Genomic DNA, 72089 nt, shown 5'->3' on the forward strand with positions numbered 1-72089 from the left:
GATGAGGACTAAGCACATATGAGTAGATTGAGGTGTGTGGGTGTCCAGAGGTCACACTTTGTCTTCTGGACCCTGTTGGTATGCCAGAGGGATCATCCTTTTAACTTCTGTCTACATTCTATAGATCATCTCATATAGTCTCATGTATCCTGATGACTCCCAAAATCCTACCTCCAGGCTGTCTCCAAAAACTGCCAGTATTTGAACACAAACAGGCAGGCTGACCACCTGTCCCAGAGACATAGATCGGTCTCCCACCTCAAGGCTGATGTGTAAGAGAGTAAGCAAGGGCAAGGTAGGGCCTTAGTCCTATAGAAACTAAGCTACTAAGTAAGTGAGCAAAACAGGAATTAAAACAGGGATCTATTTCAACAACTGGGGTGTTAGGTAGGGAGTGGATTACTAGAACTGGACTAGCACTAAGTTTGACGTCACCTATTTGGGAAAGAGAAAGAAACATGCAATAGGTTTGATGAGTCCAGACGTCAGAATGTCCTGAGATCCAGGTAATTAGAATTGTGCCCTCCACACTAGTCGTCTCACATGGACGTGCTCTGCGTCCTTGGGCATTACGCCATGGGCTGGCAGTTTCATGCATGCAGGCTGTCTCAAGGAGAGTATATTGAAACCACTGAGCTATATAAAAACATAGGTTTTAGAGTCAGAAGGATTTTTAGAGGTCACCTCATCTAACCTCTGAGTTTTACAAATGAGAAAAAATCTCATAAAAAAGATACAGTATGGTTTATTACTAGGTGGGTCATTATTAATAGGAGTTTAATGAGTTCTGCTGGCTCAGTACAAAGAAAGTATAAAGAACAGCTCTAGCCTTCATGATACTTGCCCTCCTGTTGGCCAGCACAGATTTAGACATGTAAAACTATCACTGAACAAAATTCTATATGTAATAAGTACAATTTGTGTGTTTATTATTGCTAGAGGGTGATCTGTACTCCTGGGCTGGTCTGAGAAGTGTTTGTACAAATAAATGCATAAATAGAGGGTAAGGACTTAGAAACTTTTATAGCAGTTTGACAGGGTAATTTTACATCTACTGGTCTAATTATTTTAAAACGTTCTTGTATTATTTCTTGTTTTTATTTCAAGTTTCTAAGATGTTGTTTTATTGTATTTTTTTAAAGTATTGGTCTATGATGGCTTAGAAAATTTTTTAAAAAATTAGTCCTTCACCATGGATAGTTTGAGAAGCACCAGTAAAGATTCTAAGTGCATTAGGAGTCCAGAGAAAGAAAAAAATCAATATAAGCATGAAGTTATCAGGCGAGAATAGAGCCTTGAATCCTGTCATTATTCAAGACATTTTGGAAGGTTGACACAAAGAATGTAGTTGGTGTTCAATGCCATTGAAATTGTTTTGAAAAAAGTATTTACCCCAGCTACACCAAAAATTCCACATAGAGTACTTCATACTTTATCCACTTAAATCATTGCATTTATTTCCAGGGATTTCAGAGCATCAGGAAGAACTTAGTTACTTTTTTTTTAAAGGTCAACTAATTCTTCCTGTACCAAAAAAAAAAAAAAAAAAAAAAAAAGCAAGAGATCCACAGTTAATTTAATCTTTTTCCTTTTGAAGTATGGCAGGGAAACAATTGCCGATCATGAGACCCATACCGAAAGAAAAGAAATCTAGCATTGTCATGCCATCACCAAAGTGACTCTAAGATGCCAAACAGCCATGAACTGATATTGTTTCCAACATTGTGCTCAATTGGTGGTTTTTTGCAGATACTGTTTAAAATCATTATATTTTATTTTATTATTTTCAAATGGATGTTAATTTGCTTATGGGGTGAAATGGTGATTTTCTTGTTTAAGGTTGGGGCATTTTGCCACCAGAATCCATAAAGGCAATGGCTAGAAGGAATGAAATGATTCAAAGGCAGCATACTGCCAGGTAACGTAACAATGTTGTTTTCATTATTTTCTATTCATTCAATTGTTTGTTTATTCATTTGTTATATATATACTTTTATATGTTCATTGATTCATTTGTATTTGTATATATTGTTATAGTTGTGTATATATAGTCACTGATTATATGTGTATGTATATACCCACACACAGACACATGCACACATGCCCTGATTACTTACAAAAAAGTATTTCAGAAATATTACAAAAAGAAATATATACAAACATCTACATGAGTTGGTTAAGGATAAAAGCAAGATGACAACACAGTGAAGCTAAGTCTACAGATTGTAATAGTTTGTCAGTGTCTCATAATTAAAATGCTTAGCTGTGATTCCTTGGAAATTCATATTGGCATTTCTGTCTTCAATGACTTCAATTCTGCCCAAAGATAGGGGCCAAGCTTGCCAACCCCACTTCAGACTACACTACAGTATTAGAGCCCAAAAGTGGCCTTGAGCAACGAGGAGAAAGAAACACACAGCAGTAATGACTAGGGTACGGCTGTGGGTGAGAGAAGGCATCAGAGTCAACCTTCTCATCACCAAACACTAAAGGGTCCAGGTGATGATGACCAATAAGCAAAGTCACCAAGTCCTCCCTCTCCTCCCTCCCCCGACCCCTACCACTGGCATTAATTTGTAACAGTTGAAACTTACTGTGTTTCTTGAGCCTCATTAAAATTGTACTGAAGTGTTTAAAAGCTTCTTCCCAGAACTTTAGTTTCTTTGAGGATTAGTCTCTGGCAAGAAACTACACTGTGCTGCATTATCCCTAACGCTGCTAGATTTGCCAAATCTATTAGAGATGATGCTCTAAAGACTGGCCTTGGACTTCCATCATGAGTTTCAGCCAGACCCTCCACCCTCTGGTCTTAAGCCAAACTCTCCTGCCCAGTAGCTTCTTGGGGGACTTGTGCTCACACCTAGCAAACTTCAGATAGGTCCCAGGAAAAGCAGAGGTGCTACCCTAGGGAAGGCAGAGAGCCATTCAAATTCTATTTCTGATGGTTTTCTTGAGTTCTGTAAAATATACTGTTTTGTTTTTAGGATGGAAATGGAAATGCATGCCATTTACCAGCAAAGGAGAATAGAGAAAGTTAATTCCAAGAGACTAGTAGGCCTAGGGATGCCATTCCTCTATGGCCCCAGTACCCCAGCTGGCCCAGCCACCTACCACGGCAGGGGCGTGCTCCCTGCCGGGGACCTGCATTTTCACAGGAGCACCCTGAGAAACCTTCAGGGAAACCCCATGGTAGTGGCAACTAGTCCACGCTTTCTAGAGAGCTGGGGGCAGAAATGTCGTCGTCTCAAGAGAGGTACAGGGAGCCAGAAGGTTCTAGACAGTGATACCGAGAATTCCAAAAGTCAAGTAGAAGAAAAACCCGTAGGCCAGACTCACACAGTTCCCTATGAAGAGGACGACTATGCAAAAGACCCAGAAACGGACCCTCTCAGCAATCAGAAGTTGGGTGAAGCCATTGAAAAGCCAGCTACAGCTCTTGCCAACACCTGTGGAGAGCTGGAGCCCGGCCACGGAAAGCCCTGGGGAGCTCATGGCACTCCCCTGGAAGAAAAGGCCTGGGCTGATGGGAAAGAGAAGCCTTCAGAGCAAGTGTTTGCAGCCTGTGTTGAAAAGAATGGGGTTTCCCCTCCAGCTCCTCGACCATCTCTCCCAGGTAGGTGTCCAGGGGCCAGTAGCCAATAGCCGATCCTTATGAACTGCAGGTCATTGAGTCCATGAAGTTATTACATAGCAAACTGCAGCCACTTCTTTTTATCCTTCTTTTTCTTAATCCTGTTTAGAATTACCACTTCTTGAAGTCACTTCATTGCATTAGGTCCAATCAGCCTTAACAGTGAAGTTCACCTCAGTTTATATATTGCTATATAGAGAATTTTTGGCAGAGGCTGGGAAGGTAAATATGAGGAAGGAATTTTTAATTAAAATTTTAATTTTTTAATTTAATGTAATCTCTAAAATGAAATAGAGGGGCTTCTTGCTTAGAAGTATGAATTCTATCTCCCATTTTAAGTGTGGAAAAATAGACAACCAAACCGAAGCACTTTCAGTGCCCATTATTGTTATGATACCTTCTTACCTGAAAGTATTAGCATACTGTCCCTCCAAAAACATGCTGAATAGTTTTTCAGAACTGCTTTAGATAAAAATATTTTAAAACACAGGGATTTGGGGGTATATGTTATCTAACCACCATGCCAGCTGCTTCTCTGACAAAGTATAAATTTGCCATTTTGACGAAGATGTAGCTAAATTCTTGTGTGGCCTAGAGAACATAGTAAATCATATATCACCATAGAATATGGTAGTATTAATCTGGGGAATGAAAGCCACCAGGTATTTATACTGGAATCTGAGAAAAGCTGGAGGAGTTCTGGACCCTTGGCTTTTATTTACAATAATGCTGTCATTAAAGGTCCTTTCAAGGAATAAAAGAAAGGAGGCAGCTAAGCGTTTTTAGCAATCATCTCTCAGTAACTCAGTATCTTTCAAGGGGGTTACTTACAGATCTGCGTAAAGGGACGGCTCTGTGGCAATGGGATATGGGGAAGTAATGTAAGTACACATAAAACTGTGCTCACAGAGTTCCCCTTTCCCCTGGAAATTTTATACCACAAAATAGTCTCCTTTCCATTTTGAAGGAACACATGTGCTGCTTACAATCAAGGAAGATCTATCTTTGGATGAAGATATTCAGAAATGGACCGTGAATGATGTATACAACTTCATCAGTGGCCTTCCAGGTTGCTCAGACTATGCTCAGGTGACTTTAAGTATTTTCTTAAAGTTAGGCATTTTGAAATATATGTTCTTCATAATGAGTTCTGTCAAACTTGATTTTGACCCCAGAGAGGGTTCCTAATAATCTTTTCCTTTTTATGTCATTGGCTCCCCTGAAACGGGAGCCTCTGATTGGTCGTGTGCCCACACCCCAGCTGCAGGGGAGGCGGGGAAAGCCAAGGTCTGCCTGTAGTTCCCGCCCCATCAAGACTCCCGAGATATGGGAATTCTCACAAAATTAGGTTCAGAGGCCAAACATCCAAGAAGAATGAGAGAGGTCTGCTGTATTCTCTACTTGTCCATTTAACAAACGTTTTAGGGGCATGCGTTTCTGTGTCAGAAGTTTTTGGGCTACTCATCATACATAACAGAAATACATACTTTTTTCTAAAAAGGACAAGGAAAATACATCTGAAAAGTAGGAAATTAACTCTTTTTAAATTCCATTTTTATGCTGGGGCAGTATATAAAAATGCCTACACACATAATTCAATCTGGTAAAGAAACACTATTTCTAAAATTATAATGAAATGTTAAGATAGTTGGAAAGTAAAACTAGTCTCACTTATATGGGAAAATTAGAGATAAAAATGGTGGGTTGGCAAGTTTTTGAAGCTTATGACAATGCTACATTTTCATGCAAATAGTTTACTTTTTCAAGTGATTTAATAATACAATTCTAAGCAACAATGTGACTACTAAATTTGGTATCATTATCTTTGGTTTACAGATTAAAGGAAAAGCAAGAAAAGGACATTATGATTGAACTACATCATAATTTGCTAATGTTAGAGATAATCTTTTTAATCTCATTTTGTAATAGCATTTTCCTTCAGTGTAATGCTGTTAATTTTTTTTTAATCTTTTTTTTTCCCATTCTTTTTATGGAACCAATGGAAAAGTCATATAGACTAGTAATTTAAAGTATGGCTTATAGGTGCCTGGCTAGTTCAGTCGGTAGAGCATGAGACTTAAAGTATAGCTTACAAAGCCAGAAAATACAAGTTCAAATCCTGGCTTTTCTACTTTCTAGGCATGTGACCTAGGACAAGTTGCCTCTCTCCTCAGTGCCTCAGTGTTTTCATCTGTAAAATGGGGATAATAATATAATATATTCTCAAAGAATTGTTGTAAATGTTAATGCCTGGCACCTTGTAAGTACTCAATAAATGTTATTTTCATCATTATATCAGAGGCTTCTAGAGAAAGCAGAACCTTAAGTTACTTATGAGGCTAGTTGTATTGTTTAAGTCACTTATTTTATGTTTTTGTATACCTGATAAAAAATTTTTTCCTATTTTTTCGTATTCAATGAGTATAATCTTATTTTTTTTATTAGACATTAACCCTGAGAAAGTCACTTTTTAAATTTATCTATGCCACTTATCATGTACCACATCAGCCACTGGTACAGTGAAGTTACCAAACTCTGATAGCTAGAAACAAGCATCCCTATCCGTAACGAACATTTGATTGCTGACTTCTGATGGACTGAATTTGTTTGAACTCACTATCCTTAGTCAGTGACCCACAGTCAGAAAAATGCAATTTATAATAACCACTCGTGTAATAAATAACGTTACATGCATTTTATACTTTATAATCCCAAACATCCCCTTGTAGGTACATAGAAACCCCATAAACATGAATACTCCAAACTTTGCTGACTCATTATCTCTCACCACCAGGATGTCATTACTTCCTTCCCACCCCAAGAAGTGGTACAGTTATTTCTAGGCGTTTCTCAAATGTGTTTGGGATCAAGTCCTGCCCTTGTTTACACACTAACGTCTGTTCCCTCCCAGTGACTGCTGGTGACATCAACAGTAAGAATGCCACTGGTCTGCTGGGCATGACTTGGCTGTGCTCAGTGACGGTGTTCTGTACAGAAATGGGAAGGACCTCCTCAGATGCAGCCAGGAGCTGTCTGGGTGCAACAGGCTCTGAAGCAGCACTGCTTGTGCACAACTCTCACAGGAACCCTTGTCCACAACATGCCATCTGCTTTTATTCTCAGCCCCTGGGATCACTCAGGGCCACACCCACTGGCCCCTCTCTGTCTTCACCTCTGCCTTAGGTGCAACAACCTCCAACCACCTGCTTTCTGCAGGTAGAAAAAGTAACCACAGGAAAAAATAACCGCAACTAAAACCCAAAGCCCCTTGCAAATGAAATCTTTTAAATAGATGGGAAGAGAGGGTAGGTAGTTCAGCTGTTTAGGGACATTCAGGATACCTGGTAACACATTTTGTTTGTTCAAAATCCTGTCTAGTTCAAATAAGTCAGCAGATAAAATATTCTCTCTAAAAATAACTGAAATTACTAAAATATTTGCACAATTATATCATGCACTTGGCCCAGACTGCTTTCATGAGCATGCAGTTGGGGACATCATCTGAGAGACAGAGGCATGTTCTGCATCTTTGCCTCAGGCCCAGGGTTCATCCACCGTGTTTGAAAGTTAAGCCCTCATGCATTTCAGCCCTGGCTGCCAACCTACCTGTGCTTCTTGGACAGCTCACTTCACCTTTTCTACATTGGTTCTCTCCTTTATAAAAGATCATAATAGTGCCTACTATTAATTGAGAACAGACTATATACCAGGCATTATACTAGGCACATCATTTAGATTATCTTTCAGATTTAATCTATGTCATACTTCTGCAAAGAAGCTATTAACTCCATTTTGCAGCTGAGTAAAACTGAGCTTCAAGGTGTCTAGAAGGGTACTTCAAAAATGTGTATGTGACTACGAGTCTAGCTCTTACCTTTATAATTACTCTACATTGAAGGTATTTGGCCATATGATTTTCAGTCAGGAGTACCTGGGCCCCATGGAGTTCTCAAAGGTGGTAAGAGGAATGCTTAAGTTGTTCACACTATTTCAAAATAACCTAAGAAATATCATCCATTTCCCCAAATTAAAGCTACACAGACTAACCCAAACTGTCAACTTCTTTGCTTTGGCCCAAATTGTTACTCATTTTAGCCATTCTACAATTTGTTTAGTTAAAATTTGAAAAGAAATAATAACTTAATAAATATAGTTTGTAAGTAACTAAACTCTGTTAGAACACAAATCCTGGTACAGAAGTTCCCCAAGAAGAGTCTAATTTTCTGCTTGTCCCAATACAACACACCCAATACTACATGTTCCAAGGCACGGAACATGCTGTAGAAACAGAACAAATATGGTTCCTCTCATGGAGCTTATGGTCCAGAAGAGGGACACCAGTAAGGGATTCCACTTACGTGTGACCAGGCTATAAGAGGGCAGGTACAGGGCATGGTAGGAACACACAGGAGGGCCTCATGGCTTCCTGGAGGAAGAGGCATCAAACATGAGTCCTGACAGTGAGCAGTTTACCAGCTGAGTGGGGGAACTTAGGTGGGAGGAAGGCAAAGGAGGAATTTCCAGGCAAGAACCAGAAGCCAAATAGAACTTAACATGGATGGGATTTGAGAGCAGTTCTTAGCAGCCAGAGGGCCAGGGCTAAGGTGGGAGAGGTGAGGATGGCAAGAAAGGGGACTAAAGAATGAGAAGTGTCCAGATCACAAAGAGCCTTAAAGACCCAGTGAAGGATTGTGACTTTATCCCGGAGACAGTCTAGGTTTTAAGTAGGAGTGGCATGCTTAACTTTTCATTTCAGACAGGTTGCTCAAGTTGCTTTTATGAAAATAGGTTAAGGGAGGCAAGACTGGGGAAGCCTCCTCAGATGAGCAAGTATGGAGTTTGATCCAGGGTAGGAGCAGTGGGGTGGACAGATAAGAATGCTATCTAAGAAGCAGAATTGGCACGATTCAGCTTCTAAGTTTAAAATGTACATTCGGGAGCCTTCAGTATAGAAAGACACTCACTACTCACTAAAACCAGGACAGAGACTGAGATGAATCAGTAAGGCCAGAGAGGACCTGGGTCAGAAGCCTAAGGGACTCTAACACGTAAAGATGGACAAAGAAACAGGAGCCACAGAGGTGACTCTGAAGGAGACAGCAGAGGGTACCCCGGAGGGAGAAGGGAGAAGTCTCATGAAGGCAAGGGAAGAGCATTTTTCTTGAAGGAGTAGTCAACAATGTCAGATGCAGCCCAGAGCATAAGAAATATGAGGACTCAAAAATATCCATGTGTTTAGTAGCAACAGTCACCAGGGGCCTAGAGGAGAGCAGGTGTAATGGACTGATGAGAGTGGAAGTCAGACTCCTTGAGACTGAGCAAAGTAAGAACGTGGAAGCAGGGAGCATGAGAACTCCTGGGAAACTGGGCTGTAAAGGAAATGAGAGACCTGGGAGAGTATTGAGAGGTGGAATGAGGAAGCGTTGGTGTATTTTCATTATTTTTGCTTGTTTAATGGTGGCAGAGACTTGCTTAAATGGCAATGGGAAAGAGCCAGCCAAAGAGGAGGGACTGAAGATGAGAGAGAGGATAATCTATTGAGTGAAGCCTGCAGGTGGGAAGGGTGAAGACACACGGCCCAGGTGGAGAGATTGTCTTTAAACAGTGTGGGACCATGCTTCCACTGTATTAGGACAGAGCTTTTGGGTTTGTTGGGCAGAATTAGAGCAAGTTCTTATCTACGGATTTTTTTGAATTAAGAAGTTCTATGATTTGCTGAAAATGAGGGAGAATTCTGTAGGGTCTAAAGTTTGAGGAGTGTAAAGAAAGCTTGAAATAGAAAAGAAAGCTCATCGGTATATACAGGATTGCCAGGCAGGTTGAAATTGGAGATCATGACCTTATGATACTGCTAATTGTCCCAGTTTTTTCTATCCATCTCCTCATCTGCCTGGAACCTTTGTCCCCCAGCAGCCTCCCTAGTATCTGGAAGAATGGAAGGCATGGTGGCATCCACTGCAAAGTCAGAACAAACAGGCCCCATGGAAGGTCCAGCATGACAGCTCTCACCTGCGTCTTCCTCTCCTCCCTTTGGCACTCACCTAAGGCAGTGAACAGAGGCACTGCATCTGTAAATGTGAGAGTCTGAAATTCGTCTGCAGTGGTTTTTACGCACATCCCTTTACTCAGACTCTTGTCCATTCATTGACTGGTCCAGGAGCATATCTTCTATTATGTGCCAGACACAGCGTTACTGGTACATTGGTGAGTAAGACATGGGCCTGTCCTCAAACGATGATGATGACTCCAGGTTGGAAATGAGTTCTAGATACAGAGAATTACAGTGTACTCCAAGGGTTATTAAAGAGCACAAGCAACATGCCACTGGAGCACAGAAGGGAGGGTAACTGAACATAAGATATTTTATGAATTTCTGTTATCCTCAAGAGCAATCTTAATGTTTCCTCCAAAGCTAAAATATCTATACATTTAAACAAAGTTGACATCTTTTGTGTTTAATAAGGTATTTAAAGATCATGCAATTGATGGAGAAACTTTGCCATTACTCACAGAGGAGCATCTTCGAAGCACTATGGGATTAAAGTTAGGGCCAGCACTAAAGATCCAATCACAGGTAAGGTGATTTTTTTTCTGTAACTAAATATATATTAATGGTATGAAGCTTAAGAGAAATATGTTACTTTTATCTTGTTGTAATAGTAACAATACTTATTGAACCTCTTTATTAAGCTTTTCCCCTCTGTGGGCGGGCACAAGAGAGAAGTGAGGGCACCTGAAGACATTGAACAGGGCACTGGTGCACCTTCCTGTGGAAAGTGGGGAAGGCACAAAGCAGAGGTGTTGTGTGCTGGTCAATGTTTAACAACCTGCTCTCTTTAAAAACAAAAATGAACCCTGATTTCCTAGCATTTGTCAATTTCTGTAGTGTAAATACTCCCACCATGGCTGACAAACTCCAAATGCAATGTCCTTGAATACAGATTTGGGGGGACATGCTCTGCAGCACAGCATTTTAGAGTATTTCATTAGAGATCGTAATTAATCATTGCAGTTGAGTAATTAGGTAAAAACAATTAAGAAGTGATAAGTTTGGGGCATTTATTACTTTAGTTTTCAATATAATGTATCTAATTGTAATTTTATAAAATTTAAATTTTAATAATAGCATTTTTAACAACTAGCTTGCAAATTTCCTAAAAACGTAACCATTGGCTCTCAAGAGCCGGAACGACCCAGCTCCAGCGCACACTTCTCATCTCCTCCTCCACTGCTTCGTTCTGGCCTAAGGCACCTTCATCCCTCATCGGATTACTGCATTAGCCTTCTAACTCTTCTCCCTGCTCTGCCCTTGCCCACCCAGAGCCTATTTACACAACAGTAAAGAATGATCCTTCTAATACTTAAGAAGGATCAAGTCACTCTTCTGCTACATTCTGCTTGCATTATTTGTGCTCCTCCCCACCCACCACCACCCTTGCCTTCCTGACCTCATCTTCTGCGTCTCTTCCCCGTTTTTGCCCATTCACCTCTGGACACCGCTTAAACATCTAGGCCTGCTCTACCTCAGCGTCATCCCCTCTGCCTGCGATGCTCTTCCCCCGACATCCTCATGCTTTGCTCCCGCATCTCCTTCCCCTTTGCTGTGCTTTACCATCTCAGTGAGGTTTGCCTGGTTCACCCTGCTTAAAACTGCACCCAGCGCAGCCCCCACACATACTGCTGCTACCCCTTTGCTGCTCTTCTTTTTCCCTGTAGCACCTATCACCTTCAGCTACAATCTGATTTACTCACTTGGTATATTTATATTTATTGTTGATTTCCCTCTGCCCTCACTAGAATGGAAGCTCCATGAGGGCAGAGATCTTTATCTGTTTTGTTGACTGATGTAACCTTAGAAAATGCAAGACCCATAACAGATCAATAATTATTTGTTGAAGAAATGAGTTTCCTAAAAGTGAAACCAGGAAGCATCAACTAATCCTTCCCAGAATTCATAAGGACTCTACCTGTTCTATACAAGTTTAGACCAGGAGCTAGATTCCAGAATGTCCTTCAAAAACCACTTTCATTTGTGTAAATTTTTAGGATAAAGAAATTCTTTATTTCTAATGCAAATATTTCATTGTGTTTTCTTTTTTTCAACTTACTATTCTGGAATAACTTTAAATACAGAAAAGTTGCAAAGGTAGTACAGAGACCCAGCTTTTCCTAATGTTAACATCTTACATAACATGGCACATTTGTCAAAACTAAGAAATTAACATTGGAACAATATGATATTCACCTTAAAATGATTTATTTTTCTTTAATGAGGATACTACATCTCTTGGCATGCTTACTTTAACACTGCACGGTTTTTTCTCAAATCAGATTTTCTTTGACTTTAATTTATCACGTTGCTTTCACTTTTTGTTTTTTTGTTTATTTGTTTTTTGGTTTTTTGTCCTTACAATGTGGGCAACCCCAGGTCATTCTTAATCTTCTCACTTGCTGTTAGCATTGCCCCTCTATATCATTTTCATGAGGCTGTAGTCATTTCTTACGCTCCTATCTGACATGTATACGTGCCTCCATGAAGCCCAGCTGAGCTGTTATATCTCAGGCCCCATCTGCCCGCATAACAGGACAAGGCTGCCACAGAAACTCGGGGGGAAGGGGGAGAATTCCAGCTGATGCCGGCTGTTCAGCCTAACAGAACAGTTGTAGAGTCCTTGGGAATGGGGATTTCCAGGGGCCCAGTTGAAGCAGGAGAACTGGAAAGTTCTGAGTAACATCTGAAAATCCCAGAAGGTGAGCAGGCAGAAGTTCATCATGGATAAGATCGCAAAGTCTCAGTCTCCAAAATGAGAACCAGGGGCAAAATTCCGTTATAGTGAGAACTGCTGAGAAGAAGGAAAGCCACCCTCCAGAACAGAAACTTAGAAGTGGACCTGGGCTGAGCAGACAAGGAAAGAGGTAGGAGAAGAAAAAGTTACTAGAATGTGAGAACTCAGATACTATTAGAATGCAGGGAGCTAGGGGGGGTTGAGCTGTGACGGTGTGAGCAATATAGAAGCCTCCTGGGTCACACTCAGGGTCAGGTTTGTGTGGGAGCCCAGGCAGCACTGAGGCGCCAAGCCCCAGAGCCTTGTTTATGTCTCAGCGCTAAGCCTGCTGAAGGCCAGCTGTGTGCTGAATCTAAAGAATTCCAGCCTCAGCCAGAGAAGGACAGGCTGAGTGTTGGTCAAGGTGCAGCAGGGTACCTGTGGGACCTCTTGTGGGACCATTGGAAAAGGGAGCACTGGAGTCAACTCAGAGTGAAACAATTATGTGTGCAGATGACCCACAGCAGAACCAAGAACAGGGATTAGTGAGTTCTGCCACCTTGGTGTCCAGTTTTACAGCATGAGCACTATGATTCTGAGAGAAAGAAAAAGCCCACCACGTCCTAGAATTGTGTCCCCTCCACCTGTGCAGATGCTCCTTACCTGAAGTGACCTCAGCCTCCCCGAAATCTGTGGCTAAGCAGAGTATGCTGGGTTATTGGAAGAATTCATAGATGTTATTACTGTAATTATTTTGTCTTCAAAGGTATCTCAGCATATGGAAAGTATGTTCTATAAGAAAAGCCTTTCACTTCCTACCCACACAAAACAGGCATTCAATCAACCAGCAGATATATCCCCACTTCTGGATCTTAATTCCTGGAATGATACATTGGACATTCCTTGTTCCCAGGATATGATTATTCCTAAAGGAACTGAGCAAGATAGTATGAGAAATTAAAACCCCCGAGGAGCAAGAACAGTCTTAATCAGTTTTCCAAAAAGTCTAGGATATTCTGAAGGGTGTGTGAGGGTTTCCTAAGACCAGAGGGAGGCTGAGAGGGAGAGAAAGCCTGCCCTCCTGAGCTGTCCTAGAGGCAGCTTTGCCCAGGTTTCCTGAAGTGACCTCAGTGCAAAGTGGCTGGAGACGTATCCTTGGAAGCAAATGCTAAATGAAGAGGAGCATTTGCAAACATCAAGAAAGCTACAGTTGGATGTTTCCATGAGGAAATCTGTGCAGAAGCCAAGACTGGAAAAAAAGAGCTCCTTGCTTCTCCTCACTCCGTTCCCATCTCTCAACCAAGGGAGAGACAAAGGCAACCCAGCGGAGCCGGAAGGAGGCAGAGGAGAAGGTGGAGAAGGACAAAACAGAGAAGCAGAGGAGATGGCCCCAAGGCCCCCACTTTTCTCATTGCAGGCTTCCAGCCTGAAGGAGGCCCATGCTAGGAGGGGACAGAAGCTTTAAAAACCTTAAAGTTCACAGTTTGATTGTTACTCAGCATTCTCCTGATACGAAACCATGTTGTGACTAAAAACAACTGGAGGACTTCTTATCTGAGAGGAAGGTGAAAAGGCACAGTAACCTTCCTCTCCCTGGGGCAGGGGCAGAGTATCTCCACAGTCAGGTTTGAACTGGCAGGATGGAGGGGAGACGGTGACTGCTTTCTGCTCGTACCCTGTTTGAACTTCACATTTAACAGAACGCCTCAGAAAGGATCCACAGGAAACTGATAAGAGTTTGCTCAAGGAGGGGACTGGGCGACAGGGGTGTGAGGGAGACTTCTTCCTATATACCCTCTGGTACATTTTTAACTTTTAACTATGAGAATGTATTTTCTATTTTTAAAATTTACATTTATAATAAACTGTAGTAAGCAGCCTCTAAGATGGCCACCAGTGACGCCCCTGCTTCCTGGTATTCATATCCTGTGAAATCTCCCCTTCGGGATGGGCTGGACTGAGGACTCCTTTCTAATGGATGGTATGGAAGACAAGACGGGATGTCACTTCTGTGGTTTCTGTCTTGAGTGCTCTCTCTGTCTTTGGATTACGCTCTGGAGGAAGCCAGTTTCTATGTCTCCAGGCAGCCCTGTGGAGAGGCCCACATAATTGAACTTGGAAATGGATCTACTGAGGCTGCCAAAAGCCACATGAGGGAACTGGAAGGTGGCTCCTCCCCAAGTCAAGCCCGAGATGACCCTCCAGCTCCTGATCACAGCTTGATGGCAGCCTCCGGGGGCCACCCTGAGTCCGAGGCCCTCAGCCAAGCCTCTCCTGGATTCCTGACCCACAGAAACTGAGATAATAAGTATGTACTATTTCTAGCCACTAATGGGATAATTTGTCTCTTAGCAATAGATACCTAAAACAAAAAATTGCATGGATAAACATATAGCATGCTTCCCACATTCACTTTTTGATCTGAAAAGTGGACTTTTGAAGTCATTTCCTCACAAGCCATGCTAATTTCATTGATGTTTGCTTTCTTTCATTTTTAATATGAAAACAACAGAGTTTTTCTGACATAAAATTATACTATCAAATGGTCCCTTTGAGGGGAGAGAAGGAAAGAAAGAGAAAGGGAAAGGAGGGAGGGAGTAGGAGAGAGAGGCTTGGGGAGAAATGATCCCTTCAGATTTCAAAAGTTTAAGAATTGTTTTGTCACATGACCTTTCACCTGCTATAATTCCCAGCGTATAGACGTTTCACAAGGTGCCAAATGTGAGTTACAGATGTTATGCTGGGGGATAAAAAGAAAGCCTAATTGATACTTTTAGTGGCAAAGAGATCATGTGGTTCAATCCATACAAAGGCTTTTGAATTTCTTATCCCTGCTAAAGGAGTCAATTGAATTGGTAACGGATTCACTTGAACAGATGTGTCTCAGTGTGGCTCTAAAGGGTTCTGATATGCCATCCCGGCATGTACTATCACAAAAAAAAAAAAAAAAAAAAAAGCACTGTGCTTAACTTTAGAACAATGCATTAATTAAACAAAGCAAAACAAAACAAAAATACATAAAGGAGGCACTCCCCAGCCCTCAGAACTCTTCTTTGGAAGAAAAGGATATTGAAATTGCTTATCCATACTAAGATTGTTTTTTCCCAGATTCACAACTCTAGGGTACCTTTTAAAAAATGACTCCCTTTACTAATAAAAATTATCTTGAAAGGTGAAAATTTTGCTCACATTATCATATAGAAATAGTTTTCCACTTTTCTGCAAATGCAACTTTAGTCTTGAGCACACTCTGCATCCTTTGTGAGAGTAAAACGAACAGCAGCAAAAACAAAAAAATTCTTATGTTTGAAAACCAATCACAATAAGAATGTATTTGCCAAATAGGGTTTTCTGATTTATGAGACATTCTGTTTAGACAGACTGAGTAAACATCCACACGGTGGAGTACTATGCAGCTGTTCCTCTAGCAAAGTATTACAGCTATTAAAAAGCAATAATAGAATTCAAACATCACCATTTTGCACCCCTAAAAACTAAAGGATATAAACAATGATCATAAATGACTGTTAACAGCACAAAAAGAGAAACAACCAGACATTCCTCCTTATGGAAGCGCATGAAACAATTAAAAAAATAGCAAAATCCAAACTGTGGGAAACCAGATAGTAGAAATGACCTGATTTTCTCCAACAAATAAATTGCAATGAAAAACAAAGAAAGGGAAAAGGAAAGCCAATAGATTAAAAGATACTAAAGATTCAAATCACCCAGATGTAAAAGCTTTAGAAACAGACGTTGATGGTGGCAATGCATTATGAATATAATTAATGCCACTAAATTGCACACTTAAAAATGGTTAAAATCACAAAGTTTATGTTATATATATGTATATACATATTCTCCCACAATAAAAAATTTTAAAGATCCATATCACCCAGTACAATTAATTGGATGCATATTGAATACTCTGTAAAAAAGAATTGGAGAAATTTGAACACAATTGGGGATATTCAATGCTATTAAAGAATTACTCTCTGTTTTTTAGATGTGATAATAGTGACTTTTTATTAGTGGTAAGAACATTTAACATGAAATCTTTCCTCTTAACAAAATTCTAAGTGCGCAATGTAATATTGTTAAGGTACGATGCTGTGCAGCGGGTCTCTAGAACTTACCTAAGTTTTTTAAAATTTCATGTCTCTTAGAAGTCTATACTGAAATATATACAGACAAAAATAATATATATTGGATCTGGGATTTGATTTTGCCTTACCTACAATCTAATAAATTATCCACTTATTATTTTATGGAGCTTGGGAGAATCTCATCTCTTGAGTCAGAGACAAAGGACTTTATTAATCATGATGCAATAATCAACACAAACATCAGCATTTTGTGTTGGTTCCCTTTGCTTGCCAGTGCCACTGGGGTTACACAGATGGGCCTAGAGGAAGCCAGCACATGCAGCGGGTTGTGTCACAGCTGTGGAACACTGAATATGGGGAACCCCCTATTTTTATAGCAAGCAGTAAGAGCAAAGACCTGCTCTTTGTCCAGGGGTGGGAGTGGAGTGTGGAGGGGTGGGGATGAGATGTTCCCTCATTTCTTAAGGTTACTGGGTACATAATCAACCCTGAGAAATGATAAAAGCACAGTCAGGCCCTTGCCATCCGCCCAGCAAGATCTGTAGGAATAAAAGAGGCCCAAAGAAGAGCATCTCTCCCAACAATATCATGACATAAATTTGCTTCAAAACTCCATGGAGAGAGGAGGGTGTAGGTAAGTCAGTGGGAATATGATGAAACAAGTTAGGCCACGAGTTGATACTTGTTGAAGCTGAGTTGTGAGTATGTGAGTGTATGAGGTTCACTCTATGCTTCACTGTTCTTTTGCATATGTTTGAAATTTTCTGCAGTAAAAGTTTAAAATCTATTTACTAAACAGTTATATAATGTCAGGATGCCAATATTTTTCATAAAATAGAATATGTAAAAATACATATTTGCTATTTTAAATTTATGAAATATTTTACTCTGGCCATTAATACTAAGAATATACAGCAAGCAAACGTTTTTCCTCATTATGGTAAATATATACTACATATATTGTTATTTTATTACAAATATATGAAAGGTCTGTTTTACAGAGGGTTCTAGTCAATTTACTGTACTTGTCCGGCCTGTACTCTGGAAAGTGAATCTCTTTTCACATAAGCCAACACAGGTCTTTGACTTATCTGCTACTAGTCCCAAGATGTCACTGTGCAGCTGTGTGAAGTTAATCTCCCCAGGAAAGGTAATAGTTTACTTGAACATCACTGGGTGCCATTTTGAAAAAAACTGAATGCTTTTAGGCTGTGCACATATTTTTTTAAACTGCATTTCTAATGTATTTCACACACCCCCCACCACCCCATCACCCTGTTGGCTTATTCCCTAATGTGTGATTTTATTTTGCTAGCTAGATTGTTCAACTGAATTAAATTGTTTCTTTCACTTTGCAAAAAAGTTATTCTCCTCAAATAAAACATAAAAGCAAGGATCTGAAATACCTTGTTACTGTAAACAAATCTCTTATCACCTTTTGTCTTAGTTCAGGCTGCTATAAAAAAATTATAGATTGGATGGCTTATAAACAACAGAAATTTATTTCTCAGAGTTCTGAAAGTTGGAAATCCAAGATCAGGATGCCAGCATGGTCAGGTTCTGGTGAGAGTCCTCTTCCAGGTTGCAGATTGCTGACTTCTCACTGTCCTCCTGTGGCAGAATGCAGAAGGCCAGAGGAAACTCTTAGGCCTCTTCAGAGAAGGGCATTAATTCCCTCATGACCTAATCACCTCCCAAAGGCCCCACCTCCTCAAACCATCACATCGGTGGTTAGGATCTCACCATCAATTTTGGAGGAACATAAATATTCAATCTATAACGCCTTCATCAGCCCATTTTCTGTCAGCCCTCTCTCAGCATTCTAGGGTTCTCTGATGTCTAAAAATTATTCAGCAATATCAGATGTCCTTCTGTGTCTTTTGGGGGTGGGGGAAAAAAGGAGATTTCTGAACCTTTTTTTTTCACAGTTGCATTCCTACATAGAGAATAGCTGGTTTCAATTCGAAAAGAATGTTTCCCTCCTGAGGTGGGCTGTGCCACCAGTTGCCTTGAATCACAGACTACAAATGCCATTCAACTGCTCTTGGAACACTGCAAAGTTCTGTGCAAGCCAGAAATTTCAGTACTTTCTATATGAGCCAGGCAGATAATTCGCTAAACTATCAATTTGGTTTTTTTGACATTTATGAGACTAATCCAACCAGTTCTGTGAAGGAAGCCTAATATTTGCTGGAGTTATGTCAAATGCAGTGCTGTGCTTTGCCTTGATAACAGAACTCTGCTGCTGTTTTGTTGGTTTTTTTTTTAATCTACAAAACAGAAATTACAAGTGTTTACCAAAAGCATTGATATAATTTAATAAGTAATAGTAGAAGACAGTTTCCTGACATTTTCAAAACTTCATTTTCAGACCTCTACTATAGCAACTTTTTAGACATACAGTTAGGTCCCTAGACACTGAATAAATAGAAGTAACTTCATTCAAAACAGCAGAAAGAAATTTTGTCCATGTTAGGTTTTTTTTTTTAATGAATTTGATGATGAGGTGGTTCATTATTTTATGAGACTGGAGTTATTGTAGTTTAATAGTTGGTTTAGAATCCTTTATCATTCAGCTTTCCCTAAATTATCTTGGCTCTCTGTGCTTTGTTTTAACACCAATGGTTTGCTACTAAAACCACTCATTTAATTGAGCAAGAAAACAAATAAAAATTTTCAGCACAAGAATCAGAATGAACCAGCAAACATCTGATTGTGCAGGTTATACATGAGAAAGATATTGGCAGTTCCAAAAGCTAAATCTATAAAAAGCAACATTTTTAGTCCTGGGAGCCCATGAAAAGAAGTCTTTATTCCAGGCCTGATAATTGTTCCCTTGCAAGAGGCATAAAAAAAAACTTTATTCATCAGCCTTTGTCTATACTCACCAGCTCTTTAGGTAAATGATGCACAGAAGATTCCAAACACTGCTTCCCTGGTAGAGAACTTTCCAAAGTGAATGGTCTCATTGGGTTACTTCTCATGATTACTATTCCTGAAACATTTGTTAATTCATATATTAGCGCTTTGTTTTAAAATTTAGGATAGAGGTTAACAATAAAATGTAACCATTCTTGTGAAGACACTTTTCACGAACATTAAAACCTTCAATTTTAAAATAGTATTTTGTTTCAGTTATCTTGTTTTAGGGTTACGTATCAGGATGCTCTATAATGCAAATGGCAGAAACCCCAATTCAAACTGGCTTAAACTATATAGAAGAGAGCTTAGTGGATCGTGTAACTAAAACTCTAGATGTCTCACTTCAGACAAGGCTCACTCCAGTGGTTCCAATGATGTCACTAGGGATCCGGTTTCTCTTTCTGCTGCCTTCCTTTGACTCCACCTTTAGGTTCTACAGAAGTTGCTTCTGGGCAGCTCCAGGGCCTCTTCTGGCAGTAAAATGCTTGTAGCAGTCCAGACAATATTTTCAATTCACAGGGTAGAAAGGTAGAGCACATGTCTCTTCTAATAGATTCAGGTCCTGGGAGTCTGAAACCATCAAGAAACCACAGCATTTGCTAACTCCATCAGAAAACCCCTGCTTAAAAGGAGTGCTTCACAAGTGAAGGAGCCCTTAACTTGGAGCTAGAAGATCTAGGTTTGCATTCCAACTGAGTCATTTTATGTCTCATTTTACTTCTTTAAGCCTCCATCTTCTAATCTGTGAAATGACAGCATTGACCTGTGACATATAACATCCCCAACAGTTAATATTCTGATAGCTATGTCTTTCCATCCATCCATCCATCCATCCCAACATACATACACATATGTGCATATATATTTTTTTTAATTTTTGGTGAAGAAAGGAGTCAGAAACTAGGCTTTGAGGTGCTAGTATGACAAAATCTGTTTTGTTTGCTTGTTTCTAAAAACTGAAAGTCTTATACAAAGTCCAGCCAACATGTTTTTCATGCCCACAAACACTTTCCATGGCTAAGCTGGGAAAATCAAAAGCATGAAAACAAAAAAGAAAAATACAGAATAATGAAAGCATCTCTCTTTATAAGGCTTTTATTAATTCTCAGTCAGATTCTCAGATGATTGTTGTAATTCTGTCCGAGGCTCCTTTTCTTGTTTCATAGCTTTACACTCTGTGTGTCATTTTTCAAAGTACCCCCTCCCCCCATTTCCAAGGTTACAAGCAGAGAATAGCTCTTCACTGATCTGTGAGCAATGAGATCTGTTTGGTAAGAGAATTTGACAACTGAAGCAAAAGAAATCCTAATATCAAAATATGATCAGTAACTCAAGTGTCTGGGTAGAAACGGAATATGAATTACCATTGCCTGCTTATTCCTTCCCAGCGAGCTCAGAGCCATTTTAAAACCCCCTACCAATTCCTGAGAGCATTTAAGAAATGAGATGTTTCCAACATGTTCCGGCTGATGCTGAGGGCTCCTTTCTGCATGTGTCTCTTCACCCTGCCTAAGCAGAGGGTATGTTAAGCATAGTGGAGGGGACCAGAGGGCACCATGCTTAGAAAACCCTGCTGCTAGAAGGTTATCCACTCAAGTGCACTAAGGCTTTGGACCTCACCACCTCCAGAGTGTCTGCTTTTTCCAAATGATCAATCAGAACAGGTTTGTTCATTGCCAGCATGGGTGAAATGCACCCAATTCTTACTCATTTCCTCCAGTTTGGGAAATTTTGCCCCTATCCTTGTAGCCCTACTGGGCCAAGCCTGGCTGGAAGTGCTGTCTTCGATTCCTGGGGTCCAGGCCAGTTCTTGCTGACTCAGCTGCCACTGCCTGAGCCCCCAAATGGGATGTGTACTTAACCCCTGGGCCCTTCTGTAGTGGTGGGGAGCCACTGCTGCCTCCACCTTGGCTAATAAATGCTGCTCTTCCTCCTACTTCTTTTGCTTTTTTAAATTTAAATTTTATAGTTATAAAAAGTTTATAGTTTTTTATAGTTTAAAAAAAATCAGTGCATAGGGTCACATGGCTCAAGAGGGTACACCATGAAAAACCTCTGTTCCAATCCTGCCTTCCAGCTACTAATTGCCTTCCTGTTACCAAGCAAAAATGTACATCTTTTCATCCTCTTTTTATGCAAATGTTAACATACTACATTTGAGAGGTTTTTCCGTGTAACAAAATATTACACTGTTGCTAGCAATGTGTGAATGCCTGTTGTCCCAGCCCTCAACAACAGTTTTATCAAAACTTTTGATCTTTGCTAGTCTGAAAGGAAAAAATATTAGTATAGTTTTTAATCTAGAATACTTCCCATGTAGGAAGTGACAAAATGCCTGTTAAAGTTACCCATTCATTCTTTACCTCTGGAAGAGGTGAGAACTGACCCGAGTGTTTCCCTCATCAAGCCAGCTCCATCCGCCACAGGCATCCAGCATTGCCTCAGCTCCTGGTCCTTTCTCTCACTGGGCAGGGAGTCCTTGAGCCAATGGGCACACAGCTCCCCATCCCAGGATTTGGCTGGGAATCTCTCTAACTCTGAGTAACTGCATGTAACTGCACACCCCAAACAGCTTCTCCTGATATTTTCTTTCTAGAGAGATCTTTGTTTATGTCCTCAGGCTAGTAACAGCTGGAGCCTATGCCTGAAGGGCCAAGGGGAGAGAACAGTTTCCAGAATCCTAGCTGAGGGAGCTGAATGGAGAGGACCACCTACAAGAGCTGTGACCTTCTACCAAGGACACAGCCAGACCACTGCCTCCAGCAGGGAGGGAAGCCAGCAGACTAACCAGCCTGAGCTCTCCTCCCACCTTCCAGTCTCCTGCCAGCACTCTCCATTGGCTGAGCCTCACCAGAGGCCAGAGGTGGGGAGGGAGACCATGGATGTAGCCTCCAAGTCACAAAGTAATGGAGAAGGGTGGAGGCGGGACCTGAAAGGGCAAACAAGACACCCAGTGTACCTACAAAATGGCAAAGCCCATGTTCCTTTGGAATTTGTTCCCTCATGTTCTTTGCTTTGCCTCTTGAATTTTCCAAGATCCTGGAAGATAAAGTCTAATGGGCACTCAGGTGCATAGTAGCCATAATTGCCTCTGGGTTACTTATAAATTTTTAAAAGTTCAACATCTGGATCATGGATGAGTGCAGTTAGAGTCATATGGGGGAAAAAAAGATCTAAATAAAGAAGAGGCAATTCTTATTACTTATTTGCAACAGGAAGATAATGTTTCATGAAGATCTGCCTGTTTTACATGCTGAAAAGAGCTAAAGTGTGTGCTCTGGAGATCAAGTAGGTTAGGGCACATTACTGTTATAATTCTAGAATCTTGGTGTTTCACCATCGTAAGACAACGGGTACAAATAAAGCCCTACTGGTCTTACTGTATAAATCTCAATGGCACCTCACTCCTACTTGCTCAACTATACGTAAGTGACTCAATTTTTAACAGGGTCCTTATTTCTGGAAATTTGCTAGAATCATTAGGTATCTTACATGTGCCCACAAGTCAGTCATGGTCATTATTTGCCATTCTGGTGACTGGACTAGGATTCCACAGCCTCAGGGACTGATTGTTCTGTAGAAGTATCACACAGAGCTGAAACTGCCCTGTGCTTATGACTGTCCCCAGAGTACTGGTGGAGCAGGAACTCAGCAATGCCTACAGCTGTATCTAGTGTCACTGAGCTAGGACCATGTAGCTGGTCTGGTGGACTTGGAACTGAAATGCTGTCCTTGAGGTTAGAGATCCAAGTATTGATCTCACATAGTGAGAAGGAGAGGACTCCCTCTGCTTACACTCAGCTTGCAACAGTGAAGGATACCACAGCAAGGTTGCTTGACCCAGCGTGTTAGAATATTTAGTCTCGCAGTTCTTCTAATTAATACACTAAGCAACTTTTAGCAAGGTTCATGCTTACTGCCAGAGGTCTGTGTTGAGATAAGTTCTAAATCATTGATCTAAAATCTCCTCCCCCTCTAAAGTTAGTGCTCTGTTTGGGTCTGACTTACCAGACCAGGCTCCTTCTTTTCCTAGAAGGAGCTCCCGTTGCTCGCATGCAATACACTGTTTTTTCCAAAACTGTGGCCCCCTTGAGGACCACACCAGTCCATCACACATGTTGTATATACCTTCACAGAGTTCAAAGCCCCTTTCTTGGAAAGATGTTCAGCCCCAGTGTCGATCTGTGGATGCAAGCAAATTCATAGTGAGAGATACTCCCTAGGTCCTCCCTACAAGACCACACAAGTTCTTTTCCAGATCCTCCTCACTCAAAAAAAAAAAAAAAAAAAAAAAAAATCAGCTGCACAGATATCACAAAAGGGAGCAGTTCTTGGGAAGTGGGATAGAGAGTGCAGTACCCAAAGATCCCCATATTAACTCTCATTCACAAACCATTCCTAAGGGATGGTCTCTAGAGAGTCAAGCAAAACTTATAATTTAGAAACTGAATAGATAGGTGACTAAATCAATAAACTCTTCCATGCTACCTCAATTAATAATATTCCATAGTATCCCAATTAATAAATATAGAAGGAATAATGACAATAGAAAATCACCATTTGGCAAACACAACAGTAATAATTATTTCAGGCTGAGAAAATAGCTAAAAATGAGTAGGCAAAAGTATGATGAAAAGCAGAATATTTAAATTGTTTCAAAGTATCCCCTTAGATGCTAATTAATTTCACAGAGAAGAACTGTAACTTTACAGTGGTGAAACTTGGCAGATGCCACTTTCACTCAGCAATCACATCAACTACATACTGAGCAGGGGATGACGTCACTTCTGTGATATTCTTTCCAAAAATGCACAACCTGAATGTAATCATGAGGAAATAACAGACAAACCTAAATGAGCAACATTTTACAAAATAACTGGCCAGACTCTTCAAAGAGTTAAAGACGAAGAAAAACTGAGGGCCGTACCAAATTAAGGACTAACAAATGAGCCATGAAAATTAAATGCAGCATAAGATGAGGGATTGGATCCTGAGCAGATAAAGTAGTAGGACATGACAAAATTTAAATAACGTCTGCAGATTACTTAGTAGTACTCTGTCAAGTTAGTGTCCCGTTTTGAAAATGGTACTGTGGTTATACACGAGGTTAACACTTGTAGAAGCTGGGTGAAGCGTATATGGGAATTCTTCATACTATTTTTTCAACTTTCTCCTAAGTGAAAGTATTTCGAAATGAATAGTTGAAAAAAATTTAAATACATTTTAAAAAAACATGGTTGAGAAAAATTCACTTATTACAATATTGGTTTGTAGACAGAGTAAAAAAATACATATTAATTAAAAGAAATATCATCACTCTTGAATTTAAGACTAAACAAGGAAACATTTTCTTTGATTAATCATGAGTAGGATTATTCAGGCATTTCTTAAAGGCACACTCTAAACTCTTAGCATTTATTTTATTACTAAAAGTTGATGTTAAGAATAGCAATTGTACATAAAAGTACTTAGGTAATCCTTGGCTGTCCTTGTCAAAATATCAATAGACCTCTGCTGGGAACTGCTTTATTATGACAATCAAGCACTAAATTCACTGACCTTCAGATCAGCAATTCCTGGGTGGAAGGTGTATAGAAAAGGAAAGCTTTTCCATTTGGCAAATGAAAAATCAAGACCCTCAAATCCCTCTCCTAGGAAGCACAGCTTAGAAAAAGAACCTAATAATTTTTGCTGTTTGCTCTGAAATACAGCACTTCAAATGCAGCAAGTTCATTTCTGGCAAGGGTAGAGGTGACTCTTCATAACTTAGAAGTGACTTGTAGGGCAAAAGACACTGGAGCCAGAGGAAGCAGAACATTTTACATATCACATAGGAATATAAATTTTGTATTTTAGTAGTTTCTTACAAAAATGTACAAGAAAAATTCATTGAATAACTATTGGGGGGTAGACCCATAATTACTACAGCCTCTATCTACCAAATTATTTAGATAATTACCTAAAAGTTAAAATATCCACTCCAGAAGATTACTGGCCTTCTGTTCCTTTCATTTCAGAGAAATCAGCATTTTTGAACTAGTTCTTGAGCACAAGAGCTTTCTGAAAATTATCTGAGGCTAATATAGTGTTGATGAAAAAATTAATAGTCAATCTAAGAAAGGAATGGAAAATTTTATTTGAGTCAAAGTGAGGATTGTAACCTGGGAGACAGTCTTTCAGAAAGCTCTGAGCACTGTTCTACCTATTAGAGATCAAAACACAGTTATATAAGTTTTTGAAACAAAGGATTATATGTCAAATGACTATTGACTTTACACTATCCAGGTCTACACATACAAAGCAAGTAGTAGGTCATGCTAACTCTTCACAAGATTAAGAAGGAACATTATCTCCCAAGGAGGTCTGGTTAATACTGATTCACAATACACACTAAAGGGAAGGCAGGAAGCCCAAACAAGCAAAGAAAAAATGTTTATGTTTAAAGTTTTCTTGTCTTGCCATAAAATATGAATTTTACTTCATCAATAAGAAGAAAAAATGTTAGAATTTTTCTCCCAATCTGCACACGAGGTCCAGGTCTAGAAGCCCTGGTTTTCTTGGCCCTGCTGACTTCAAGTTCCATGAATTGAGCCTCTGTTCTCACCCTCGCCACCCCTCTCTTCTCTTGCCATCTTCATAGATGTTGGGTTTGGACAGAAAACAAGTTCTAGGTATGCTAATAACCCACGAGGTTTAGCTTTCTTTCCTTGTCCCAGAGGTTTTAATGTGGGAGATTTTTGCTTTGCCAAACCCTGAGTTTTCTCTCAAATTGCTGGGTTGGAGGTAGGTTGAGAGGGTGAATCCTTACATGCCTCTGTTAGATAATTGTACACTTATCAAAAAACCAGGTACAAGGACTGATTGCTAGTCTCTCTTCTTGCGCAAGGACGTGCTTCCTTCATGAAATCTATAGAAACTTCTTATTAAATTGGTTTCTTCTAAATTCATAGAAGACTATAGAGACAATAAAGGTCAAGGATATAATGAAGACTTCCTAACATAATTTTGTTGCCTTGTAAGTATATTTCTCTCATTTACTAAAGCTGCAGAGGATAAGGACCATGTCATTGTCATCATTCATTACTCACTCCATTAACACTCATTCACCCTGAGCTACGTGCTAGACTCGACACTGAGAACAGGAGAATAAGGCATAGTTCCTGCCCTTAAAAGGTTCATAGGTTAGTAGAAAGAAAAATAACAAACTATTTGTTATTTAAGTTATATATTTTTAAATAAATAATTTATGTATATTTCATTTAAATATATAAAAATTACATTAAATCATATATACTATAGCACTGATTGTACAAAATGTTGTGGAAGCCCAGAAAAAGAAACAATTAAGTCTACTGAAGAAAGAATTCAGGGAAAGTTTCTCTGTGGAGGTGATAGGTTTCCTGACCCTTGAAGGATATGCCCAGTGGAAAGGGGAAGAAGAAAATGGGAAACATGTAGGTATGAAAGGGCATTTGGCAGGAAGGGGGAGTAGGGGAAGAAGTATGAAGCTTGAAAGGAGTGAACCAGGTGATTCGAAGGAAGGAGATAATAGTTGGATATGGTCAACGCACACAGCAGAGGATAGAAAGCTAAAGTCTTTGTTTCCCAGATTCCCTTGCAGCTAAACTCTGTTTTAATACAATGCACTGGTTGGATATCAGAAGGAAAAAAGTGATGAGGAGGCCATCTTTCTGCTGCTGTTGGCTTCCACTCTGCTAGCAAGCAAGGTCATGATGACACAGGGTTTTTCTTCAGCTCCAGGGTCCAGTCTTTATTATGAGAGTTAAGAGGCAGTTGTAGCAGTGCTGGCAACAACTTCTGATCCTGGCCTCCCGACAGATTGATCATAGCTATCTAGTAGTTTCTTGAACTCAGTGTTGCTATTGTGAACGCCTCACTCCTCAGAGGTAGAGATCCCCCTAACTAGTCAGTTCTGCAGGGTCTGGTGGACATTCGAGCAGGCCCAGCCTTGATCTTGCTCTTGCAAGCTTTCAATGATTTTTGGAAGTATCTAAGGCCCCTAATTAAGTCCTTATTAAAATACACAGATTAGTTTCTCTTTTTTGCACTGAACCCTAACTAATAAAGCAAAGGTAAGGAAATCATGAATACCCTGTATGTGAATGAGAATGGTACTAATGTTGCTGTTTGAAATGACAAAACAATTACTATTTCAGTTAAAAAGTCAAAGTGACTTTTTGAAATGTTCTTAGTCTAATATTAGCATGCTAAAATTCATGTATTATACTTTTTTGAAACAAAATATCTATTTTTGGATAATACATACTCTATCTTATACTGTTTCTTGAGTGGAAGTCTAAAGAATCAACTCATTTTAAAACATTAAATAAATTTTCAAATAAAATTATTTTCATCATATTTTATTTTATATTAAATTTTTGTTTGTAATAAAAAGCATTGTCACTGACGTTATTAACTAACAATTTTTTAAATGCTTTTACAAAAGCCATGCCCAAAAACGCCCTGGCCATTATTTGCTATACTTCCCTACAATTTTTTTCTTTTCAACTTATAGTCACACAGATACTTAACATATAAAATGGACCCAGAAAAAAGTGTTATTTAAAACAAAAAACTAAATGTATCAGTTTTCAGTTTGCATAAATCTGATTAATGGAGGTATATGTCTATAAACTATTCCCTTACACTTACTAGGATGGTAGGCCTCAGGAAACTGAAGTTTTCAAGTCCCTACCTATTCATCAGTCCTCCAAAAAGGGGATCTAGATCAGAGAACCCTTTGTTTAGCAGAGCATGGTAGTGAGTTTTTACACGTATGTACTGAAAGGAATCCAGTAAAGAGTGAAGACCTCAATTTCTCTACTCTACACAGCAAAAGAAATTCTGAGTTTCAGAGACAACCCTAGGGAGAAAAAGTGGCAGAACCCAGGGTAAAGAGATGTTTTGCTTTGGCAAAAGAAAGAGAGGGGCAATGCTTTTCATTTGGGAAAGAAATACAAGTCAAATGACAAGAATGAGATTGCAAATTCAAAGGGAAATCAGAACAAAAAGTAGCCAGGAGAAACTTCCTTCCCACTATCACCATCAAAGATAAATGGAGTGATAAGAAGAGTGCTTGAGCTATTTTTAAATAAATATTAAATGGAAAGAGGACCCAGAAATGTGACATTTGGGTTATATGTGCAACCATTAGCCATCCTTAATGTTGCTGTACAAAACTGGAGTAATGGGGTGGGGGTGGGGGGCGGTTAACAAGGGAGTGGAAGATGGCCTGGAGTGTAGAGAGGGTAGAGTTGGGGAGACTGAGTAGGAGGCTTTTGCAACTAATAGTTCAGGTAGGAAATGATAAAGACTTGATCAAAGCAATGGCAGTACGAATGATGAGGAAGGGAAGAATTCCAAACATCTCAGTTGTAAAATCAATAGCATTGCTTACTGATTGGCATGGTTGGGATACCTACAAGGTTTCTAGCATGAGTGATTAAGTGAAGAGTGATGCAGTTACCAGAGTTTAAAAATACAGTAAAGGGGGCATGTTTTGTGGAGAAAATGGTGATTTCTAATTGGACATTCAGTGGAGATATCCAGAAGACAGCTAGAAATAAATGTTTATGCAGTATTTTGGAATTAAGTTGTAAGCATGAATAGGAATTCCCAGAATGCATAGAGAAAATGGAAGAAGAGGAGCATGGAAGCATAGTGGCCAGAAACATTGAGGAGCTAGGTAAAGAGAGAGGAGACAAAGAGAAATCAGAAGGAAGAACACAGTATCATAAATGCCAAAGAAGGAGAATAAATTAAGGAGTGGTCAATATTGTCAAATCTTTAATAAGATGTTACAAAAGAAGCTGGACTTATTAATGGATGATGGAGGTAGAAACCAAATTGTTGTAGTCTAAGGAGTGAAAGTTAGTGAGAACCTGGGCATAGTAAACTAAAGCTCTTCTGAAGAAGAAGGTGGTAGAGCAGTAGAGTATGAGTCATTGACCACAAAGGATTTTTGTTCCCCATTACATCCCTGGCATTTTGCATACGGTGGGCACTCAACATCTATTAAATGCGATAGCATTTTTATTTATAAACCAGCTTTCCTATGAAAAGAATCCAATGAATAAAACAGTACAAAACACATCCATCAACATTTTGGATGGGGAGAAGGACTGAAGGAAATAAAGACATTGCATATCCTGTGTTATGTTTTGGGTTAATTGGTACAAATCATTTTTTTTCTCACCCACTCTCTGACAACACACACCCTAATTATAGATTATAAAAAGAGAAAGGAACTAAATGACTTACTTATTCTGTCCCCTGAGTGCAGAATTGCATAGTCCAAAAGAAGAACTTTGGCTATCTTACTTTGTAAAAGAATAGGCATCAAATAGGTATGCCACTATTTGCCTTAATTGCATATTTAATTGCTATTAGGTTATATTTACAATATGGGAAACTTGGTTTTTAAATTATATAATAAATGCTCATCATAACATTAAGTGAAAAAAAAGACTACCATATTACTTATGCAATATGATCTCAATTGGGAGGGAAGAGGGAAACATAAACACACACACACAAAGTAGGAATAAATAGTAGAAGAAAATAAACTAAAATGGTAACAGATCTCTGGGCGGTGGCATTAAGGATTCTTACTTTCTTCATCTTACTTTCTTGTATTTTCCGAATTTTCTACCGTTTAAAATGCTTTAAAATCTCCATAAAGTCATGACAATTTCTATGTAAAAACACTGGCAATTTAAAGCCATTCTCTTTGCTCTAAGTAGCTCTACAATGACAATGGTTAACTAGAAGTACCCTGCAGTCTTTTTCATTCCAACTCTTAGAATATTTCTCCTATTCGTCTTATTAGTTACTTGCACTTCCCTGGGTTCTGTCTCTTGGATTCTAAAGGCGCATTTTGAGAAACAACGTGGAAAATGGAATGGGGAATCTAAAGTGTGTTTCAGATGAGCTCGACTATCACCTACATTGTACAGGGAAAGATAATTGGCTTAGGTCTCAGCTGTGCCTTCTACCAACTGTGGAGCCTTGGTTAAATTAGTTCACATCGCTGCATCCCAGTTGTCTCAGTTTTTCCATCTTTAAAATGGAGTTAGAAAAATTCACACGTGGATAGGGCAGGACTCATTGGCAGGATAGCAAGTGCCACACTCAGAGACGTCTAGAACACCATAGGTCTCAGTAAATCCTCTGTGAAAGGCTCCACCCTAAGTGTACTCCGAGGGGTGGGGCCCCAGGAATCTGTATTTCAGTAGCTTCCCAGGTGATTCAGATGCCCAGTCAGGCTTGAGAACAAGGACTCTTTCCAGCTCTCCTGTTCTTTGATCCACTTCTCAACTTTCTTTTGTCCCAGAGATTTCCAGTTCCCGCAGTAAAAGGAGCCGTGGAAAGTTGGGAGAGAAGACGCCGCCAAGGCCCGCCGGCCTGCCTGGGTACCGGCCTCTCGCCGGCCTCCCTCCTCCCCCGGTGCCAGCAGCCAGGTTACATAACGGGCCACGCGACGCGCTCTCGCGAGGTTTCCACCGCCCCCTACTCGCTCCACGTCAGAGGGAACCGGGCGGAGCGGCCAACATGGCGGAACGCAGGCGACACAAGAAGCGGATTCAGGTAGCAAAGCCGAGCCTGGGGTAGGGGACTTAGGGCGCTCGGAAGTGAAAAAAGCAGGGGAAGCTCACGGGAAGGGCAAGCGAAATCGAGGGCGCTGTGGGGTGGGGTTCCGCCGCGAGGCCGCCGGTTGCGGGCTGCGTCGCTGTGAGGGGCCTGAGGGAGGGCTGTTCTGGCGACGGTGGAGACTAAGACGGAGGTGCTGGGGCAGCGGTGGAAGGCAGGAGGCGCCGCGCTCGGAATCCGCCGCGGAGGCGCGGCCGCCAGCCCTGGGTTCCGGTGGCGGCGCCGACCCCGGCCTCCGCTGGGAGGTCCGCGTCTTCAGCGCTCAGACACCGACCCTCCCGGGCTCCTCCCCTCCCTTCTTCGCCCCATCCTTTCTCCTTTGCTATCCCGAAATTAAGGCCGCGGTAATAGGTAGAAGGAGGCGGAGGACTGACCTAAAGCTGCCTGTTCTTTGTGCGCAAATAGAAGGAGGAGGGGGAGTGATTTGTGTTTGGTCAGCTGCCCCGGGGGCCCAGACGGCGATCTGCCTATCCAGATGTTCGGTTGCGTGTACCCTCCTTTCTCTTCAGGGTTAGTTGAGTCCAGTTGAAGACTTCTGGCTTTCTTTCAGGCGACACAGTGTAAATAAACACAGCCCCGTTGGTACTGTAACGAGCGAGTCGCGCCCAGAAACCTTTCATCTGCCAGTGTGTCATCCTCATAACCTACATAGCATCCCTCATTCCACATGCATGTCATCTCTGTATTTCTTTCCTGCAATTTTCCTCCTGTTGTTTTTCTCTCTGCCAACAGGATTAAATATATGGAATTTCAGGGTGTTTAGTCTCATTATTAGCTCCTGTGCCTAGAAACCTTCGTATATCATCATAAATTGATAGCATGTTATAAATTGTTAATATACCTAGTCACAAATTGTTACACTCATCATTGTCTTTCTGTTCCTTATTGTTTCATTGCTTAGAATGACTTCCTGTCTAATGTCTTATTCCCCATTAAAAAAAAAAAGTTTATCATTTAACTGGCATTCACCACAGGTGTTTTAAGCTATGCAAGTTAAAATTCTCCTGAAAACTTTGAAGTACTAGGGGAAAAAAGATGCCAGTGATCAGTAAATTTGGAATTTTGAAATTGGGCAGAAATAGTTTCAAAAAGAGTGCAGAAGGGGATCAGAAAGAGACAAATTCCCCCAAGTTCAGACATGTCATAAACCAAGGCATAAGGTTATTATGGAAGAAGTTTCTAGTTGTACTATTCCTAGTCTTTCAAAGTTTAGTGTTATTGGTCAGGTATGGATACATAATAGTTTTATTAGGATTTGTATTGAGTTGTCAGATTAGTACTTACTGGACTTATGTTTACATGCATGGTACATTTTTTGGCCTTAAAAAAACAGTTTTTACAGTGTCAGCTGCATTTAATATTGTAAAGGTGATCCTAATTCACTTTGAATAGCTGCTGTATTTCAGTTGTGATCGCGTTTTGAGCAGAAACATAGATTAAGACCCTGTATAGTAGTGGTAATGACTGGGAACTAAAAGTTGAGCCAGACTGTGCCTGTTTATACCCCAGTTTCAATGATTAGTAGCTGTGTAACTTTGGACAAGTTTACTTTTTCCCTCAATTTCTGTAAGAAGGAATATTTACCTTAAAAAAAAAAAAAGACACTGATAGGGTTGTTGTGAAAAAAATAGATAAGTCAGTGACTTGTTATTAAAGGTTGTAAAAGCTATTAAAAGAGTGCTTGGCATATAACTCATTCCTCTCCCTCCCCAAGGATGAAGACTTTAGGATGACTTGTTTTGGTTTTTGTTGAGTACTCTGATATGCTGAAGAAAGATTAACAGTTATCTATTCAGTAAATAAACCTTTGAGTTGTGAGTTCCATAAAGAATAGCTGTTTACTTACTATTGTTTAGTTGGGGATCAGATAAATATGTAGGATCTGATCGTAAAAAATCAGGTTGGTATACTGCTAAGTGAAAATAACGTTTTTCACATCCTCTAAGTTTTCTACATAGCACAGCTATGTAGAATGTTGTGGAGATCTTGGGAGTGCTACTTGGAGTACTACTATGCAGTCTTCACGAATTAATAAAAATATACAATATCTTATAAAACTTCTTGGGTTTTTTTCCTCCAGAGAATCAGAAACACTGTAATATTGACATTACTTTAAACAAAAAGACCAAATGTAATGACCAAGTTAAGAGTTGAAGTTACAGAAAAGATTCTATCATAAGACTTTTTGAGCAAAACAGTCTGTAATATCAACTCAGTTTCCTGTTGTTTGTTACTTAATATTGTCATGTTGAGAAAAGATTTTTATGTTTACCTGTTAAGATTTAGTGACCTTGAATTATAATTTGTATATTGGGGGAAATGATTGATACAAACAAGTTCAGAGTTTTAAGAAGTAGTTAATTTGTATGCGTTTTCTAGTGTAGCCTAATTTTAGATTCTGGTATCCCATCAAAGTTGAAAGCAAGAGGACTATTTTGTCACATTTCCTTCTTGGACTCACTTTACTGGTCACTAAAAACCAGAAGTGAGCTATGTGTTCATTGACATTATATTGGGGAGTTTTCATGATTGAGATTCTCAAGTGAGATTGATCTCAATTCAAATTAATAAAACATTTGAAAATAAGTAGTTGTAAGTTATCTAAGCTTTTAAGAACATACAATAAGTGCCTATAGATTAACAAAGTGCTACTTACTAGAAAGGTTAATTTAGAATGCTAGTACCATGACATTTTAGAGCCGAAAAGGATTTTCAAATAGTAGGGTTTTCGGAATCTTTTTGCACAAATGCAGTTCTTAGGTAAAAGCAGGGTGGTGGGCCCAAAGCCTTATCACCTCACTACCCCAATACCATTATCCTTCATCCTTTAAGCTACTTTTAGGACCTACATCTGAAAGTATTACTAGGTACAAAACTTAATGATCTAAACCATTACACCCATTTTACAGAAACACTAAGGTTTACTGAGGTTATGTGGCTTGACCCAGGGTCACTCATCAAGATAGTAAAACTAGATTTAGGCCAGGTCTTCTAATTCCAGTTGAATGTTCATTCCACTGTGCCACTGATAAAATAAAAAATAAAAATAAATTGTTCTGAAATACTTAAATCTTGAAATCTTTATATTAAATTGATAACAAAGACTTAACATGACTTGTCCCTGTTAAAGAGACAACCATCCCATTTAGTATTCTGCTTATGTGTAAAGTATCTCGTTGAATTTTGGGACATTTAAATGGCTTACTCATTCTTAAAAATTCTATAATACCTACATCTCAGTTAAACTCCCTCCAGGGGCTTAATAGAAGGCTTAAATAGGAATGGGGAGGAGGGGAGGAATTATAGAAGGACACTGCCAAAGTCAAGATACAGAGACTATTTTGTAAAGCTTTATTAGTAACATATTGTGGCTTTAAGTAAAAGATTTATCTAAGGTCTCTGCTTTCAGATTTTAATGTGTTAACCTATTTGCATACATTTTCACAAATATTGTATACTGCTTGTATAAAGATACAAATTAACAATTGGCGAACTAATCTTTTGCTCAAATCACTCAACAAGCTTATTTATCACTAAGCTTATTTCATTGAGTACAGCAATTTAAAAAAAAATTCTAGTCATTTTAGGGGTGGGAAGACAGGGAAAAATATTCTAAGTCAAAAATTCTGTAAGATTGAAGCCTATGGCTTACTGACTCTTGGTCTAATTTCTTTTCTCAAAAAGTTATCTTAAGTACTGGCTAGTACATAGTTACAAATGGCAACCTCAATTTCATAATAATATTTGAATGTTGATACGTTCTAAAATAAAAAATAGTATTTGTTAAATAATTTTTAAAGAATATTCTAATCGAACTTCCGGTTATTGTAATTTTGTGAGTTGAGGCAGCCGGCCTCTTACTTGGGTGGGATTGGCAGTCCAGCCTCAAAATTTACTGGTTCTTCGCTTCCTCATTCTAAGATATTTGAGCTCATCCATTGAGCTAAAAAATTCTCTTCATTTGAGGGTTCATGAGCTGATTTCTCTTTATTGGTGGGTGATGCTATTCTCAAAAGGCCTTCACTTTTTCTTTGAAGGTTTCTAGGAAAGTTATGAAAATATTCTGAAGATTTGTTTTCATCAAAAGGGAACAAACAGGGGAGGTACTATAGTCTAACGTATAAACAGGAAGAGGGTAAGACTGTTTTATACTCTCTTTAGCCAGCAGCAGGGGAGCAGTGAGAATGAAGACTCCACGACAGGAGCTTCTATCTTACTAGCTTCCCAGGGTCATGTTGTTTTGGTACTCTTCTGTAGCAGTCTTTTCCTGACTTCAAAGCCCCAGCAGATGGCACAAATCCTATGCTGTTAAGGCAGTCTACAATATGTATAACTTATATGTGGTGTAATGAACATTTCCTAGTATTTCACAGAAGGTAATAGAAGTTTTTTAAGGATTTGAACATGAAGAAGGAGCAAGGAAGGTTATCCGTTCCATTATACCAGTATCTTGATAGAATTCACTTCTTTTCTGGTCACACATTTAAGGGAAGTTACTGATACTTTAAGAAAGTATCAATGAATAAGTAACTGTGTCTGATTGGGAGAGTTTATCCAAGTCCATGCTTTCTGGGTCTAATCTTAGTAGTGCCTTTACCAAGGAGGGAAATGGAATCAAAATAGAATTCTTGAGTGTGTTTTTGCAGTTGTGGAAAAGAGTTTGGTTAACTTGAAGTTAATTGTTAAAGTGAGGTTTTAAAATGTTGTGGATTCACATAGTATCAGGTTCCCTATTGTGTAATAGTAGAACGAACTTTTCAGTTCCTTGTGTATTCTAGTAGCAGATTTTACCTGTGATGCCTCTGTCAACAGTCAGTAGATTAGTACCAGTATGCTTGTGTTCAGTAAATGGTTTGAATGTTGTATGAGTGTAGATTTTTCATGCCTAAAGTTGAAGTGGTTGTTTTTCCCTCAGAATCACCTTCCTCCCAAATTTGTTTTTGAAAAAATATCCTTTCACTTGATGAAATGAGGAATCTGACATCTTTTACTCAGTCATTTCATTCATCCTTCATCATTGAGTCCTATCTGTTCTACATTTGAAATGTTTCAGATATCACAATCCTTCCATTCCTAGTCTAGTATCACAGCACATCTTACTTGAATACTAACTAGTTTCCCTGCTTTGTGTATTATTTTCCCAATTCAGTCTTCATGCAGTCTCCAAAATAATGTGTCTACGTCATTTTTTTCTAATTATTACCTCCTTCTGTTCAAAAACTACTAATGGTCTTTCTACAACTTACAGGGTAAATTTGAAATTTCTCAGATTGCCTTGAAGACCATTTACCTCTATTCTACTTATGCATACTTAACTCACAGTACTTCCTAATCTATCTCGACTGGAGCCAAATTTTGTGCTCATGTTCAGCCATTTTTATGCTTTTCAATCAGCTTATTCCATATTTGTATGTCTTTCAAAATCAAGGTCCCTCTTCCAAGAGGTCTTTCATAGCTGTTCTCATCCACGCTGATAATCCTGCTCCTTTTGTACTCCTAAAATACTTTTTCTACCACTCATTTTGGAAAATAACAATTGCTGTTTTGGGTAATTGTAACAAAGTGTAGATATCATGACTTAACAAATTTTTTATCTTAACTATAGCACCCAAAGATATTATAGGGTAAACCCTCAGTAAGTATATATTTGAACAGTTTATGTTTATTGAGACTTCTCCCCCACAATCATTTTTATCAAGCAAATCCCTGTAACAAGTTATCAGTTAATTAGATAAACCTTTAAGTTGACAACAGATGTATCAGCTGAGGTGAAAACAACATATATGGATGTGATTAAAATAGAATTGTTAATTATAGTATCTCATTATTTCCAACTATTTATATATTATTACTTTTTCACTGTACCATGAATATGTAGGATATTATTTCTAATAGTTGAAGCTCCTAGAAATGCAGTGTATTATACAAGCATAATTAAATGCTACCATTTAACATATACTAACATATGTTAATATATTTCAACGTGATTTCAAAAACAAATACAGAATTTTTACTTTTTGGTTTGTCAGAAACTGTATTTCATGACTAGGCCCCAGATTAAATAATTATGAACATTGTAGATGTTACTAAACTTGGAGTGCTAAATTTTGAATTTGTAATTTTTTTAAGATTCTATTTTTCTGTGGTATATATTTATATATATAAAACTGAAGTTATTTTATTCACAAAAATATTTGGGTTTTACAATAGTCTTCATTTGGAGTGAATGGTTTGGGCTTGTAACTTTTATTTTCATACACAGTAATGCACAAGTGGGGTAGTAGTAGATAGAAGAATGTTAATTGCTCAGTTAATTGAGCTACTGGAAGCAGAGGAGTTGGAAAGTACAAAGGAAGAAATAGCTCAGTAGCTGCCAGGTGACCCAATAATCAAAGCACAGACTTTCACTTCATCTCACAGATTTCTATTCCTCTTCAAGATAAAATTAAAGTTGAAATCTTGGTTTGTTAATTGTTTCTTAATTTCAACAAACATAACTGAATTCAGACTTAACCTGAAATTTGTTGGGAAACTGATAATGTACTTTTCCTATTTGTGTTATTAGACTGTCTTCCCTGAAACAGAACTGTCTTTAGCATTAACTGTTCTCAGCAGCTTAGATTCTTGACAGAAAATTATTATTATTTGCCACTTTGTCTTAAGAAATAAACCTTTTTGAAATCATTCACATTTAAATTGCATAGTGGTAGAAATATTGCTTGAATGCTCTATGTATTGTGATTAAACATGTAATTAAAAACAATACTTGTATTTCAATAGCTTCAGCAATAAAACAACTTCTAAAAGTATATATATATGATATATGCAAATGTAGACTGCCTTCATTTTCTTCAGTATATGGGTGGGGAGAATAAGTACATAAGAGGAATTGTCAAATTATAGCAGTTCGTTCAGAATGTAAGGAAATAAAAGCAAGATGAGGAATGATAAACAATTTAGGTGGTAGAAAATTTGGCAGAAGGGATGGAAGAAAGAAAACAGGGAAGGATTAAAGCAACCTTTCCAAAACTGTGCACTTCCATTAATCAATTCTTAAATGAGATTGTAATTTGTCTGTCTGTTGCTTTTTGGGGGGAGGGGAAGAAAAGAAGAAAACAAGATGAGAAAGGAGTCTCAGACAGCATCTAGAATCTGCAGCTGCAAGGGGAAAGGGAAGAAAATGCAAATGTTCAGCATCTCAGCTAGTAGCTCATGTTTGGGATGACACTGGGACAACTATCTGGTTAACTTGAGAACTCCTACGAACTGTTGTTCATTGTGCAGGGTACGTAGCTTTGGCTGTTGTTTAACATTTATTTATGGCACCTGTTTCTCCTTACTTTGACATCTGGGCACTCATTATTGGCAACCTCTTAATCTTTTGAATTATTGCTTTATGGCTTTTAAAAAGAGACCAGGCAAGAGTAAAGGTTAACTGATACAAAGAAGTTACCCTATGGGAAAAAAAAAAACTCAAAATGAACGCCTTGTAGTTGAGGCCACGAGGCAGAAAAGTTTTGGCCCTGTCAACGTGTATTTGAAAAATGTGTGATTTTAAAATCTCCATTCTGTCTTCTGTATATATTACCAGGTGTGCTCCCAAAAAAGCTTGAAAGAAAGGCCTATAATGCATTTTAAAAGATTTTCAGAACAGATCTGTAAATTATTCTTCATTGTATGAATTTCTCAGGTAAATGATTACATTAAATTAATATTCTTTGCAGGAAGTTGGTGAACCGTCTAAAGAAGAGAAGGCTGTAGCCAAGTTTCTTCGATTCAATTGTCCAACAAAGTCCACCAATATGATGGGTCACCGGGTTGATTATTTTATTGGTAGGATTACATCAATAAAATTATATTAGTGTTTGTATCTTATGAAGATACCTAATTTGGGGATATGTAGATGTTCTAAAAGTGCTTTCCAGGAGTGATTGGTGAAGTTGGGTGATGAGCATATGGTAATTGATTATACTATTCTTTCCTTTTATTATTGAAAATGTCAATAATTTTTTAAAAAGTGCTTTTTAATAATATTTGTTGGAAGTTTTTAAAGTAGGATTTATTTTCAGTATTAATACTAACTTTTCTTTAGATAGTATATGTACTTAAAGATAATCTTTTTGTAAAACTCTGTTGTAGAATTCAGTATGAAACAAGTCTGTTGAAATCAACTTGAGAGCTTTTTTCTTCACATAATCCAAACAACTTATTTATAAGCTAATGTCATCTATAATATTGCCCCATAGCTTTTAAGTAGTTGTTGTATTTGCCTGTCTGATAAATTAAGATTGAATTACCATTAGAAAGAAGAAATTCCTTTGTCTTCTCTTTAGTTTATGATTAATGATTTGTCATTCATTAAAAGTTTAAAAAAACAGACATGCTTTTCTTTTCAGATTTCATATGTTTAGCTTCTTCTAGTGACAGCAGTAGATTGTTCATAGAGCTTATTCCTTGGTGGGTAACAGTAAAGCTTGATGACAGAATTTTTATTACTGTGGTAGAGGAGGGTTTTTGGTTTGTTTATCCTATATTATGATTATTTGGTAAGAGTGATATTTTGAATTTTTTTGTTTAGAGCTTTTCCTCATTAATTTATCTTGCTTTAGTTAATATATGTCATTTATTTCCTAGCATTACTTAAAGATGCTTATCAGTATGTTTCACAAATTGAGGTTTTGAGGAACTGTTTACCATGATTGTGTCAGACTTAAATTTTCTGTTGAGCTTGGTTTTATTTTCTGATGCCAGAATGTTGAAACTTGCTTTGTAAAATATTTAGATAGACATAAATTCCTCTGTATACTTAATTTAAAATAATGAATTTCTTCTTTAGCTTCAAAAGCAGTGGATTGCCTTTTGGATTCAAAGTGGGCAAAGGCCAAGAAAGGAGAGGAAGCTTTATTTACAACGAGGGAGTCTGTGGTTGACTACTGCAACAGGTAGTTTTAATTTCTTGGTGAAGAATAGTGTAAATAGTAATTTAAAAATATTCTCCTTGGCTCTGAAGCTCCTTGCCTCTTTCATCATTAAGTGTAGTGATATTACAGCATAGTTCAAGCTTAGCTTTTACATAATAACCTGGATTTCTTCAGTAGCTCTGGAAATGCATTTATTTGGTGTGAGACTACCATATTTTTATAATTTTTATTCCATTATATTTGTACATTTGCCAGATTGACTGAACAAGGGGTCAGCAATAAATCACACACTAGTGCCTATCGTGAACAAACAGTCCTTTCTTTTTTACAGCAAACGTTTGGGGAATCTTTTCTAAAACTTTGTAAGGGACTCCTAATAGACCTGTTGTCCCTGTTTTGTTTTGTTTTTTAGTGCCTGCACAGTAAGCCATTAGCCAGATTACCTTTCCCTATTTTGTTTATGATTGCTAATGTACTCCTTGTAAAATGAAGGCAACTGCAACATCTTCCTTTTCTTGATTCCAAAATGAAATATAGACAGTTCAATAACATAGCCATGTTTTTTATAATAAGTACTTCTCCTTTGGGAAAAACTTTTCGTGGTGAATGGTGTACAAAAGTCACTTTTCTCTTGAAAAGAAGTATGCTGGGTTTTTGTTTTTGTTTTTTCCCCAATTTTTCCCTTGGTTTATTTACTACCAAGCATATTTATTGAGATGTTAGTAAATCAAATTTTGTTTTTGTGACAGTAAATTTTATAAATGATGGGAATTTGACATTTTAGACTATTTTATATGTTTAATAGGGAGCTACACATAGCATTTACTAACATATTGTTTAATGGCATTTAAATTATCAGCTACATGAGACCCCTCTTAAAATTCACTCTCTCACAAAAGCTGTAAAGTTAGAGAATTATTAAATATTTCTTTAAATTCTTAGCTGCCAAAAACTAGTCACTAATGACCTTTCAGAGACAATGAAAATTTCATTGTTGATGCAGGGGTTAGCTAACAATGGTGCCGTCAGTATTGCCCTTTACGGCCATTTGTGTATTGAAACTCCAAAGTGCAAATTTCCCTGCCTGCCTCAAAATAGACTTACTTTTTATATATAGTTTAAAAATTAAGAGATGCTATAAATGCAGAAAAAAGTTAAATAACTTACCCAAGGTAGTACAACTAGTAAGTGGCTGAGCCAGAATTCTAAACCCAACCATCTGGCTCCATGGTCCATGCTCTTAACCACTGCACTGTACTGTCTCCTCCAAGAAAATGATCATTCATTTAATGAACCAAAAATTAGGATGAAGGATTCACTTCTTAATACTATTTAAATGTTAAATCTGTGAGCCTAATCTCTGAGGAGAGCTGCCAGTATTAATCTACATCACTTGACCTTTTAGAAAACTTGGTATCTTGTTATACGGAAAACCCAAAAAATCTCAGTACAGAGATTATCCTAGAGATACATTTAATTTTCATTGTATATGTTATTCCCATTCATATCAGGTTGTGTCCTTCCCACACTAAGACAGAGAAGCATAAGTACATCAGTTTTTCAAAGCCACTTTTAATAACAACCATGGAGACCCTATGATGGCCAGCCCAAATGGGTTCCTTCCTGCCTGACTCCAGGCAAAACCACAAAGAGACACTTGTCCTGCCTTATTTTCTGAAGTGGGCTTGAGGGAGTCTGAGGAAAAATGAAAGAAAATAGGAAACTGTAGGATGACACACAAAATCTTTTCTAATATGCTCTATGCCTCTTTATGGCCTATTTCAAGTACAGACTCTTCAACCTTTTATCTCGCATCATCCTAACCCTCCATGTGACTTTACATCTCCAGCCCCCCAGTCCAGTAATATCCTTCTCACTCTCATTCATATACCACACTCATTCTCTTGTGGTCTTTCTTTGATAATAACTTGCCACTTTCCCCAAAGGGTTCTTCCTCTATCCTGTCTGCCTCTCTATAAAAATATCCCTCAAGTTCTCCATGTCTACCACTTAGTATTCCCTGGATCCTCTGGCGCTCGCATTAATCTTTATATCTAGTGTTCTACAGAGTTTATAAAGTTAGTATCATACAATTTAGTCCTTAACTATTTAAATAGGGTTGTTGCATATGTGTTCATTTTTAAAAATTTCTTGCTAGCTAAATCTAAAGGCAATTGGAGGAGTGTTTTACACCTTACTGTAGTTCCACAGCAGTTAGCACAATGTGGGCATTTAATAAAACCTCACCATTGTCAGATAGGTGAAAGTCCTGAACACATGTCTGGCATTCAATAAATGTTTGTTAAACCTGTTAAAAAAAAAAGAGAGAAATGAGGGAAAATAAGCAATTTAATAACTTTTTACAAGCTGCTTTTGATCCATTTGTTTATCCCACAAGTATTTATCAAATACCTATCATATGCCAGGCGTCAGGAATACAAAGATGACTGTGACTTGGTTCTTGCCTCCAAAGCACATATTACAGTCTGTTAGAGAAGATTCATGACTAATTTGAATGCAGTGTGATCTGTAAGAAAGACAGAAATGGGGAAACTTCAAGAATGGCTTCACAGGGAATATGTTTTAATCAAATTTTGAAACATACATAGGTGATTACCCAGCAAACAGTGGGAGAATAGACATTAGATCCTGGCAGAGGGCACATACTGAGATAGGAAAGTGAGTAGTCTCTAAAATTGTTAGAGTTTATGTAGATGATTTATACTATACAGTGTGTTTAAAGCTAAATAGATGAAGGCAGTGATTTTATTACAATAGTAAATGTCATTTCATTTTTTGAGGCATAGAGTGAATTGAAAATAGACATCCTCTAAAGACCTATCAAGGAGTAAGTCAATGATTCTACTTATTACTGAATGGAATGATTGTATAATGTAGTGATTTATAAAACCAAATGTGTTTGTGTGTGTGTTTTCCATAACTATTAAATGAAATTCAGGATTTTGCTATAGCAGTAGTAATGGCTAACATTGAGCACATACGTGCCAGGCACCATGCTAAACAATCTACATGCTTCTCATTTAGTCCTAGAAATCCCTATGAGATAGATACCGTTTTTAGAAATAGAAAAATTAAGTAAGTTACCCAACACTACACGTCTAGTTAAGTGGTAGAGGTAATATTTGAACCCGTCTACCTGAATGAACTTCTCAATACCAATTTGATTGGTTAATAGTCTTAACTTGTCTTTCATGAGGGTAGGGCAGCTGTGCAGGAGGAGTGACAGAAGCAGATGTTCCTGCTGATAAATGTGCCTTTCTGTATCTTTTCATGAAAGAAAAATTTTTTTTTCTCCTGAAGTTCTATGGTTTATTTTTTTAATTATTTATTTCTTTATTAACATTTTTCCACTAAAATAAATTTGAGAAAACTTTGAAAATGATACAGAAGAAAATCCAAATTACTAATAATGTTGCCTCATGGATGATTACATTACCATGTGAGAATATATACTCAAGTGTCTGTGTGTGCACGTATATCCAGTTGTATCAGTATATGGAGAGTTATAATATGAACTGTAATATGAACTGCTGCTTTTCAGTTAACATACAATAAGATGTATTTTTGTTTTCATAGTAAGTGGTAATGAATGATCCTGATAGGAAATCTGGAAATCATATAAGTGTAAAAATAAAGAAATTAGAATATTTTCATTATAAATTTTTATAAGAAATTCTGAAGTAGAGTGAAAGTTAAAGTTCCCCTTCATATTCAAATACCCACCACTATTAAATCTCACTTACTCATACATAGTTAATTATTAAGAGTCTCATTACAGATTTTTGCTTGTTTACATACATACATACATATATATGTGTATGTATATATATATATATACACGTATATATATATATATATATATATATATGTATGTGTATAGCAGGTATTAATGGTAAATTCTTTGGGGGCATTTCAGGCAGTTGCACAATTATATGCTATATAGGTCTTCTGAACAAGTAAAGGGCCAAATGAGGAAACCTAGAAGTTAGCTTTGTGGAGATGTTCATGAGTGGACCTAATTGGGCAGCAGAAAGAAACCTAGCCGGGCAGGTCAAAACACAGGTGCTCCTGGCAGCACAACATAATGACCAGAAATAAGTAGTCATTGGGCAAAAAGCAGGCATTTAGTTAACAAGTGTTATGATATGCTGGAGCAGGTACCATTGGAGGTAGGAAGGTGGATAGTCACTGTTAACAGGCACAGATGGGGCCAGTGAGACCTAGTTTCTAGGTTGTGGTTTGGTAGCTATACTTTTATGAAGGCAGGAATGAATAAACAAATCACAAACTTTGAAACTGGAACATAAGATTTGAAAAGATGGCTTTTAGATGACAAAGGTAAGGGTAATTCAGTTTCTTTAGTAGGATTAGAAAAGATTGTCAGCCAGAGTTAACTTAATTTGGGAGTCAGCTGAGTTTCTAAACTCATCAGATAAAGAAATGAATAAAGCAGGGAATATCACTTTTAAGAAGTTTACAGTCTAATGAAAGAGGCAAACATATAACATAAATTGTATATTAAGTTAGAAGATAAATGTGATGAATAGAATAGTAGGAAATAGGAGGGAGGATGAATGATGGATTTATAATTTTAAACAGGTTCGGCCAATTAGAGAGGGTCACATTTGAGGGAAGATTTGAAGGAAGTGAGGGAGTAAACCAAGAGGACGTGCTTATTTGGGGGAAGAGCATTCCAAGTGACGGGAACAGCCAGTGAAAAAGCCCTGAAGTAGTAATGTTAAAAACAAAAACAGAAACAGAAACAAAACCCCTGCTAAACAGAGGAAAGATCAATGTATTGAGAAATTAGTAGAACAAGGAGCACATAGTGTTATTTTGCCAAATATATTGTACAGTTTCTAGCTTGATACTATGAAGAGTTGTCTTCAGAGTCCAGAAATCTCACCTTAGCATATTTAATTATTCACTAGTTAATTGAAGATACTTCAATATAGTGGCAGGCTGAAGAGTGAAGTACATGGAAAGAAAAAAATTACAGCAAGAATGACAGCTAAAGACACAAGTTGGATCAATCAAGTCATGGGCACATTTTTAATTTGTTAACATTTCTTAAATTGTTGTATTTATTTTCCCCATAGATTTATATTCCACTTATGTCTGCTCTTGAATTTGAGACTTCACAGTATTATATAAAGCAGAGTTTTGCTTATTCCTAATGAACCTAAAGAAGAACTTAAGGATAATTCTAAACCTATAATCTCATTTAAATTATATAATTAAAAAATGAAAAGTAGATTGACAACTTTCATGCAGTCAAATTGGCTGCACAGTTTTTTGATTAGAGGTGGTTGATTGTTTTTCTGTGGGCTTATTAGTTGTAATTTTTCTTGAAAGATGCCATTGTGTGTCTTCTTTACTTATTTTACTCAGGCCTTGATATTTTTGCTTTTAGTCTATATCTGTATGATTGATAGTGAATGTAATGTCATACCTTTTCCCCAAAGGCTTTTAAAGAAGCAGTTTTTCCATCGGGCACTAAAAGTAATGAAAATGAAGTATGAGAAAGACATAAAAAAAGAAAAAGAGAAGGGAAAAGCTGAAAGTGGAAAAGAAGAAGATAAAAAGAGCAAGAAAGAAAATCTAAAGGATGAAAAGACAAAAAAGGAAAAAGAAAAAAAAAAAGATGGTGAAAAGGAAGAATCCAAAAAGGTGATTTCAACTAAAATTAAGTAAAATCAAAAATTACTATGTGCACATTATCACTACTGGCATATTAGCACTTTTAAATTTAATGTGCAATAACCATTTAAGAAACCATTTTAGGGTTCTCATAAATACCGTAGTTGAGAATTTCGATTTTTTCAAATAGTGAAACTTTTGACTGTGTGAATGTCATATTGCTTTTTGCTTGTTTGTAAAAGTGGGTTTTTTTTTTTTTTCTATTATTTTTTTAAAGGAGGAAGCTCCTGGAACTCCCAAAAAGAAGGAAACTAAGAAAAAATTCAAGCTTGAGCCACATGATGATCAAGTTTTTCTGGATGGAAATGAGGTAAGAGTATCTAGCTTTTAAGTAGAAATCTAATTTTCCATAGGAGTTTTTAGAATTATCTTTGATGCATTTACTAAGAAAAGAAGTAATTTAGATAAATTTAACCATGTAGATACAAAATCTACTCTCTTTAAAAATCGGTTTCTCTGCATTTAGGTTTATTAAAAATGTATTAAAAAATCAGTCAGAATCATGTTCATGTCTCTATGATTGATAAGAAACCTGAAATAACAGTGGCATAAAACAAAATAGTACTTAATTCTCTCATCAGTTAAATCTAAGGGCAAGCAGTACAATATGGCAGCTCCATGACGGATCCGAACTTTTCCAACTGTGTGAGGCAGTTAGTAAAGACGACCTCATGGTCCAAAATGACTGCCAGCCTTATATCTGCATCCAGAGGAGGGAAGAAGAATGAGGGACCTGCTTCCTTTTTAAGGATACCTTTCAGGAAACTGATAGTTTATTTCTACTTGGATTCCATTGGCCAGAACCTAGTCACATAGTCATGCCTACCTGCAGTAAAGTCTTAGAAATAGGCTTTTTATACTGAGTGGTCATTTGCCCAAGAAATATGCTTTTTATACTGAGTGGTCATTTGCCCAGTAAAATGTAGGATTTCCATGACAATCAAAGAAAATAAAAGTAGAATGGTTAATGAGGGACACCTACTGATTTCTGCCTCTTATAGTCAGACACACTACTATAGGGGCCTAAAATTTTCAACATTACGTGGTGCTTTATTCAGGGAGATCATTTTTATTTTATTTAATAAGATATTTGTGTGGTGGTAGCCTTCCATGAAGACCGCTTAATTTAGTCATTTAACCAATACAGAAACGTTTAGTTACATACTGGTCACTGAATTATTGTGAATTTCAAGACATCTCATGGTACAGGAGTAGCTCACGTTATTGTGCTTCTCTTTATTGCACTTCAGAGTTAATGCAGTTTTTCTTTGTTTGTTTGTTTTACAAATTGAGGGTTTACAACAACCCTGCATTGAACAAGTCTGTCAGCTCCATTTTTTCCAACAGCATTTGCTCACTTTGTTTCTGTCACATTTTGTTATTTCTCACAATATTTCAAATCCTCCTCCAGCAAAAAGATTATGACTCACTGAATGCTCAGATGATGGTTAGCATTTTTTAGCAATAAAATATTTTTTACTTTGGATATGTACATTGTTTTCTTAGACATAATGCTATTGCACACTTAATAGACTATAGTATAGTGTAAACATAACTTTTATATGCACTGGGAAACCAAAAAAATTGCATTATTGCAGTGATCTGGATCCAAACTTGCAGTATCTCTGAGGTATGCCTGTGCTGTATTGTGGCATGGTAAATGTTATGATGGGAGAGCACCAGTTGGGGATAGTTAATTTAATCACTGCAGGATGTGGAGGGTCTGGAGATCCTGAACACTTGAACTGAGCCTTGGAGGTTGACTGGCAGATTGCCAGGTGCACTGAGAAGGAGTTACAGATCTATTAGGCAAAGGAAGCAGTCTGAGCAAAAGCACAGGTCCTTACTTACTCAAAAAGGCTAGATTTTATGCTGTAGAAAGAAGCATGCTTTCAAACTTTTAAAGATGGGAAACGTCTTTAAAAACTTGCTTATTTAGAGTGCTAACTGGCAGAAGTGATGTCTGTGGATTTGATTTATAAGATAAATGTGCAGAGTTAAAAAAGAGGAATGTTAGAACCAAATCAGAAAGACAATAACAAAGAGCTCTGGGCAAAATAAAACCAGGAAATAGAAGAGTACTGTTATTTATAGAAACTAAGAGATAAAACTAAGAGTTTGGTGGATGATGAGCAGAGTTCTAATTATTCTAAATGAAGTAAATTTCTGTTGTATAAAGTAAGCTTTAAAGCATTGGTTCCCAGCTTTTGGGCTACAGACTCTCCGTGGGGAGCTGGCAATGAAATTATTGCAAGGAGTCACAGACAGACTCTTTATGTTCACTAAGCATCTCATCAGCAGGAGAGAATAGGGTGAAATTGAGAACTGCTGGTTTTGTAATAGGGCCTGACTGGACTCTGGCTTTATTGTGCTCTTAGACTGGTTGGTTCTACTCATGCCAATGTGCATCATCACATTCGGGAAAAAAAGGCTGTATAATTGCTGGTCTTTAGGTTGAATAAGTAATGGTTTGCACACATAAATATTAAAAACATGCAAGTACGTAGAAATGTACTTAACTGCATTACATAATTTATAATTTTTAAAATAATTTTCTAATTGAGTGGATACCAAAAGAAACACTACTACTGAAGGAAAGGTCTCTCAAATTTATTTACCTTAAAAAGTAGTTTTTATACATTAAGAAGTTGGAAGTGACTGTTGTGGAGTATCTGAAATAAAGAATTAAGCTTGACTTACTAATGTGACTATAGAACTTTAAGCACTGGGGTTTCTTGATTCTTCCAGGTATTTGTGTGGATCTATGACCCAGTTCACTTCAAAACATTTGTCATGGGATTAATTCTTGGTAAGTACAATCTCAAATTTAGAAAGGAAAATAAATAATGCAGAAGCCAGAAAGAAAAATGTTTAACATAAAGTAGTTATTTTTTAAAGTACATTTTAAATAAAGCCAGAATATGAATGATAAACAGAGCAAAATATTTGTACTACACTGAAGCAAAGATCTTTAAGAGATTAATAACCTGCTAGAAAAATGGTAAAGTTAGCTCACAGATAAAGAAATGCAGTGACCAATAATCTGAATGATACTTAATCACAGACATATTAAATACAAATTAAAACAACAGCAGTTATCCAGAGGATTACAAAGTTTAATAGTACCTAGTCTTAGTGAAGGTCCAACACTTAAGAAAAACCCACAGTCTCCAACAATTGATGGTATGTCCATTGTTTTAGTTTTTATGGAGGGCAGTTGGCAGTATGTTTTAAATTTTAAATGTATACACACCCAGCTTTTCCATATCCAGGAATTTATTCCATGACTGGATACTAATACAGTTGTACAGAGTATCTGTTCAGAAATATGCATTGACATGTTATCTATTCTAATCCCTCGGACTATATTTAGGAGAGTGATTAGCAGATATCTTTCAAGTTTTAACACAGTTGCATAAATGTACATGTGCATGCATGGTATTTGTTGCACTATTGTCTATAATAGGATAAAACTGGAAACAGTTTAAGTCCCTCAATAGGAGGACAATGAGATAAATTACAACTGCATGCTGTAATACCATGCAGCTTTTAAAGAGATAGGGTGTACTCACAGAAAGATAGCTAGAATATATTAAATGAAAATTGTAAAAGAGTAAGAATATTACAAGCTCATTTATGTAAAAAAAATTCCGTTTTAATTGTATAAAGGCAGGCTCTGGGAGTACAGATAAGAAACAATAGTAATTAACCTCTGGATAGTAGACCAAGAACTGGATGAAAACTTTATACTATACCGTTTTTGTTTGTTTTTTGTTTTTCCTTACCATAGGTATGTGTTATTCCTGTAAATTCAGGGGAGGGGGCATGGGAGGTGCAGAGAGAATGATTTAACAAGTAGGAAAAAATAGCAGTTAAATAAACAAGTTTGATCAATATGATATCATAGGATTCCATTCAGAATAATAAGTCTAACCCTTAGCTTATAAATAAAATAGCTGGAATTTGAATTCTGATCTCTCTTGCTCTAAACACCTAAAAAGGGCTTCCTTCTGATTGTTCCATCTGGTCCCCCTGAGAAATAAAACTGGAGATCCTTGTATCGTTTCCCTAACTCCCAAAAACCATCTGTATCAGAATCACCTGGTGAACTTTTCAATCAGTAGATGTGAGAGCGCTCAGAATCACTCTCCAGGGAGGGATCTTTGGAATCATTTTGGTTAGTCTTGTCATTTGGTTGTTTCTTTAAGCTCCCTTGTTCAGTAGCCAGATATTTTATAGTCAAAAATAAGGTTGAACACAGCAGCAGTTGATCATTTAAGGAGCTAACAATTTCACATTTTTACATGGCACTTTTTCTAGTATAAGTTTACATAATTTATGTAATTTATACTAGAAAAATCCTAATCTAAGAACAATAGTTAAAATATTATGAAATTATAAAATATTATGAAATAAAATGTTATAAAATACTATGAAATGACTGATAATTGACCATTTTTTACCTGTTTCCATATGTTTATGTTTCACTTCTCACCCTAGGAATATATTCACTATTTTGGTAACTAAGCCATTTAAAATTTTAATCTAAAGGCTATCTGTGTAACTTTGTCATTTCTTGTTCCAGTGATTGCAGTGATAGCAGCCACCCTCTTCCCTCTTTGGCCAGCAGAAATGAGAGTAGGCGTTTATTACCTCAGTGTGGGTGCAGGCTGTTTTGTAGCCAGCATTCTTCTCCTTGCTGTTGGTAAGTACTGTTATTAGTAAGACTGACCCCAGACTTACTAAGAGATATTGAGCAGTTTGGATTGTAATCTGGAGCTTCAGTAAAGCTTAATAGCAGAATTAATATTGATGAATCAAGAATTATATGGGCCTACTTTTTGATCTTATCCCAAAACTGACTCAGGCTTGAAGTAGCATGTATACTTAATTAGATGTGGTCTGGTCTGAGAAAAGGATTTAATATGTCTTATGCAACTAGATATAAGTAGCTTTAAAATTTAACTACCACAGGAACTTTAATATTTTTACAATGATCGATCATTTGTTAACATAATACTTTCAGTAAGCATTTTTATATTTTGACTTGAGGCAAATGAAACTTGTATTCAGCATTTCCATTTTGTACAGTAAATTATTCTAGACAATTGATTTGCCGTTTTGGGGAAAAGTCAGTTTGCACCATGTGCCAAAATAAATTCTCATTGCATTAAAAAGTTTTAAAATGTTTTTTAAAAATCAACAAGAAAATGTAAATAATGTTATTTTACATTTCTGGATGAGTGGGGTCTTCCATAGCTAAAAATAAGACAATATGAAAATAACCCAATTCAAAAGATGAAATTAAAAACAAATGATTAATAAATGTATGAAAATGCTCATCACTAGTATCAAACAATAAAATTAAGATAATGAAATATATTTTACTTACATCATTAGGAAGATATTTTTGAAATGGAAATACTCTGCTAAAGAGGGTTTGACTATAAGGAAGTACGCCTAACTATAAATGGTAGTGGTAGTTATGAATGACTTTAATGTTCTTCTTTACATCTGTGTATATTTTTCACAGTGAACATATTCTAACTATGAGAAAAACAACAAATAATATTTTGTTTAAAATCCTAGTCTTTAACAATTTCCCAATAAAGGATGAACTGGTCTAATTTAGTTTTTGATTTGGGGAAAGAAATAGGATTTTTTCTCAGCACATCTAAAGCTGTTTAGTGATTTTTTTTTTAACCTTATATGTAATTCTTTGATCCATCTAGAGTTTATGTTGGTGTATGGTACTAAGTTCTGATTATTTTCATCACATGACAAATCAACTTTTCCATCAAGACATATAGGAGTACTTCTTTATAAAAAATTTTTAAAACACTCACATTACTGACCTAATATCTGTTGTTTTGTTAGAGGACATAATCTAACCAAGATTATGTGAACTGGGTGCATTTCTGGGATTCTATGGTATGTAATGTAATAGATGCTTATATTTATAAAGCATTACTGCTACAGCCTTAAGCAGGTTCCCTCTGCACATCCCTTCACCCTGGGTATTAAGGTGTCGTCCTAAGTTGGTGCCACCATCCATGGACCCAGGAACTCATGTAGCATTTTCTTTTAACATTTTTTTATTGAGTTATAGTCATTTTACAATGTTGTGTCAAATCATGTAGCGTTTTCATTCGGTTCATGTTTATGGGCTTCCTTTTTTCCTGGGATCTCTGACTGTGTGTGAAGCCTTTTTCACCCACCTTTCAGTTTTCCTTCCTCTAGCTAAGTCACCTTGAAAATTGCCCCGGAAGCTTCTGCATGTAATATAGTACATTTGTAGGCCAAGAAATAGTATCTAAGACTGTGAAGCAGGTAACTGGTGGTAGTGTACTACCTGCATCAAAAATGAGAAGCCACAAACTTTGATCTGGCATTAGATACACTAATGAGACTGATGTCTTCTGGCTCCCAAACCCATGACAATTTAGAAGCTCTTTGAAATTTTTCAGCAAACGTTTAACTCCACTGAATAGAATTAACCTACTTGGTTATCTTTTATTTAAACCAGTATTCTCAATAATTTATGGTTATTATCTTGTTTTGCCTTTTAAATTATTTCTTCAGTAGTATTTCCTATAATTTTTCATTTTAAATATACTATGGATTTAAGTAGCATTGTGCATTAAATAGTCCCATGAATTAAATAAATCAGAAAATAAACTGAACATTTTTGTTTTTTCTCTTAGAAAAATGAAATTCTAAATTAACTTTCAAAGGGTTTTGATCTGTACCCCAGTTGCAAATCAGAGATTTATATTATCCCATGAAGTATTATATATTGGTCAAAATTATCTTTGGTGCTACTTGGAATATGTATTGTTAGTATTTCTGTTTAAAATAGGACCTTTGACAATTTTGTAAGTTTGTCACTTTTAGAATAGAAACAGTATGACTTTATACATCACAGTGGTTTTCCCATGATTCTCCCTCTTTGGCTCCTGGTAATCTGCTGCCACATAGAGAAAAACAGTAAAAAACGTTAGAATTCTGTTACACCCAGTTTGTATATGGAATGAGAATTTAGATTTGCCATTTTGATACTGCTTTTTCATGGATTTGAGGCAAGATTTCATATTACGAATTGTCTGTCTTAAAACCCTTTAAATCCTATTGTACATAATGCTGTATGCAGCCTCCTTAAAAGATGTTCATTGTTTCTTTTTTATCACTGGGATTTATTTACTTATTTATTCCATAATTTCAAGCATATTTGCCTTTTCTGTTTGTACCACAAAAGACACTGATGTATACAGAGTCTTTCAGAATATTTATGTTCTTTTATGAAAAATAGAAATTACTGCTTTATAAAAGTCAAGGGAGCTATAACCATTTCTTTTTATCTAACCTAAGCAAAATAATGGAAGATGCATTGATGACCTTTTTTTAGGCCTTATTTAAAGATAGTAATACAGTTATTTGTAAAGAAAACAAAAACTGAAACAAAACCGAAAACCTGTCACAATTGATTAGTTCATAACATTCACATAATCATGACCTCGGGGTGGGGGGGAACAGGAAAATTAGGCAAATCACTCAGCTCTTTGTATTTGGTAAATTAAGAGAAAACTATATGAAGTTTTGAGGTTTGTGTTCCTGATAGCTCATTATTGTAAACTTTAAAATTCTTAATTTCTTCCATTATCTAAATACAGTTTTGTCATATATTGCTATAAAAGAGTAACCTCGAACCTATTTGTTGAAGCAATCTGGCCTTCATTAGCATTGTATTGTTTCCTAATATTGGGAGATAGCTGGTCCTTCAATAAGCAGAAATTATATATTTATTTAAGAAAGTTATAACTTCTAGGAAAATGTTCTCTTATTGTTCAAAAGTATTTTTCCTTAGAAGATATCCTTTAGGCAGAGTAGGCACATGCCTTGGACTTTTAGGGGCCACAGAAATGATTTTATTTTCATTTCTTTTAAAATCAAGTACACATGTATTTACATGTGTAAATATTATTACATGTGTTACATATTATGTAATATTTATATGTAATAATATGTAATATATAAAATATTATTACATGTGTATGTGTTATGAACCTGTGTGGGATTATATTTATACCAATATGGTTGTAAAAAGCCTAATTTTTAATATTTTTTTTAATGGAAGAATTGCCTTACAAAGGCAAAAATGCCTAGGTTCTAAAGAAGTCATGATTCAGCCCTGCTTTTTCATTTTTAAAGGCTTCTTAAGGTATCTTTCATCCCTTACTTGCATTTATTTTCCTCTTTCTTCTACCTTGTTCTTATGTATACTTCAAGGTCCAGCTGGCACCTGTGCTTATTGAACTATAACATAGCAAAGTGCGTAAATCATAAGTATCTCCATGAAACAGCACCCAGACTAAAAAAAAAAAATGAAAGTAAGTTTTTGAATGGCATTGTAGCGTTACGCCCCCAAGTTCAGAGCAGAATGCTGTGTGCCTAGAATACTGTCGATAGCTGCTAAACTAGTCAGGATTTAATTGTTTATATTTCAGGTGCATGTGGTATGCAAATAATAAACTTTGTTTTCCCATTAACAAATATTCCCTGCTGTCTGAGTCACTTGAATTATTCAATTAGAGAAATTTTTCTCCCGCAGCTCGTTGCATTCTGTTTCTCATCATTTGGCTCATAACTGGAGGAAGGCACCATTTTTGGTTCTTGCCAAATCTGACTGCTGACGTGGGCTTCATTGACTCCTTCAGGCCTCTGTACACACATGAATATAAAGGACCAAAAGCAGACTTAAAGAAAGATGAAAAATCTGAAACCAAAAAGCAGCAGAAGTCCGACAGTGAGGAAAAGTCAGACAGTGAGAAAAAGGAAGATGAGGAGGGAAAAGTAGGACCAGGAAATCATGGAACAGAAGGCTCAGGTGGAGAACGGCATTCAGACACAGACAGTGATAGGAGGGAAGATGACCGATCCCAACACAGTAGTGGAAATGGGAATGATTTTGAAATGATCACAAAAGAGGAACTGGAACAGCAGACAGATGGGGATTGTGAAGAGGAGGAAGAAGACAACGATGGAGAGACAGCTAAATCCTCACTCGAAAAATCATAATCTGACTAATTTGAGGACTAAATGAGTGCAAGAGGTTGGATTTTCTATGTTGGCTGATCATCACAATGTACACATGACATTTGTAGCATTCTTTAAATCCATTTACTGCAGTGGATTTGACATCCAAGCAGTTATATTCAGTCCTTCATTTCATATAATACTATTATTGGTACAGTCTAAAGCCATTTATAAGTTTTATCTATTTGATAATTTTACAGTAAATAGGTCTCATTTATTTTGATAGTTATCAAAGATGCACTTTCCACAATGACATTTAGATTGATGGCATTTTTGATAGTTGTATGGCTTTTTACTGTTAGACTAATCAAAATAACTAAAAGGATAAAAACAAACACCAACATTTCAGATTATGCATAGTTATGTAGCCATTTCACAATTCCTTTGAGATGAAATGCTTAAACTCATTGTTTTTGATACTTAAGCTTTTGTTAATTATAACATTTTACCAGGAAATTTCTAAGATTCTGAGTTAGCAGGGTTCAAAAGCATTTTGTGGAAATAAGCCAACTAGTAATAATGCAGCAACACTTTTTAGTTTAGCTACAAATTCTCCTTTCCCAACTTAGGAAATCCAAACTGATTTGTACCTCTGATTCAGAGTGAGATAGATGGTCACTTCCAACAGTGGAAGCGAGCAGCATTGGTTGGAAGGTGATGGCTCTTCTTCCCATTTCCTTATCGTAAAAATGTATTCTGTACATAATTTACAAATAAACATTTTATTTTAATTGTTACTTATTATTTAGACATTTTCTCAACACTTAAATTTGTAAAATTAAGACCATTTAAGGGTGTTTTTAGAGAAATGGAAGTTTCATAACCCACAGAACACCTGTGATCTTTCTACAGCAGCTTCAGTTTTGTGCCAACATTCCATGTATTTGAATATGAGTTAAAACGATCCTTATTAAATAAGAGCAGACTTAAAGTAGCTGTTTGTACGCCTTAATGTTCATTTGATTTTTCTTAAATCTCTACATTCAGAAATGGGGTACTGTATTTTCAGACCAGAGGACTGCTATGAAAGATAATTTACTGTTCTAAAATATCAATTTAAAATAAAGAACATAAAAGAAAACATAGAGAACCATTGGACTCTAATTGCTTTAAACTAGTTTTGCAGTTTGATTTCATGTCTTGCAAACCTTAGTTCAAATCTTTACAGAAAATCTTGTGTTTACTTATAAGCATAATCATTCCTTGGAGTTATACCCTTAAATGATAATGAATATTAAATTATTTTCCTTCAGTCACAGTGAGAGCATTTTGCTTTGTAGTTGAAATAGATGGTATGTATAAGTCTTTCTTTAGGCTTTTCCCATCTGAGTGTAGACTAAGGATATTAAATTTTTCTAATTGTGAAGAAACACACTTTCTGTATACTGACACATTTTGTTAAACATGGCTTGTTTGCTTCTTCATAGTATTCCTTGTAAGTGGACAGAAATGTGGCTTTTTGATGTTAATGCAACTCTGTCAAGGCTGCAGTCAATCACTTTGTTTCCTCCTAGCAGATGTTCATTGATTTAAGTGCCTGGGTGTTTTCCCCTCACATTTTCAGAGCCTGCTGCTTTATTTCCACAGTAAGGGATGCATAATTATACCTTCTGAGCTTCTTAATTACCAGTAGCATTAATACCTATTTTGGGATATGATAATGGTACCAAAAGTATTTTTCAGAAATAAAAGTGATTTAACCTTTACTGCTATGATAATGCCCAGGCACTCAATATTTATCCTTAAGCTCTTTATAATATATACACTATATCTGATCTTAAAGACATTTGGAGCATGGCAGGAAAGTCAGCTTCTTATTGATATTTGTGGATTCTTAAAGGACATCAGTGCAAACTTTTATAAATATTTGGTGGTCCCTGGAGGGGAAATGTCACGCTTACTGTGGTTGGAAAGCAAGTTAGAAATTTCAGCTCTTTTACTATTCAAGATTGTATACTTTAAACAAAAAAATTAAAAGGCTGCCACTATTACATTTCTCAGAGTAAATAGATGGCTGTCTTTGTTGACTAACATTATTCTTAACGCCAGAGCATGGAAAATTGTTTACATTAGTCAGTGGAATGGTGATTTTTTTTAAAAAAGAACTTCAGGTTTGCTGTGCTACTGTAAATAGAAGCATGAAGCTTTTGGGTAATGTAGGATTTATTGTGGAGTGGGTATAAATAGGCCTAACTAATAAGCAAGATTGAATTAACCGAGTCCAGATAATAATAATGCATTTGTGATTGTGAAGTCAATGTATTAAATACTGTTTTTCCCTTTTCCCTCCTACTGATTTTTTTAATTTTCAAATTATATGGCCTTCTAGACAACTTTAATTGAAATAATTTGGATTTAGCCAAATATTATCAAAAAGTAATAAATTTTAATGTATCACATTGAAATTATGCAGTAGTAATGGGTTTTAATGTTTTTCCCTCTTCTGGTTTTACATTATGTGTACCAATTAGCTGCTAACTGTATAAAAATCATCTTGTGTCTTTTGCAAATTGAATTTTCTTTTTTGAATCTTTATTAGGAACTGGAAAACAGCAAGTACAGTTGATTGTCATTATTCGTGGTAGTTAGAGTCTATAAAGTCACCACCAACACGGGATTAGCAAATACTGAACCATTGCTCCTAGTGGAAATACTGGGGCTATTCTGTTAGCTCTCGCCACATTTTCATCAATTAATCAATACATAAACTTGTTTTAGGTGTCCTTCTGTTTTGTTGATTTACTATATGGTCAACAGCACCATAACTTTGTGCCTGACCCAAGCTTGTCTAACACGTGCTTTCTCCATAAGGCCCATTCCAGCCTTCTAGTACTTAGGAACACTAGGCAGCATTTTGGCAGTACATTTGGGGGCCTTTATTTGTTGTGCATGAATAATTCAGAAATGATGCTGTACACAGCAGAAGGCGCATAGTTTCTGGCCTACATATGTCCCACTATTGATCATGACAAGATTAAACAGTAGGTTTGAGTGGTGACAGACTAATTCCTCCATTGTAATGTTTTCTTCCTAGTGATTAACACATAATCAGTGAAGTGATACTTTGGCATCATGGGAAAATCCAGTTTCCCGTCAGCTCTTCACCCAATTATTTATAAATCCATTGATGATTTTGGCTTGAATCAGTTATTTCAGTATTATGGTGAGGAAGATGGTGGTTTTTCTCATTTCTTCTTCAGGTTTGGCTGGCATTCTTCTGAAAGAACTTTTCCTCATCTACTGTGCCTGTTAGCTTTTTGTTTTGTGTTCATTTTTATCAACAGGAGTCTAGATTGCTCAGTTTGTTGGCTGCAGGAATCCCGGGTTGGGGGGTACTAAGCTGGCAGGTGATTGGTGGACAAAAGTGAGTCTTTCTCTCTGGTAGTCTAGTTGTAACTAGATTGCTTTTTGGGTATGTTGAAGGTATGTTGACAGGCTAGTGGACAGCAGCCTTGATCTGCCTGCTTCCTATCGGAGGCCTCCTGCCAGAGGGATAGATGCCAACTCTGAAGCCACCCACCTCGTTTAAAGGTAACTAGCTGGTGTTTTATTTCTTCCCACACACACGGAAGGAAAGCCACTTCTTTTCACTTACCTGCTATGGCTCTCTTTGTTGCAGGCACTATGTAAAGTGCTTTCTGTGCACTAACTCAAGGAATATTCACAATTATTATAATTATTTTTTAGTAGGTACTGGGAATTGAACCCAGGACCTCGTGCATGCTAAGCACACATTCTACCACTGAGCCACAACCACCCTCCTGGGGGCCATTTTAAACAGCAAAATCACCAATAAAAATACAAAAATGCAAAAAACATAGTACTTAGTAGAGCAAAGTACACTTGTTTACAATATGAGAGCAGAACCAAGAACACAGCATGTCACCTTGTCAACCTCAACTGAACATACGCCTTGGGCAAGTCAAATTTTTCGCCACTGTGTGTGTGACTATGAAAGCACCATGAAAATTTTAAAGAACAGACAAATTTGCAAACACAGAATCCACAAATAAGGAGGATTGACCATACTTAACTGTGTTATTAAGTTGTGACATTTATCTGCCTGATCTACAGAATAGAATTTATTGCTGAATCATGCTCTAGTATTTCCATAACGTTTTGAATATCTACTCTGTCTGAAAGTAAATACTTAGTTCCTGATTGTATGTGGTAGTTTCCTTTTACTCTGTTTCAGCAATAGTTCAATTCTTTGTCCATTCATTCAGTAATACCAGGCACTTACCATGTGCCAGAATTTTAGGCATAGCCATGAATTAAAAAAAAATACATATATTTTGCCCTCTTAGACCACCAAACACTGTGAAAATTGCTATGGTAGGCATTTGTCAAATGTCTACCTCTCCAGTTCCGCTCTGCTCTCTAACCCCAAAAGACTGATGCATAGGCCACAGCAATGGGCTCCTTCGCCCCTTAGCTTCTGAGTGGGTGTCCTAGGGAGTGTCCTGGCCGGAGATGTGAGGATGGTCAGAGTACCTCTTCTCTCAGCTCTCCCGCAGTGGGCTGCCTCAATAGTCAGAGGTCACCACATCCTCCAGACTTGCCTTCACTACTTGGATTTGCCACTCCCCTTCTGGCCAAGGGGTGATGTCGGTCTGCTGCTTCTAGCCCGGAGTTGTTGAAGCTATTGTGTTTCCTCTCGTGGCTCCCTTACACCCACGTCTTTGTATAGTATCTCCTCAAAATTTATTAATTTAAGAACCATCTGCTTCCAGTTAGAACCAAGACCAGTAAACCAAAGAGAAATTCCTAGAGAACAATTCTGATGAAGAGTTTGCCTCTTTTATGGATCCTTGTCACCAAACATTAGAAAGGATCTCACAGCGTTACAGACCATATCCTAAGAGTTATGATAACCAAAATCCTATGCTAGTGGATATGTCTGCAGGCAACCACACAAAGAAATGAAGTTTTCTTCCTTAGCAATCTCTTAAGCCATTGTCTGCAGCATTTAGTTTTAAGTTTTTGAGTAGGTCCAAATGCATTTACTTCACTTTTCCAACCAAGCCCAGAGACCCTTTGAAACTAAAGAAAATCACATAGCTTTTCCATTCAGATAAAGTTTTCAGAGAGAGCATCTTAAGTTTGTAGGTTTAGGATTGTCCAAATGGCTGATAATCTCTATCTCAGCATGACAGAAAGAGCAGGATGGGCTGAGTTTCTCTGGAGTCAGATCACCATACTTTGGTCTCATCTTGTTTTAAGCAAATGCCTAGATCACTTCAACTTTTTTGTGTCATGGATCCTTTCTCAGAATAATGTTTTTAAATGCAGAAAGTAACATGCATGGGATTACAAAGAAAACCAATTATGGTGAAGTGTAAGTTATCAAAAGTGTGTTACAGTAATGTATATGTTCATTTAATAACCAGGTCTAGCAGAGAGGTTAATAACTGCTATGGCATTGAAGTAGCATGAACAATATATTGAGATCTGCTACAACTGTAATGAGATATGAAAAGACTTCATTTCTATTACTGACAAACTTACTGTTAATACCTGAAACAACTCTGATTTGTTGTATGCATTTATAATCAAAGGAAATACTAAATTTCAGTAACAGTCTAGTGAAAAAACTTTTTTTCCCATCCAAGTTCACATATCCTCTGAATTCTATCAGATCCCTTAGACGTCTGTGGACTCTAGGTTAAGAACCCCTGACATAGCTAATCGGATACACCAATATTTCTAACAGGAATATAATATCATATTCAAAGGCCAGTGATAATTTAGCATAATTTAGTATTTAATGTTACCTACATCTCATGTCTACTTCACTGACAGAAATTTAGCAAGTTCCATGTGTTGCGTGATGTTTATTTTAAATTGGTTGTATCTGATTCCTAAACCAAAATTTCAGATTTTTCATAGGAACTTTTCATTTATTTTTATTTTTTATTTTTATTATTACTGAAGTGTAGTCAGTTAGTGTGTCCATCTCTGGTGTACCACATAATGTCCCCGTCATACTCATAGGAAGCCTGGCAAGGTCTTTTCCATACTGAGTTATCTTTCAGTCATTCAACAAGCATGTGTGGGGTAATGACTATTTGCCACGCATTGTGCAATCACTGAACTCAAGGAGCTAGTTTAGGTGAGGAAGAGACAAGTACTTATGCAAATAGTTGCAGCAATGTAGTGTGACGTCAAGAGTATCTGTGACATGCTTACGGGATCATATAAATCAACACCCAGCCCAGACAGAGAGGGTCAGGAAAGGCATCCCGTAGACGTATCATGAACTAGATCTTGAAGGAGGAGTTGGCACAGGTAAGGAATAGAGGAAGGCTATTTAGGGCCATTCCAGCAATGTATGCAAAATAAGAACAACAGAGCGAGTCTGGCAAGTTCCTGGAACTGAAAATAGTTCAGATAGAGCTAGAAAACAAATCTGGAGAGCTGTGAAGCATGACCAGAGGTGGGACAGCCCACAGGTCCAGCCAGCTGCCGTGCTGCCGCCATCATCATCCTTGTGTCCTGCATCACCTGTAGCAAGATCGTCAGCAACAAGTGAGAGGCCTGCCTGGGGCTGCTGCAAGCCAGGCACCCCCAGGAGGATGCCCTGGACACACTGGGCCTGAAGCGTGCTGCAGCCTGCATGCTGCACCTGACGAGAAGCTGCTCAGTTATGCGCCCCTGGAGAAGTGATGGTGCTGGAGCCCTGACATGGTTTGGGTAGAATCCCTTCCTTTGGGGAACACTCCTTCCCCTTCTGTAGGCTCCTCATTCCATTCTAGAGTGACTAGTCCCACAGAAGAGCACATGAACCAACCCAGAGCAATCCAAGCCCTCTCTTCAGGATCTAGACTTCGAAGGACCAAGTGGGTATGGAGACAGTAATGGCTGTGTTTCCTCCAGGTAGACCAAGTTTGCCTCGAAATAAAACCAACACAACAAAAGGAGAACCAGGAAAGATAAGGCATGATACTGTCTTGGAACTCCTGGATCTAGCCCTACCTAAAGCTAACCTTGGGCTTTTGAGTTACATGAGTGAACAATTCCACATTTTTGCTTAAGCTATTTTATGAGGCCTGTCACTGGAAACTGAAAGATGACTGACTTACACAGGATAGTAAGTATGAACAGTGACAATGAAGTACCTTTGGAGGGAATTAACCAAAGCGGGGAAGTGTCACAGTCAAATTTGCATCTTAGACTATGCTAACCACATGGAAATGGGCTGATGGGGCAAGTCTAGAGGGAAGGAGAAGATGTGGCTTTTGGAGCGACCATCAAGTTCTCTGAATATTTCTAATGGTTCTTAAATTTACATGTTCTAACCACAGCTTCCCTCTTTTTTTAAAATAAAAATTATTTTTGTATTACATAAAACTCAGAAAGTACTTAAAAGTAAAAATAAGGAAGTACCCTCCAAGGACAACCACTGTTAAAACTTACGTTTATAATTCTAAACTCTTACGTGCGTGACTGTCCATGTGTTCACTGAGGTGGAAAATGTATTAAATGAGGTCATACCATACGTACCTTGCACTTAGAATATGCAAAAATTACTGTTCTGGAAAAAGAACATCTCATGTGAAATCACAGAGAATATTTTTCCAGAAGAACAAATCTTCAACCAGCTTATGGTTTTAAATTGTATTTCTGGTCATCAGTTTCAAGCTTCAAAATGTGAACTTTATGTTAACCTAAGACTGAATATACACACAATGCATGTTACAAAGATTTCACATTACAATGTGTTTGATGATCAGCGTAAGAAGGGATTAGAAGATGTAATGATTAACACTCCCATATCATCACCTCTTACAATTATAGTACTTTGCAAAGAAAAAGTAGAGATTACTAATAATTAGTCTGGAACTGGGGAAAAGAGCCATGATTATATAGAAGTGGTCTGCATTTATAAAGAGTGTCTGTACAGTGTCTGTCAGAGCTCACGACTGGAAAGAGCTATTGGAGGCTCCGCAAGTCAGACAGATGGCATCTTGATCCGGCCCTCTAGTTGCATACACTCTGCAAGATTTACAAGATTGAAACTCTTTATTGACTTTTTTTCTCACTGTTAAATAAAAGAACTCTCAGAGTTCTCCCTTCTTCAAACTTCTGTACATTTGCTTCTACCTCACCCTCCATCCTGCCCCCAACTTAGTCTCTTACCAAAGGACAGATTGCAAATTTTATTTCTTAAAAACAGCATATGCAAGGACTCTGAAGATGTCGAGTGCTTCCCTCAGTCTCCAACCAAAGTGACTTATTAAATAACAGTATTGGAGAGGAGCATGGAATGTTTGTTTTAAAAATCCATCAACAGCAAGGCACTATTATAAATGGATAGTTTCCCTACAGCAGGGGGACCAAGTCCTGGGACATAAGCTCAAATTTTCAGCCCCATAGCCAACTCACATCCTTTATTCCACTCTATGCAGAGTGGGAGGAGTGTGGTGACAAGTACGGGCAGAAGGAATGTCATTTAGACTCCCAGTGTAGACCATACACTCCTTTTTCAGGAGGCAGTTTTCTGCAGCACCCAGGAGGTAGGTCATCTGGAGAATCATGAAACTGGGAGAACTGATTCATCGTCCCTTCTTTTCTTCATTCACCAACATGTAATGAGCCCCTACCGTGTACTAAACAATGAAAATACAACCTGGGGACCTGTAGTTCCTACCCCCAAGCAGCTCACAGTCCAGGGAAGGCGCAGGCAACCAGCCTCTGCCCATACAAAAACGCACGGTGCAGCAGGAGATCCGTCTTCTACCCTAAGAACACATTCTCTGCCATATGAACATTTTCAGTCTTGTCGGGGGAGATAAGGCAAAGACAGAGCCGAACCCTGTGTGCCATGGAGACAAAACATGGTGCTGTGGGGCTCAGAAATCAGAACGGAGAGACTGGGGAGGCAAAAAGGGAAGACGGATGGGATAGCCCTTATCCAACAAGCAAGGTTTTAGTGCTGCAATCACTCATACCCTGTGCTTCCTTTTCACCATTGACAGAGGCTTTCCAAAATTGGGAATATTGCCCTCCAGGAGCTTACAAATCCAAGTGAAAAATAACCACTCACTGTTGGAGTGGACAGGAAAGGAACAAAAGAGTAACTCCTTGGGCCTCTTTGTGATGATAGAGGCTTCCAGCACAGAGCCTTCATATCTGGGACAACATCAAAGAAGCATTTATTTCTTAAGTATCTCGTGCTGATCATAGCTAAAGTTAAACCTGCTTAAAGTAAAATCCATCAGGATCCTCATTTTGTTTACCCTATCCTACATGACAAAGAGGAGACAACCCAAGACACTGTTGTGCTGCTGAGAATGATTCCATTTCCTTGCTGGTGACTGATTTTTTTTTCTTGATACAACATGTAATTATGGGAATTTTTTCCAAACACACTTGTACTATAAAATTCAGTCCCTCTTATAGAAACATAAGATCCCCTGCAGGTCAAGGCAGCAAAGAACTGTGTATTTAAAGAAGGGGGTTTGCTTTAATGTTGTATGTGACCAACTTCCTGTTGTGTCTTAATGTTCTGTTGCTGGAACAGCTTAATTGGATAATTAAGAAACACACATTCACAGCAAACATTTTAAACTAAACTTTTTTAAAATACAATGTAGCATTCCTAAAGAAAAGTGTACAAATCCTAAGTGTGTGGCTAAATGAATTACCACAAAGTGAACACACCCGTGTGACACCAGTTAGACCAAGAAGTAAATGCCAGCTCCCGGAAGCCCCCGGTGCCCCCACTCAGCCACCTGCCTCTTCCCCTCCCCACCGTGTTCACGTCTGCCTGCTTTAAATGTCCTATAAATGGAATCATCTGTACTCTTCTATGCTGGACTTTTCAACATTGAGGGATCCATATTGTGTAGAGCAGAAGCTCCTTCACTGTCTTTGCACAGATGATCAGTCGCATCCTGGATGGGAGAGAGGACCACACAGATGAGTGGGGATATTTCCCTCTGACCGGGACTCCCAAGTGCAACTCCATTTCCTCATCTGCCCCATCTAACATTGGATGAACAGAGCCACCGTCATCCACTGAGGGTGGATTCCTGGCTGGAAGAATCATTTCCTGAGAACTCTGACAATTAAACCTCAATCCCTGTTAAGAATTTTTCTGTTCCCTTCCTGTCAATTCAGTGAATACTTGCTGAGCACCCCCGTGTGTAAACCCCTGTGCTGTGTGAGTGCTGCAGGGGTAACAACCCCAAGAAGGAGCGATGAGACAGGACACAGATAACTGTCATTCAAGGGCACAGTCTGATTAGAGGGGAGAAGAGAGATACAATGTGCTTTGGGAATTTTAGTCAGAGGAAATCACATTCAGGAGTCAGAAAAAGACCAGCTGTTGTCAAAACTGCTGTACTAAAAAAAAAAATGAAGTGCCTTAATGTTATGTTTGATGGGCAGTTCAACCAGATGGAATCAAAAGACATATAATAAACTTTTCAGGCATTTATGACACCAGCACATGTTGTTCGTAGCAAAAAGTAACACACAGAAGAGAAGATACAGCGTGTGCCTTTTGGGTAAAAACAAAGAGGGGAGGGAGTGAATATAACAACCTACATTGGTACTTTATTTTCTGTGCATAAAGAAACTCTGGAAGGGTGTCTTTAGGGGTGGGGAGGAGAGGAGAGACTGGGCCGATGCAAGATTAAGAGGGAGATTTGTAAACCTTTTATAACTTCTAATTTTTGAACATGTGAATATAATACAACATTAAACTTGAAGGGAAAGAAAATGCTCTTGAAGACTCCTAAGGTATAGAAGCTCCACACAGCACTCTTGATTTCCTCCCTTCTGTCTCTCTAGGCCAAAGCTCTGTTAGTCAAACACAGTCCATCTCCTCCACTCTGACTGGGAGGCAGAATGGCAGAGTCAAGAGGCTTTTTAAAAATACTTCAGTAAGTCAAGGGACATTTTTGAAGCAGAATGAATAGAATCTGGTGGCTAATTATACACGGAGACAGAATGACAGAATTCCCAGTTGGCTAGTTGTGACTTGAGGTCAGTAAGGGGTGCAGCCCTGCAGGGATGGACAGTAACGTTCCACTTGGGTCATGCTGGTGTTGAGGTGTTCATGGGACTTAGGCCCAGAATCAAGGCTGGAGCCAGAAATTAGGGTCACATTTGGAGCTAAGGAAATACATGTACTCTCTTGAGGGAGTGGGCTTATTAATATATATACCAGGGAAGGAATTTAGGGATCCCCAATATTGAAGAGGTAGGTAGAGGAGGAGTGGCCAGAAGCAGAGAAGAACTAGAAAAAGTCCCATCCTGGATGCTGAGGGAAGAGAGAAGTTCAAGAAGGCGGGAGGTGGGGGATTGGTGGCTGATGGTGATGAATGATGCTGAGATAAAGTAGAATGAAGGCTCCAAAGAGGCTGTTTGGCTTAGCAGTTGGGAGAGGCTGTACTTACTCAAATACCTTACTATTCTGAGGACTCTGCCTCTCACTAAAAAGCTGAGAGATAAGGTTAAATAGCTCTCCTCCCTGACCTCTGGGTGAGAGGTCAGAACCCTGACCCAAGCTCAGCTAGAAAGATGCTCCCACCCAGGACCTTGACCTTTGGAAGAGTGATGCAAGGAGTTGGGACAGTCAGATCAATCAAGCAGAGGTGTGACAGGAGGACTGAGTGGCAGTGAAGCCCTGGGTAGCCTGTTCTGGTGGCTGGGTTCTAGGCTGCCCGATTTCTTGGTTCCTACCTGTTTTCTAAGCACACTTGTCCCGTTTTCTCTTCAGTCTTGGGAGCTATTCAACATCCTTCCTCATCAATCCCATTTCTTCTTCCTCTAACAAGAATTGGTTCAGTTCTTTATAACCAAGAACTCTGAGATATACTGAGATCTCAGAAGAGGCAATTTTGGAAGAATATTGGGAACAGAAACCAGCTTGCCGTGGGTTAAACTGGAGTGGAGAATAAGAATTCTTAAAAAGGATGAGGAATTAAGGGAGGGATGAAGACACTTGAGAGAGAAGCAAAGTGAACAGGTTAGTTGTTGGAAAAGGAAGGTCGAGTACGTTTGTAGGCTGAAGGACAGAAGCCAGTAGAAGAAGCCATTGGAATAAATTCCTTCCTTATCTGGACGGTTAAGGTCTCCGTAGTATGATTCCCACCTGGCTCTCTAGACTCAATTCCCAGTACTCTCTCTGAGTAAGACAACTGGGACCCTTACTGGTCTCCACAGCATGCCCATTGTCCATCTTTGTTTTTTGTTTGTTTTTAACTCAGCATATAGCATTTCCCTGGAATATTTCCACAGATCCATCCTGTTGATCCCAGTGGGTCACCAAGGCTCAAACACCATCTCAAAGCCTTTCTTGATGAAGTAAGCATAATGTTGATTACATTCTTGCGCAAGTTCTCTTTGTTATTGTCATCTAGTAATAAAACAGTCACAGAGCAGCACCACTCCTCAGACCACACTTTGGGTAGCACACTGGTCTAAACCACAGGCAAGAGTATCTTTAAGGAGAAGGAAGGTTGTATCTTCTTCTGCCAGGACCTGGTGCGTGGTCTAGAGCCTCGCCCCTCCCAGGAAAGAGCAGTCCAGTCTTCTCTCAATTATCTCAAAGTACATAAAAGATACCAAAGTAAATATCCCACAGCAAGTTTGACTAAAGACTTCTTTTCTCATATTCTCTAAGTCTGCACAGCTTTTGTTTTTGCTTTACTTTTTATTGAAGTATAATCTACACACAATCATAAATGTACAGCTCAAAATGCAGAGGCAGGTATGAGAACCTAGCTTTTTTCTATTAAGCCAGACATTCAAGAGATTTGTTTAAAATGTTAAAATAGTGCCACTCTTCTCACCTATTTTTTGTTTTGAAGAATACTTTTTTCATAAAAACACATATGTTAACTTTAATCTTTCATTGTTGTTTTTAAAGTAATTAATAAATAACTATTTTTAATTTCAGTTTTTTTAATTTCTTTTTTTTAACATTTTTTATTGATTTATAATCATTTTACAATGTTGTGTCAAATTCCAGTGTTCAGCACAATTTTTCAGTTATTCATGGACATATACACACTCATTGTCACATTTTTTTCTCTGTGAGTTATCATAACATTTTGTGTATATTTCCCTGTGCTATACAGTGTAGTCTATTCTACAATTTTGAAATCCCAGTCTATCCCTTCCCACCCTCCACCCCCCTGGTAACCACAAGTCTGTATTCTCTGTCTGTGAGTCTATTTCTGTCCTTTATTTACGCTTTGTTTTTGTTTGTTTGTTTTTGTTTTTGTTTTTTAGATTCCACATATGAGCGATCTCATATGGTATTTTTCTTTCTCTTTCTGGCTTACTTCACTTAGAATGACATTCTCCAGGAGCATCCATGTTGCTGCAAATGGCATTATGTTGTCAGTTTTTATGGCTGAGTAGTATTCCATTGTATAAATATACCACATCTTCTTTATCCAGTCACCTGTTGATGGACATTTAGGCTGTTTCCCATGTTTTGGCTATTGTAAATAGTGCTGCTATGAACATTGGGGTGCAGGTGTCATCCTGAAGTAGATTTCCTTCTGGATACAAGCCCAGGAGTGGGATTCCTGGGTCATATGGTAAGTCTATTCCTAGTCTTTTGAGGAATCTCCACACTGTTTTCCATAGTGGCTGCACCAAACTGCATTCCCACCAGCAGTGTAGGAGGGTTCCCCTTTCTCCACAGCCTCTCCAGCATTTGTCATTTGTGGATTTTTGAATGACGGCCACTCTGACTGGTGTGAGGTGATACCTCATTGTAGTTTTGATTTGCTTTTCTCTGATAATTAGTGATACTGAGCATTTTTTCATGTGCTTTTTGATCATTTGTATGTCTTCCTTGGAGAATTGCTTGTTTAGGTCTTCTGCCCATTTTTGGATTGGGTTGTTTATTTTTTTCTTATTGAGTCGTATGAGCTGAGCTGCTTATATATTCTGGAGATCAAGCCTTTGTCGGTTTCACTTGCAAAAATTTTCTCCCATTCCGTAGGTTTTCTTCTTGTTTTATTTCTGGTTTCCTTTGCTGTGCCAGTTTTTTTAATTTCTAATGCAGTAAAATATTGACAGAAATAATCCACAAAAACAGACACTTTTTAGCATCCTCCGTGATTGTTAACAGAGTATTTAAGGAGTCCAGAGACCAGAAAGTGTGAAGGTCTCTTCCAGAGCAGCTTTGCATTTAAAGGCCTTTGACAAACATGACTGAAAATAAGGAGAGTTTGATGACACACAGAGTCCTGTGGTTTAAAAATGAACAAACAAACAGAAAGGATGAAGGAGGGGCTTTAGAAATGGAAGCAGACAGACTAGGACCAGAAAACCCAAGCTGGAGGTTTACACAGAAAGGAGGAGGAGCAAGAGCTCTGAGGAGGTGGTCCCCGGGGTGTAAGCGAGTGACCCGCTCAGCCTGGACCGGCTGCACCCGGCAGACGTGGCTGCACCCGGCAGACGTGGCTGCACCCGGCAGACGTGGCTGCACCCGGCAGACGTGGCTGCCGGGCAACGTCGGCGATCCGGTGTTTGAGACGCGGGGATGATTGCAGATTATGGCTGCATGTGTTAACAATGCCATTTAAATTGCATCTGTCCAAGTCCCTGGTGGCATCATCACTCATGGTTACCCTTCTGCTGTCATATGTCCACGTTACTTATGAAGAAATGGCAAACTTGCAGAAGGAAGAATGGAGGACTTTGGATTCAAGTAGCCCTGGACTCAAAATCCTGTCTAGTCCTGCCTTCATCTAGTGTGAGATCTTAACTCTTTCAGACTTGTCCTGCTGAAAGTGCAGGCCTTGGAAACAAAAGCACTGTGACTTTGGCTCTGACTCTTGATGCGTGGCTTCTCTGGCAGCAGCCCACTGTCTGAGCCTGATTCTCCAGCTTTTCCAGGAAGTCTGAGCCACTCAGACTTTAACAATAAATTCTTCTTCTTCTTCTTCTTCCAGCAGTAAATGAAGGTTACAATTTGCCACATCCTTCTTAACACTTGTTATTGGCCATCTTTTTTTATCAGAGCCATCCTAGCCAGGGTTGATTTCCACTGCTTGCAGCTAAAACAACTGTGGATCATCTCAAAATGAATTAAATCATAAACACTTTGTGGAAAGCCCTCACTATAAGACTGCTTCATTTTCCAAGTTGAAGGACTACTTATGACTTGTGTGAGGACAGAGCAGTAAGAAGTCGATATTGTAAAACCCCAGAAGGCAAGCAGCATTGGCCCGTGAGCCCATAGGGAACTTTCCACACTTTTGGAATGGATAGTTCCTGAAAATATCTAGGCCCAACTTCCAAATACCAATTCTTGCACAGGCTCTCTCTGGCTCCTGGAGGCAACATATGAATCAAGCCACAAGTTCCAGGGAATTAAAACATCCCCAGGAGCAGCCTTCAACAGACGCCTGCTAGGAGATGGTAGATAAATATTCCAGCTCCCTCCTCCCTCAGGCAGGACAGTATTTTTGAACATCTTATCTCTTATTTTTTTATTGAGATATAATTTATACACTATAAAATTCACACTTTTAAAGTGCACAATTTGGCAGTTTTTAGTATATTTGTATAGTTGTGCAACCATCCCTTCTATTTAATCCCAGAACATTTTTATCACTCCAAAAAGAAACCCTGTACCGATCAGCAGCCACACCCATTCCAGCCTTTCTCCAGCCCCTAGCAACCACTAATCTGCTTTTTGTCTCTATGGATTTGTCTTTAGGGAAATTTCATATAAACAGAATCATACAAAGTGTAGCCTTTTGTGCCTGGCTTCTTTCACTTAATATGTTTTCAAGATTTAATCATGTTGTCACATATATCAGTACTTTATTATTTTTTATTGCTGCATAAATTCTGTGGATGTACCACACTTTGTTTATCCATTCATCAGTTGATGGACATTCGGGTTGTTGTCACTTTTGGCTAGACTGAATAATGCTGTTATGAGCATTCACATACACTTCTGTATGGACATATGTTTTTATTTCTCTTGGATATGCACCTAGGAGTGGAATTGCTGGGTCATATGATAACTGTTTAACTTTTTGAGGAACTGGAAAATTGTTTTCCAAAGCAGCTGCACCAAAATTTTCACCAGCAATGTATGCCAGTTCCAATTCCTCCAAATCCCCACTAACACTTACTGTTGTCCATCTTTTTTATTACTGGCCGTCCCAGTGGGCGTGAAGAGGTACCTCACTGCAGTTTTGATTTGCGTTTCCCTAATGATTAATGATGTTTGCTGTGGACTGAATGTGTTCCTCCAAGTCCGCATGCTGAAGCCTTAATATGATGGTATTTGGAGGCTGGGACTTCGGGAGGTAATTGGGTCATGGAGGTGGAGCTCCATGTTGAGATTAATGTCCTTATTAGAATAGGGGAAGAGAGTTAGCCCCCTCTCTCTCCTCCACGTGAGATACAGGAAGACAGTCATTTGCAAAACAGTAAGAGGGCCTTCAAAAACCCGACCACCCTGGCACCTTGATCTTGGACTTCCAGCCTATAGAGCTGTGAGAAATTAATGTCTGTTTAAGCCATTTGTTCTATGGTATTCTGTCATAGCAGCTGGGACAGACTAAGACAGATGTTAAACATCGTTTCTTGTACTTATTGGCCATTTGCATGTATTTTTGGGAGAAATATCTATCCTTGCCTGTTTTTAAATTGGGTTGTCCTTTTATTGTTGAGTTGTATCTGTCAGGATAATTTTGAGGTGCATGTTCTACACTGTCTGCAGAGTTCTTTCTCCATTTGGGATTAATATATGTTTGTCAGAGGGGAGGGTGTAGCTCAAATAGTAGAGTGCATGCTTAGCACGCATGAGGTCCTCTTCTAAACAAACAATCCCCAGTACCTCCTCTAAACAAACAAACAAACGAACAAATCTAATTACCTCCCCCCTGAAGAAAAAGTTTTTTAATGTACATTTGTCACACTGGTAACTTGCTTGGTAACATCCTTTATTGGCACCTTCCCTTCTGTATTGGTCTGCTGGGACTGCCGTAATAAAGTCCCCCCAGACTGGATGGCTTAAACAGCAGAAATGTAGTGTCTCACAGTTCTGGAGGCTAGAAGTCCAAGATCAAGATGTCAGCTGTGTTGGTTCCTTCTGAATGCTATGAAAAAAAAAATCTGTTCCATCCCTTTAACCTAGATTCTGGTGGTTTGCTGGTGATCCTTGGTGTCCTTGGTTTGTAGAAATATCACTCTAATCTCCGCCTTCATGCTCACGTGGTGTTCTACCTGTGTGCATGTCTGTGTCCACATTTCCCCTTTTGATAAAGAC

The 72089-nt window shown here is 38.1% G+C and overlaps 2 protein-coding genes across 2 annotated transcripts in view; both read left to right on the plus strand.

Moving 5' to 3' along the window:
- SAMD7 (sterile alpha motif domain containing 7) overlaps positions 1 to 13357 on the plus strand; it is a 15606-nt gene extending 2249 nt beyond the window's left edge. Inside the window, exons 3-7 of the mRNA XM_010976313.3 lie at positions 1840 to 1918; positions 2985 to 3613; positions 4599 to 4720; positions 10095 to 10205; positions 13163 to 13357. Of these exons, the coding sequence (XP_010974615.3) occupies positions 1840 to 1918; positions 2985 to 3613; positions 4599 to 4720; positions 10095 to 10205; positions 13163 to 13357 (1136 nt within the window). The remainder of the gene's footprint in view (positions 1 to 1839; positions 1919 to 2984; positions 3614 to 4598; positions 4721 to 10094; positions 10206 to 13162) is intronic.
- A 17367-nt stretch (positions 13358 to 30724) lies between these two features.
- On the plus strand, positions 30725 to 55566 carry SEC62 (SEC62 homolog, preprotein translocation factor). The gene is made up of 8 exons (XM_010976312.3): positions 30725 to 31031; positions 38819 to 38927; positions 39931 to 40036; positions 45502 to 45706; positions 45954 to 46046; positions 48485 to 48545; positions 50322 to 50441; positions 54345 to 55566. The coding sequence occupies exons 1-8, from the start codon at positions 30996 to 30998 to the stop codon at positions 54809 to 54811; spliced, it is 1197 nt and encodes a 398-aa protein (XP_010974614.1). The 5' UTR covers positions 30725 to 30995; the 3' UTR covers positions 54812 to 55566.
- Positions 55567 to 72089: the final 16523 nt, after the last annotated feature.

Source organism: Camelus dromedarius, chromosome 2, assembly GCF_036321535.1.
Source record: "Camelus dromedarius isolate mCamDro1 chromosome 2, mCamDro1.pat, whole genome shotgun sequence".
Classification (NCBI taxonomy): Eukaryota; Metazoa; Chordata; class Mammalia; order Artiodactyla; family Camelidae; genus Camelus; species Camelus dromedarius.

What these genes read in the sequence shown, in the direction of transcription:
- SEC62 (XM_010976312.3), top strand. Translation starts at nt 30,996, where the DNA reads ATGGCGGAACGCAGGCGACACAAGAAGCGGATTCAG. An exon ending in CCGGGTTGATTATTTTATTG is followed by an intron (nt 38,928 to 39,930) that starts GTAGGATTACAT and finishes TTTCTTCTTTAG; the next exon opens with CTTCAAAAGCAGTGGATTGC. An exon ending in TGTCATGGGATTAATTCTTG is followed by an intron (nt 48,546 to 50,321) that starts GTAAGTACAATC and finishes TTCTTGTTCCAG; the next exon opens with TGATTGCAGTGATAGCAGCC.